General features: G+C 33.3%; 6 protein-coding genes and 1 long non-coding RNA gene across 9 annotated transcripts; 2 read left to right on the top strand and 5 right to left on the bottom strand.

Annotated features, from left to right (window-relative positions):
* The first annotated feature begins 6,193 nt into the window (after positions 1–6,193).
* On the top strand, positions 6,194–7,487 carry LOC112028048 (DNA damage-repair/toleration protein DRT100). The gene has a single exon (XM_024060698.2). The coding sequence runs from the start codon at positions 6,253–6,255 to the stop codon at positions 7,348–7,350; it is 1,098 nt and encodes a 365-aa protein (XP_023916466.1). The 5' UTR covers positions 6,194–6,252; the 3' UTR covers positions 7,351–7,487.
* Positions 7,488–11,355: 3,868 nt separating this feature from the next.
* On the bottom strand, positions 11,356–12,987 carry LOC112028054 (large ribosomal subunit protein eL31). 2 transcript variants are annotated; one of them, XM_024060707.1, is made up of 3 exons: positions 12,911–12,987; positions 11,548–11,635; positions 11,356–11,445 (listed from the first exon to the last, which is right to left on the bottom strand). In XM_024060707.1, exons 1-3 carry the CDS (start codon positions 12,985–12,987, stop codon positions 11,356–11,358), a joined length of 255 nt encoding a protein of 84 aa, XP_023916475.1. The 2 variants fall into 2 exon arrangements, with proteins under 2 accessions (XP_023916475.1, XP_023916474.1); XM_024060706.2 differs by having other exon boundaries at positions 11,356–11,635.
* Positions 12,988–14,633: 1,646 nt separating this feature from the next.
* LOC112028013 (uncharacterized) lies at positions 14,634–16,605 on the top strand. The gene is made up of 5 exons (XM_024060648.1): positions 14,634–14,721; positions 14,821–14,905; positions 15,190–15,920; positions 16,025–16,128; positions 16,303–16,605. Exons 1-5 carry the CDS (start codon positions 14,634–14,636, stop codon positions 16,603–16,605), a joined length of 1,311 nt encoding a protein of 436 aa, XP_023916416.1.
* Positions 16,606–17,604: 999 nt separating this feature from the next.
* On the bottom strand, positions 17,605–20,702 carry LOC112028057 (uncharacterized). 2 transcript variants are annotated; one of them, XR_002884584.2, is made up of 3 exons: positions 20,552–20,702; positions 18,134–18,706; positions 17,605–17,975 (listed from the first exon to the last, which is right to left on the bottom strand). It is a non-coding gene; the product is annotated as an uncharacterized LOC112028057 (long non-coding RNA). The 2 variants fall into 2 exon arrangements; XR_002884583.2 differs by having other exon boundaries at positions 17,605–18,706.
* Positions 20,703–21,356: 654 nt separating this feature from the next.
* LOC112028025 (18.5 kDa class I heat shock protein) lies at positions 21,357–22,185 on the bottom strand. The gene has a single exon (XM_024060656.2). It carries the CDS (start codon positions 22,013–22,015, stop codon positions 21,548–21,550), a length of 468 nt encoding a protein of 155 aa, XP_023916424.1. The 5' UTR covers positions 22,016–22,185; the 3' UTR covers positions 21,357–21,547.
* A 1,743-nt stretch (positions 22,186–23,928) lies between these two features.
* LOC112028040 (uncharacterized) lies at positions 23,929–31,258 on the bottom strand. The gene is made up of 12 exons (XM_024060685.2): positions 30,566–31,258; positions 30,019–30,224; positions 29,728–29,925; positions 29,171–29,242; positions 28,030–28,125; positions 27,673–27,752; positions 27,490–27,565; positions 27,195–27,405; positions 26,789–26,985; positions 25,312–25,417; positions 25,047–25,136; positions 23,929–24,891 (listed from the first exon to the last, which is right to left on the bottom strand). Exons 1-12 carry the CDS (start codon positions 31,020–31,022, stop codon positions 24,041–24,043), a joined length of 2,640 nt encoding a protein of 879 aa, XP_023916453.1. The 5' UTR covers positions 31,023–31,258; the 3' UTR covers positions 23,929–24,040.
* A 5,011-nt stretch (positions 31,259–36,269) lies between these two features.
* On the bottom strand, positions 36,270–43,161 carry LOC112028000 (uncharacterized). Its single transcript, XM_024060636.2, has 12 exons — positions 42,576–43,161; positions 42,054–42,256; positions 41,762–41,959; positions 41,259–41,330; positions 39,942–40,037; positions 39,536–39,615; positions 39,356–39,431; positions 38,940–39,150; positions 38,619–38,815; positions 37,674–37,773; positions 37,359–37,448; positions 36,270–37,204 (listed from the first exon to the last, which is right to left on the bottom strand). Exons 1-12 carry the CDS (start codon positions 43,081–43,083, stop codon positions 36,453–36,455), a joined length of 2,583 nt encoding a protein of 860 aa, XP_023916404.2. The 5' UTR covers positions 43,084–43,161; the 3' UTR covers positions 36,270–36,452.
* Between the last annotated feature and the right edge of the window lie 11,460 nt (positions 43,162–54,621).

Genomic DNA, 54,621 nt, shown 5'->3' with positions numbered 1-54,621 from the left:
AAAAAAAAAAAAAAAAAATTACTAATACTAATTTAAACCCACTAGGAAAATCAATGCTCGATCTAAACGAAAAAATCGGGATATTGTGCCTAATAATTTCCTTCTTCTATGGGTTTTGCACGCAACTCGAGTTTCTTGTCATATGCCACCTTTTTTTTGTTTTGCATATGACACCTTTTATGTTTTGTTTTGTTTTATTTTTTTTTCATGCGACGGTTGGCCCTTACAATTGAAGAAGAAAAAACAAAAAGTTTCATATGATTATGAAGGGAAATGATTAAGAACATAAAATTTAACCTAGGAGTCATGTCAGTTATTATTATTATTATAATAATTATTATTATTGATAATTAATTTCAGTTAATTTTAATTTCCCTCAACCTGTGAAGATCTTGGCATCATGCACAAGATTTTCTTTACCAGGAGACTTTTCATAATTACATTTTCAGAACATAAGAAATGATAAATAAATGTTTCATCAATGAGATATTTATATTTTAACATGATGCTAAAGATTACCATACAACTTCAAGATTCCAATGGCTTTATCTAATGATTCAAAATTTCACATTAAAAATGTTAAATATATTACCAATTTTAGTATAAATTGTTATAAATTAATATGATAATAAATATAATTAGTACAACATTAACAAAAAATATATACTGTAAGAACACGATTTGCTCCCAAAGCCCAAAAAAGAGGTCAATGGCCCAAAGAGCCCCAAACAATGAATTTGTAGAGAGTGTGCTTGAAACTAAATTTTCAATGAGTTAGGTGTCTAATGATCATAGTAGGATAGTTGTTATGAGAAAGCATAAAATAAACAGTTTTAGGCAAGAAAAATCGTACTCGACAAAGTTCGAGGAAGGTTATTCTTATATATTTCTCTTAGACTTATACAAAATTACAGTTCTTTAGTTTACAGTGGTTTCTCTACAAAATATCTAATGATCCCTTTGTAATGGAATTTTTCTTCTTTATATATTTCCATTTTTACTTCATCTCAGCCCTCCACGTGTAGACCAGATTGTTGGCTTTAATACTTGTCCCATCAGCACTTTCCTGAAGTCTATGTGGGTAGCTGTAAGGCTAAATGTTGTTGTTCAGACATCACCTCCACATTAATGCGGTCAAGGGGTTAGTTGCAGAGCATTTAAAGCGGTGGTAACGACTTTCTTCTCAGATATTTCCCAACTCTCTTTTATCTTATCCATATTTGATGTTTATCCTTGCCAACATGATTGTCCGTTGCCTTGTTCTTGACAAAATGTCAGACTTACGACGTCTACTCTGTTTAGCTGAGAAGGTACTTCTCTTTGGACAACACTTCCAGTTCCTCATGACCAAATCCCTTCCATGGACCATTATATTGTAGGCTTCCGTTAGTATTACTTGTCCTTAGACTACTTAATGTCCTCGGACATGGCCCACGGCTCAATACCTATATTTGGGCCCTCTCTCTCTCTCTCTATATATATGGATATTGTGTTTAAGAGTCGGCATGTTGTTCAAGAATTTGATGTTATAAAATTTGTATTGCATATATTGTGTATTGCATATATACTGTAATATAAAATTCATAATATTTTTTTATTGCATATATACCGTAGGCGAAAAATCCATGAACAAAAGAAATCCAGAAAGATATTTACAGATATAACTTGGTGCTTTCTCTATTGATTTTTATTATATATTAGTGTACTAGTCATGGGGGAGATGTATTGCTCCAAAGTTTTATATTTGTTATGTTAACCATCTGGAGTCAAAATTGAAGTAATTTTATGGTTAGAGACCTGAAAAAGTACAATCAAAATACAACTCAAAAGTTTATCAACTCTTTTTAAAATTAAAAAAAAAAAAATTATTTCGCAATAAAATACCAGGGCCCGCAAGCTCACAAAGTCACTAGTGGTCAGGAATGAGTTTGAGAAAAGCTCAAGTACCTTTAAATCTACATTTTTTTTTGGCTGAATTAAATCTACATTATTTCTGAACTTTTTTGGTATCTTTATGATAAGGACAGAGGAAAGATTGCCATACGCAAAACTTCACAAAATCGATCCCAGAAAATAAATAAATAAAAAACTTCACAAAATCGATGGCCCACTAACATATATCTACATCCTTGTGGGTTAGTTTATTAGAGCATTCACATCAACTCGTGTAAATTTATCATCTATTTTACACGAAAAACGCTACTTTTTTGTATTTTACATGTCTATTTTTACAAAACACCCACATCAGTTCATCTATTTTTATGGTTTCATGATTTGATCAGGTAAAAACCACTCAGCTCACAGATCACTGATTTGGATAGTTAAAATATAATATATTTTTTTAATAATTTGATAGTTGAAAACTTGGGGTTGAGGATCTGAATTTTAGGTTTTTCTTGAAAATATCAAAAAGTGTCAAATATTTGAGTTACAATGTTATTGACGATAGATAAAATATAATTAGAATTTGAACTTTACAATTATTTTTAGTAACTTAATTTGCAATGGAATTGTTTGTTTGATTAGATTCACATTATAAAATCGATAAAGTGAAGATAGAGTGAAAACGATTGGACACAAAGCAATCACATATTTTAAAACATAAATGAGTGTGCAATAACCATGTTATATGTGTCATAAAACTCACTATAAAAGGACTCAACCATATCAAATTAAGGTAAGTTTTCACCACTTATAAAGTTGAAATTCCTGAGTTTGAGAGAAAAAACAAACTTAAGTATCGGAAGGTTCTTGGCCAGTTCACCCCGATCACCTTTGATCTCGTGCTTCTTTCTTTTCAGGCCTTCCAAGCAATCTTAAGCCCATTGAAGCTTGAGCATTTAGCTTATTGATTTTCTGTGTACCATCATATATATATATATATGTGTGTGTGTGTGTGTATAGTTTTTTTTGCTAGAACTTTGAAAAGGTTTTTTTCCTATATTTTAGAGATACACATACAATTGTTGTTTTCAACCAAAAAAAATTCTGAATTTGCATTATGTTCTATGGAATTATCTCAACAACAAAAAAAAGGTGTCGGTAAGAAAAGTACTTTCAATTTGGTAACAAACAAATATCATTTTCATATATATGGAAAGAGTACCATGGCAGAATAATATCACATTAGTGTCTCATCCAAAAAAAAAAAATATATATATATATATATCATTACATTTAGTGGGTAATGAAATGCACTTCACTAGAAGTCTGATTTAGACTTAATAATACACTTTTTGTCTGTTAATTAACTTAACATTATATTGATTTTCTTTGTTTTGATACTCTCACAAAAGCATGAAAAATTATAAGGCATATGATTTTTTTTTTTTTTTTTTGAGTTTATGTTATATTGTTTTATCATTGTGAAATATCACAGTGAAATATCACATTATTAGTTATTTTAAAAAAATACCTCATAATAATTATTTTTGAATTGCTATATGGTCTTTGTCTTTGCTTGAACTTCATTCACTAAATCACTGGGCCACAAACAAAATTGACCTCCACCTTTGTTAGGTCACATAGCTTCTATACAGTGATGAAACTGTACCATCCAAAATGACTGATGTGAATAACAAATGGACAAAATGGCCTTCAATGTAAATTAATTATAGTAATAGACTACTCTCTCCAAGGGCGAATCTGGTGACTCTAAGGGAGACAAAGATTCAGGTATTTAACATGCATACAGTGACATTTTGTGTTGATATGGACCTCATCTATTATTATTATTGTATTTGTAAACAGGACATTGTGCTTATTAATTTTTAAGTTTTTAGGAATTGAACATGCATACATTTTTTCTTTGATTGGCTGAAGAAGTTTCAATGCATTCACAAGACCTCCACAGAAGTAGCACTTGAAACATGCATCCATTTTAGTACCTTGTTTGGTAGATCTGGGAAAAAGTTATGGCTTCCATTCTATTTTCTGTACCAATAATAGGAAGTGTACATCTTTCAGAGACGAGTTGATCCAAAAGAAAAAGAAAAAGGACCTACATACCTAATTGTAAAGTAAATGAATTCTAGATATATTCTCCTTATTGAAGTGCAAGCTCTACTACTTCAAACTTTTCAGAGAATGTTGTGCATTTTTCTTTTAATTTTTTAATTTTATTATAATAAGGCAAAAATTTGTGATGATACATGTTTCTTGCTATCTTACTATCTTATACAAAACTTAGAAGTCATGATTTTTTTTCCCAGAAATTGTATTAGTCAAATGATATACCTTAATATTTGCCCAAGTTTTGCACTTAAGGAGAAAAATATTTTCCAAACTAGATGTTAATTTTTTTTTTTTATTAATTACAAGATAGAAATTCTATGCTAGTTTAATTTAAGTGTTTATGTGTGTGAAACTCTCTCTAATTAAAATTTAATATGCTCACACTTTACGCATGGTGATACTATCACTTAACAAAAAAAAAAGATGTTGATGAGCGGTAAACTCATTATTCATTAATATTTACTTAGTTTACAAGGTCAATATATAGTAAATACTTAGTGATCCAAATTACTGAAGTAGGGGAATTTGAAAATCCTTCTTGAATGATGCTACTCCATATTTTTATTATCATGAAAAACATATATATAATTAAAAAAGAAAAAGAAATATTCTCAAGAAAAATGACCTTAGTAAAGCCAAGTAGCCAACCACCTCAAAGTTGGACCTCAAAAACAATTATTCTCCCTTAAATTTCTGGTAAACTAGTTTCATAGATCTGAGTGACCATTAAATACTTTCACAGTTAGTCAGTGACATTCTCCAGAATAAGAAAATGGACAGGTCTGTGGGGTAAAGAAAAAAAAAATGTTTTTAAGGACCTATAACTGCCACGTATGCACGTTATCCCATGCCCCTCATCCTTTTCATACTTCTGTTTCCCTACACATGTTGTGCTGCTCTTCCTCAAATTATTATTAGCTTCAGCTCTGAGTGTCTGACCTCTCTCCTATCTTTCAGACTTTTTTCTTTTCTTTTCTTTTGGAATAGTAATAGCAGACTAATAGTGAACTAAATAATAAGACAATGTTCTGCAATCCTATACCATATATTAAGTTAAATTTTCTCCAATTTGTTTATAATGGACCAATTAAAAAGTTCCAGAATCATTATTTACTCAGTGATAATCTATGCAATAGGCTAATCAATTTGAAGCAAATTAATATGCATTTTCATTTAATGGGGGAAGTATATTACCTGTGTTTTATGTTTTTATGAACTGAACACACTACGATGTGTGTCCATTACAAAAACGACACTGGATATAAATTTCACCCATAAAAAAATGGAGCTATTTGCAATTTTGCATATATATATATATATATATATACACACATCAAATAAACATTTCAGTGTTCAAATAATGCATACATTAATGGAGATTGGTTGCTTATCTCCAAAATTCACATCCATAAATATAATATACTATGCCAAACTTATCCAAAAAAATTATTGAAAGTCAAGTAGATCTTGTCTAAAAACATGGTAATTTTCGAATCCTGTCTCATTTCGTACTTATAGAGAAATATATCGATCAAAAACTAAACAAAAATAAAACTCCAAATCCTTATCCTCGCAAAAATACCACCATTATTATTATTATTATTCAATGATTTGATGTGGCAGCGAACACAATGAAAATTCGAGGAAACAGTGACACATGAACTCCGTGTCAATCAAAGACAAACCCGAAAAACAAAGAAAATTGTTGGACCACAAATTTTTTTCCCATTTCTTACCATAATTGGGATGCTGTAAATTATGATCGGTGAAAAAAAAAATGGTGGGTCTGTGTGTATATAAGTGATGGTTAATTACTTACAGTCTGCTATGTTTTAGTCGTGACAAGACAGTCGTAAAATAATCTATATTCTTAGAACTACTAAGTTTCCGTTTGGGATCCATTTATTTTGTTAAAGTTAAAAATTTTTTGTTGAAAGTACTGTAGATAAAAGTAAAAATTAGCTGAAATAGTACAATGAGACATACAATTAGTATCAAAAAGTGTAATGAAACTTATAGTAACAAAAATAAGTTAGCAAAAATAATAGACGCGAGATGCATACTTAAAAAAAATAAAAAACAGAAAATCATTCCTAATCTACAAATCCATGTTGGGGGCAAAATCGTCAGGAAAAAAAAAAACAAGACCATTTGACTGTCAAAATGCCTATATAAACCTAGTCACTCACCCACTTCCCATGTCCATGCTTCACTCTCCAACGTTAAAATCTAGCTACAATGGGCAGTGTGGTTTTGTTTTTAACGTTAACATTGCTCGCCGTTAGTTCTTCCACCGTTAAGTCCTGCCCGCCGTCAGACCGGGCAGCACTGTTAGCTTTCAAAGCTGCCCTCCACGAGCCTTATCTGGGCATCTTCAATTCATGGACGGGTAGCGACTGTTGCCACAAGTGGTACGGCGTTAGTTGCGACTCGGAAACCCATCGGGTCGCAGATATAAACCTCCGTGGAGAGTCCGAAGACCCGATTTTCGAACGGGCTCACCGAACCGGGTACATGACCGGGTATATCTCACCCGCTATTTGCAAGCTCACGCGCCTCTCTTCTTTTACTGTCGCTGATTGGAAGGGAATTTCGGGCGAGATTCCGGATTGTATTACGTCGCTTCCTTTTCTCCGAATCTTGGATCTTATCGGAAACAAGATTTCGGGCGATATTCCGGCCGATATCGGGAGGCTGACGAGGCTCACTGTTCTCAACGTGGCCGATAATCTTATCTCCGGGGCAATCCCACCTTCTCTAACGAATATCTCCAGCTTGATGCACTTGGATCTCCGAAACAACAAACTTTGGGGCGAGATACCCCGAAATTTCGGCCGACTCAGAATGCTGAGCCGGGCTTTACTGAGCCGAAACCAGCTCTCCGGGCAAATCCCAAGTTCCATTTCGAAAATTTACCGTCTTGCAGATCTGGATCTCTCTCTGAATTCACTTTCCGGTCCGATACCGGACTCGCTCGGTCGAATGTCGGTTCTCGGAAATTTGAACCTGGATGGCAATAAAATTTCGGGTACCATACCGGCGAGTTTGCTCAACTCGAGGATAAGCAACTTAAACTTGAGCAAAAATGCGATCCAGGGTCAAATACCGGACGTTTTCGGACCGAGATCGTACTTTACCGCGCTGGATTTAGCGTATAATAATTTGAAGGGTCCGATACCGAAATCGATAATATCGGCTTCGTATGTCGGGCACTTGGATTTGAGCCATAACCACCTTTGTGGCCCAATACCTGCTGGGTCGCCGTTCAATCACCTCGAAGCGTCGTCGTTTGTTTATAATGATTGTCTTTGTGGGAAGCCATTAAAAGCTTGCTAGAAGGAAAAAAAAAGTGTTTCGGCCGAGATAGGATGAGTTTATCAGTGTCGGTAAAACCGAAATATCGTGATTTGTTTGTATTATGTAAGAGTAAAATTGATACTCCTATATATTATGTTTTTAATTTGTTGATTATAGTTTGTGTTTAACCATATATATATATGTTACATTGAGTAATGAAAAATTTAAGGTTTCAAATTTCATGCACGTAATTTGCATGGATGGAATTATGGGGTGAGGGCCAGCAAGTAATTTACAACTGTGGACAAAATTAATGTCAAATTCTTACTGGTCACGGACTTACGTGTACATGGTGACTTTCATATTGATGTGACCAAAAATAATGATGATGAATTATGACTCTGAAATGAGATTTAAGAATTTTGGTTTTAAGCTAAAAGTAAAGACACTATTGCTTTGGACTTTGTAGTTTGACGGTGAAAAGCAACCATGACAATTGTGGGAAAAATTAGAACAATTTGATGAAATGTGTGTGACATTGAAATCGTGAAGTTATTTCGGGCTACATTGTCGTTGCGGTATTGGTATAATCAATGTCACCGTCGGCATGGTCCTTTTCGACAATTGAAGGTGCACTTGTCGTTTTGATTATATTCATTGCATTTATATCTATACATTCTTGTTCTGACTTCTGATTAGCATATAATTGAAGCCCTCGATACTAGATGGTGATAACTAATAAGTATTAGCATCATATGAATGATCTTTTTTTTTTTTTTTTTTTTTTTTTTCTTTTGGTTAAAAGAAAATTTTATTAAAACACAAAAGCTACAAAGCCATATTAGGTATAGTTCTGGCACAGCACCTTACATAATACACATCAGCAGCATTAGAGTTAACAAAAGATGAAATTTCAGTCATTGGGGGATTGTTCATATGAATGATCTCTAGTTAGAACAAGTAAAATTTTTTTTTTTTTAACACTTCATTCAAATGGAAGAGAGTTTATTTAAGTAGCAAAAGAAATCATTTAAGTAGCTTAGACATTTTCAAAATTAAATGAAACCTCATTTTTCCTGAATTTTATTTTTCAAAAATATTTGTAAAAATTATAAAACATAATTTTGTCATATATTAAAACAATTATGATAATAATTTTTTTTTTAAAAATGAGATATGACTTGGGTCCAATGTGACGGTGCATTGGATTCCATACAATGCAAACACGTCACATGTTTGCATAGACTTATGTTTGCATTTTGTTAAATCTAGTGTACTAAAGCATTGAGCCTTAGTATAGTGTTGAGCCTTGTGTACTAGAGCATTAGGCCCTAGCCTTATAGTGGTTTACAAGTCCATGAATCACCTAATTAAGGTGGAAAAAAAGCTTTTAGGAATTAAGGGTGAACTGGCACATGATAATAATCATCATTGTAAGAGCAAATCCTATTGAAAAGCTCTTTTTGTGCAAGTTGGGCAGAGACAGAACACATGGGTGTGGGGATTTGGTAGCAGTTTCTCACAAATTTAAATAGGGAAAGACAACACACGTGAATGTACGTTTTACAATAAAAAGGGAAAGGGGTCCAACGGTGGAATGAAGAGCATTGCCACGTGCGGAAGACAGTCCATGTATAATGTATGAATATTATTAAAGTTTGGTAGCTGAAAGCAAACTATAACACATTACACGGACATCCATTTAGTCCCGTGATGTGATAAACAGAACAAACACATTACACGAGCATCCATTTAATACGATGTGATTGTCTTAAAGAGATTGCCTAACGATTTCTAGATAAATAGTACATGAGTAGTTCAAACTTCAAATAGCATATCATTTTATTGCATATCCATGGTGGATTGTGAAACCGTAATTTCAATATCTATGGGTTCTAATAAATGTTCTTTTCTTCGATTAAAAGTAAAGGTGTCAAATATGTGGGTTTGATGTGGGTTTGGGATGAGCATAATTAAGTTGGGTATATAAAATCCATTTACCTATTAAAATCCATTTAACTAATTGTTTTTAACTCAAATCCAATACAACCCAATTATTGGTATATAAAATTCATTTACCCATTAAAATCCATTTAACTAATTGTTTTTAACTCAAATCCAATACAATTCAATTATTATGGGTAAACCTCAACTCACCCAATTACCCAATTATCAAAATTACCAAAATGCCATTAAAGTGAAAACCCAACACTTTCATTTCATGCATTTTCCCTCTCTAACTTCTTCGAGAAAATTCCTTTCTCTGGTGCTTCCCTCTCTCTCTCTAGAGTTTACTGGTTTGTTTGCGTACTTGGCTCCGCTGAACAAAAAGGCAAAAAAGCCGTTGATCTCTCTGGCGGTTCAATCTCATCCAAGAAAGTTCAAGACAATTACAAGCAATACTGGTCCTTCTCCCGCCGCCCAAAAGAGATTGAAACCGCTGAGAAAGTCCCAAACTTTGTCGACACTTTCTACAACTTAGTCACCGATATTTACGAGTGGGGTTGGGGCCAGTCCTTCCTTTTCTCACCGTCGATCGTCGGAAAGTCCAACCACGAGGCCACACGCATCCACGAAGAAATGACCGTCGATTTGATTGACGTGAAGCCCAAAGATCAAGTCCTCGACGTTGAGTGCAGAGTCGGTGGGCGCATGCTAGCCATCGCAGCCCACTTGCGCACGAAGGTCATGGGCATCCCAATCAATGATTACCAAGGGAATTGAGCCCATATTCACAACAAGAATGCCAGGCTCGACTTACTCTGCGAGGTTGTGTGCGGGAACTTCCAAGAGATGCCATTCTCAGACAACAGCTTCGGCGACACGTACTCGATTGAGGCCACATGCCACGTGCTGAAGCTCGAGGAGGTCTACACTGAGATCTTCAGGGTTTTGAAGCTCGGATCTATGTACATGTCCAGCAAAGGGTCTCTGTACTGTGTTTGTTGTGCCTCATTGTTCTCTGTGAGAGCTAGAGAGAGAAAGAGAGAGAGAGAGTGCAAGCGAGAGAGAGAAAGAGAGAGAGAGCAAGCGAGAGAGAGAAGTGTTTGGAGGCTGAGAAAATGAAGGAAAATGAAAACCATGAAACACTGAAACGTCTGAGGGATATTTTTATTTATTTATTTTTTTTATGGGAAGGTCTGTGTTGAATTTGAGTATATTGTTTTTGGGTTAATGGGCCTCATTGGGTTTTAGTTAAAACTCAATAATCACTAGGTTTAATTGGATTGATACCCATTTAACCCAACTAATAATTGGATAGGTTGAGGTTCAATTAGAGTGGATGTGTTTGGGTGAGTAAATGGATTTGGGCTTAAAATCTCTCAGTCATCAATCCCTCAAATTATTGGGTTTTTAGGTTTCAACTATGGATGGGTATCAGAAAAAGAAAAAAGCTATGGATGATAAAATAATCCACACTTCAACCTTTATATCCTTGTCCACTTCAATATAGATATTGTTAAATCACAATTTGTGTCAAACTTCAAGGGCCAAAATGGTTATCCAGTTCTTAGATCATTATGCTATCAACAAAATTTTAATGACCAAAAAACACAAATCAAAGTTTGGCTGAAATTGTTCAATGAGGGATAATAATAAACTTTTTTTTTTAAATAAGTTTATTGATATCAAAAAAGGGGAACACCCTAGTACACAGGGAGTGTACGAGGGGTCAAATAATCAAGAACACAAATTACAAGAATCTAGGAAATAATAATAATAAACTTTTCATTTATGTTTTGGAACAATTTAGTCACATAAAATGCATCTTATTAGGAATCACGAAATTCATACCAGAATGGTTACATAATAAAAAGTAAAAATGAATATCATACAAACAATGCTGCAAAATTAATAGATGCGATCAAGGAACAATCTAGAAATGGACCAAAAATACAAAAATTGATTGGCTTACAATTCATTAAATCAACTCTCTGCTGCTCAAATGTTAATGTTTCGACAATCAGAAACATATCCAAAATTCTAAGTAAAACAGATATAAAATAAATGAGTTACCAAAAAATTAGGCAACAATGTTACTGCTCAATCATCTCCTTCAATGACCTTCGTACACAATCCCTTCAAACCCTCTGGTGGAATCTCAGTGACAGTGACTAGTGAATTCAGCTCCTCCTTGGCATCCTCTTCATCATTTCTTTTCCGGGCAATGTGAACACGAATCCTCCTAGGCACACTTTGGATCCCATGGCTCCATATTAGCTTGTTAAGCTTCACATCCACCCTGACATCTGTTGTTCCCATAGCCTTCTGGGCAAACTTCCTAATCTCCTTTATGGCCTTTGGAGCCTTCTTTTTGAATGTGCTACAAATAAAAATGACAAACACCCCCAGGGTTTTAATTTCTAAAGTAAAATTGCACTTTTAGGAAATCAGAAGAAACTAAAAATATAGATGAAGTAGTCAGAAATTTAAAATTTGCTGTCTCAAATCCTGATCAGACAGAAAGAACTTGATGGCTATGTATCATCCATATAATCCAAATTACAACACTAAAAATCAGGATTTTGAAACCATAGAAAGGTATTGAAAGGCCCTTAAATTACATCATAAACAGCACTTGATGTTATTGAATGTAAACCTAGCAATTCTTCCCTGTTGAACTCAGTTAGAATGAATATCATCAAAAGAAGTTGGGGTAAGTATCAAAACAAGGACTACCATTGATTGATACTTTAAACTTCCATTTCGCAAGCTAATCCATTCCAAGAACACAAGGACACTCCAAAATTTTATGGTATCAGGTATCCCTTCCATGTAGATGGATTAAATGGATTCAGCTCATGATTTAGAAATGCATTGGGCAAATCATTCTGTCTACTCAGAGTACATTAGCATTTTCCCAACTCATTCTGTCTACTCAACGTACATTAGCATTTTCCCAACTCATTCCTTTAATATACTTTAGCATTCCCCAATGGTTATTTGTTTCAAATGATTGTTGTGTAGTTGCCATCAGCCATTATAGGCACATGATAGAATTAAAAAAAAGATCCCATTTACTATGTACCTTAGAAAGTACAAACCCATCATCTAAAATGTCCATTATACAAAACTGTACGAGTCACCCAATTACAGCAATGTCCCCATTTACAAAAATGGACTTGACTTTTACCTAAAGTTGTGCATAAAACATAATGGGTTCCTTCAACTTCAAAATGGCATCTAAACCTACACTAAATTCGAAAGAAAACATGTACCTATCTTCTCTAATAAGCAAGAAGTAACTAAATTATAAAATGCCACCAAAAAAGAACAAACACAAAGATAGCTACACAACAACCAATGTCTTAGCTATTAGTTTAAAAACATTGCAAAACAAAATCACAGAATACCAAACCAAAATCCAAAATTGCATACAAAACATGTCCTTTGCTCAATTTTAGAGATCCAAACAAAACCCCAATCACTCATTTTCAGCTTAAAACCTAAGCCCAGTCAAAATTCTCCATTTTTTCATTTTTTTTTTCCCATGGGTTCAAATGTGTTACAGATCTATGTATGTCATTCACGATAAATATGGAGGACAAAAACGGAAGTAAAAAAAAAAAGTTTCCCAAACGAAATTCAAAGCGTGTACCATCCATGAAGGCGCTTGTGGAGATTGATAGTGTACTCTCGGCTGACGACCTCCTCTTTTCTTGTCTTTTCCACCATTGTTGCTGGTTCTGAAGCTTTTGCAGCTGAAACAAACCCTAAAACCCTAATTTGGTGAAACTGTAAACCCTAGTTGAGAACAGAGGCGTTGAAACAAAATATATATGTAGTGGTGGGCTTGTGGTCTAAAATGCATTAGGTGGGCTTTTACTAGGGAAAGCGCTCGGTGGGCTGATTAGTAATTTGCTCTTTTTAGACTACTATTGGGCTGGGCCTGGCCTGTAGTGACAATTTGGGGTGGCTATTTGTAATTTCATACTTATCGGGGCTGATTTGGCAAAAATAATGCAAGTGTCAATTTGGGGTGGATTTGGTTGGCAATTTGAGAAAGAAAAGGTATTTGTTTTGACAAGGCATGTTTAGTAGAGGAGTTTGAGTAGTATTATTTCGGTATTTTTGATATACGTGTAAATGAAAAAGTGTGAAAAAGTGTGTAATATTGTTTAAAATATGAAAATGTGTGTAATATTGTTTAAAATATGAAAATGTGTGTAATATTGTTTAAAATATGAAAATGTGTGTTAGAACTTACCTTCCAAGCAGGGCCTATAACATGTTTGGAAAATGAATAATTTTACATAAATTATCTTATTTTCTAATGTTTAGTAACAATTTTAAAATGAGTTGAAAAATTATTGTGGCAGGAAAAAAGCAAAACAACGACTTGGCATTAATTAATATGTTTGCTATTTACTATCACAATTAATTTCTTTAGAAATGGAGTGTCAAGTCTACCTTTAAATATGCACTACAAGATCATGAAGGACTTTGTCAAAACACCAGAGTGGGGTACTATCATTCTCATTAATATTCAACTTGGAAATTAGATTAAAAATAAGTTAAGTGCTTGTCCTCAGGTTTGGCCTGAGGAAGGTGCTATAGAATAGATGAACTATATCTACCCTTTTCTTTTCTCTCTCTCTTTGATGTTCTATTTTGCCTTATATAATCAGCTTGAATGCATTTGGATGTTACACTTGCAGGGTTAGGATCACATTCCTTGGATTCTTATTCCATCATAAACATACCAGTAAATTTTACACTAAAATCTTAACTGTGCCACCATTGTTCACGGTCACTTCCTCATCAATATGGCCAAAAAAGTAATTTTGTATTTAATACGAAAGAGATGACTTCTATGCCCTTCCTTCTTTCCCTTTTGGGTGGTTTAAGTCCATACCCTTTATACCACTGATGCTCGTCCCTCCAAGGTCTGGAGTATGTCCTCAAAATCCTCACCAAATGAGTTATCCTAACCTCTTTTCAAGTCTTGAGATCTTCGTCCTAAATCATTTTATGAATTTTAAATCATTTTATGGATTTTAACTCCTCGAAAATAACCTTGGCCACTTGTTTAACTATTTTGGATCTTCGCCCCCCACAATTATCTTTTAACTTTCTTTCCTTTATTTAGTTTTATAGTTTTATGTCACTATTAAAAAACAACATCTTTGGAACAAGTTGAATGATTTGGATGTTAAAGAGGAGACTTAACCATTAACAGCTGAGGAAAAGTTAGAACAAATTGATCTCCGTACCGAGATTGAAAAGTTCACTTTTTTAGAAGAGGTTAGTTGGAGGCAAAAGTCTAGGGTGCTGCATTTGAGGGAGGGGGGGGGGGTGCTAATACTAAATTTTTCCATAGAATGGCTACTTCTCATAGAAGAAATAATGGTATTGAGAGCCTTATGGTTGATGGAATCTTGTCTTCAGATCAAGGAATGATTGTTGATTGTATTACTCAATTTTTTATGAAATTATAATCTGAGGAGCAAGTTGATAGACCGTTTCCAGAAGTCTTGGCATTTCCTAGGATTTCTGGTGATAATGCAGATTGGCTAGATAGACCCTTTGATGAGGTAGAAATTTTTGAGGTCATACAGAATTTTAATGGTGACAAATCGCCTGGACCAGATGGGTTTCCAATGGCTTTTTTCCAAGCTTGCTGAGGTATTCTCAAAACTGATCTTATAGCTGTTTTTCATCATTTTTTTGCTAAAGGTCGGTTTGAGAAGAGTTTGAATGCAACTTTTATCACCCTCATACCTAAAAAAAAATGAAGCAATTGAAGTTAAGGATTTTCGCCTCATTAGTCTTGTTGGGGGGGGGGGGGGTTTATAAAATCATTGCTAAGGTCTTAGCCAACAGACTTCGCACAGTCATAGAAGATATAATTTCAGCTTCACAGAATGCTTTTGTAAGGAACCGGCAGATTCTTGACCCTGTACTTATTGCTAATGAATGTCTTGATAGTAGATTGAAAACTGGGTTGCCAAGGCTGCTTTGTAAATTAGATGTTGAGAAGGCCTTTGATCATGTGAATTGGGGATTTCTTATGCAGTTACTAGAAAAGGGTGGGTTCTCTGCTAAATGGCAGCAATGGATATTCTTTTGCATATCTACAGTTCGTTTCTCTACTCTAATAAATGGCTCTTCTTGTGGGTTTTTTGAGAGTTCCAGGGGGTTGAGAAAAGGTGACCCATTATCCCCTTTGCTATTTATATTGGTTATGGAAGCCCTTGGAAGAATGTTGGATAAAGCTGTTCATGATGGTCACATGTCAGGCTTTTGTGTGGGTCGTGAAGAAGGAATATCATTGGCGGTGTCTCATCTTCTCTTTGCGGATGACACTTTGATTTTTTGTAGTGCTGATTTAGATCAGGTTCTATTTCTCCGTATAATACTCATTTGGTTTGAGGCGGTCTCTGGTCTAAAGATAAATTTGGGTAAATCAGAGTTGGTTCCTGTGGGTATGGTGGATAATTTGGATTTATTGTTGATTGTACTCGGCTGTAAACAAGGTACTCTTCCAATGAAGTATTTGGGTCTTCCTTTGGGTGCTAAATTCAAGGATAAGGCAATATGGAACCCAATTCTGGAGAAGATAGAACGGAGATTAGCAGGATGGAAACGTTTGTACTTATCAAAGGGAGGTAGAGTCACTTTAATTAAAAGCACTTTATCTAATTTACCCACTTATTTCCTATCTCTATTTCCTATTCCTGCAACTGTGGCTAATCGAATTGAGAATCTTTAGAGAAATTTCTTATGGGGTGCATTGGAGATGAACCAAAATTCCATTTGGTTAAATGGGCTACTGTTTGTAGCCCTATTGCATCGGGTGGCTTAGGGATAAGGAAGGTAAGACTTTTTAATGAAACTTTGCTTGGGAAGTGGCTATGGAGATTTGGGATGGAGAGGGATGCCCTTTGGAGGAAAGTGATAGAGGTGAAATATGGCAGTGAATAGGGTGGCTGGTGTACTAGGCTTATTAATGGTCCATATGGTGTTGGCTTGTGGAAATATATTACTAAGGGATGGCCTTCTTTTTCTTGCCACATTCTATATGATATTGGGGATGGGTCTAAGGCGAAATTTTGGCAAGACCATTGGTGTGGTGAGACTTCTCTGGTAGTCAGTTATCCTGAATTGTTTAGAGTTTGTCGAGATAAGGAGGCTAGTGTGGCTGAGCTTATCAAGCTTGATAATGGAGTCCTTTTTTGGGATGTGAGTTTCTTTAGGGGTGCACATGCTCGGGAATTAGAGGCACTGGCTGGTTTCATGGATACCATTTATGGTGCTTCGGTGAAACGGTTTGGTGAGGATAAGATGTGCTGAAAACTTGATAGAAAGAAGGGCTTCTTGGTTAAAGACTATCATAGTCTCTTATTGGGCTCTAATGACTATTACTTTCCTTGGAAAAGTATTTGGAAACAGAAAATTCCTTCTCAGGTAGCTTTCTTTGTTTGGACTGCTGCTTTGGGGAAGTGCTTAACGATTGACAATTTATGAAAAGGGAGAGTTTGGATATTGGATTGGTGCTACATGTGCAAGTGTAATGATGAATCGGTTGATCATCTTTTTCTTCATTGTCCGGTTGTAAGGAATATGTGGGCTATGGTGTTCGGATTGTTTGGAGTGAACTGGGTTATGCTGCAATCTGTAGTGGGGCTTTTAGCATGTTGGCAAGGCAGATTTGGTTGTCATAAAAATGGGTATATATGGTTGATTATTCCCCATTGCTTATTATGGTGTCTTTGGATAGAGAGAAATAATAGGTGCTTTGAAGATAAGGAGAATTCAATTTCAGACTTGAAGCTATTTTTCTTTAGAACTTTAATGGATTGGTTGACTACTTTGCAGAATCAATCATTTTCATCTTTTCTTGATTTCTTAGATTCTTGTAATTTTTGTTCTTGATTATTTGACACCTTATATACTCCCTGTGTATTAGGGTGCTTCCCTTTTTGATATCAATAAACTTATTACTTATCAAAAAAAAGTTTTATGTGAGGTAGAATTATTTTTCAACAATTTTAGCAAAAAAACAACTCTATTTCATGCTAAGTTAAGAGATAATTTTATTTGATATTTTTTTTTATCCTACCAAATATTAGAAAATGCATAAACTTTTCCAATGAAACAATATGTGGATGTAAGCAGCAATATTATTATTACTAGTCGCTAACCCGTGCTACGCACAGGAAAGTTTGGCAATTTTATTTTAATATATCATACGTATTTGTTTTCTTTATTAAGTACTAATAAATCAAAAAATGTCAATTAATTTTATATTAACATGATATAATATTATATATGTTATCTCTAGAGTATATATGAAGAAATAAATCAAGGTTAATAGTAACTTGAGGGTTATTTCATAGGTTCATATAACAATTTCCACATTAAAATTGCAATAATATAACAACAAAAACTCACATACAAATAAATACAAAAATAATTTGTTTGTGCTTGTATGCTTCCACTTCTCATGGATGGAAATCTTCATTACTGTATACTGTCGTATCTCTATATTGCTGTACATTCTGTAGAGGGATTGTATATTTTTATGACGTAGTCTCATTTTTCACCTCAAGGCAAAGTTAAACATGGCCCCAAAGAGCAACAAAAAGTTTTTTTCAGGCCCTTAGCAGTGTTCTTTCTTTTCCATGGTACCCTAGATACTCCCAAAAGTGAAGCTTATATGCCTTGAAAAAGGAAATAACTTATTAAATTCCTTGACAATAACAAACAATAACAAAGACCTCCCTATGAAAATGTCCACTTAACAAAATAATAATCATATTCTTTAGTTTCACTAATTTGTAGTTGAAGAAAAGTGAGGTTTTAATATTAGAGAAAATACCTTTTCCACCAGTTTCTTCCTTCACCCTTTTAACAAAATCCTCCATCTTGTAATTGATGCAAACATTAGCTCCACAATCCTTATGCATGCAACAATATTGAATTGCAAATGTACCAATACTCCCATGAAAATGAAGTTTTAATATTCATCCGTTATGCACTGGAGGTACCATATATCATACATAGTTGTTAATACTATCATCAATCACATATATTGTCTAACTTCTCTTATCACAAATATACATGTGTTTTTATTTATTTATTTAGAATGAGCTACAACGGCAACCTTCTCGGCTGGACCATGTTGTCCTTTATTTTATGGTTGTAGTCAATGAAATCAACACTAAGCAAGCAAGAATTTTAGTTCAAGTTGATCAAATGATGTGTGTGAAGAGTTGCAAAAAAACATCTTTGAATGTAAAATAGGATTCCACTCATCATATCATAACTTAAAGATTACTTCCAAACAGCTCTGTTACCTTAGTGAAGTCGGCAACAGAAAGCATAGCGATGTGAAGATCTATTGGCATATTAGAGACTTGCAAAAGAATTTAACTTGCCATTTTCTTTATGCCTAACATCATAAGGAGAAAAACATGACTTAACATACAAAGAAAACAAAAACTTGGAAAGAGAACAACTTTTTGATAAAATAGTATTAAAATTACTACAACTTGAATCCACCCAAAAATTACACCCATGACAAACTAAACACTTTACAATTGAACAAATACAACATAGCCTCCTCTAATAATACTTTGCCACTAAACACCCTTGCATTTTTCTAAATCCAAATATATATAGGCAGCCCAAGCCAACTTGAATAATGAGGAATTACATTTAGGATGTAACCAACTGAGATTTTAGGACTAATTTGTACATGAGTTTTGAAATCTGACATGATTTATATCTATTTATAAACCAATAACCCACAAATTCGAAAAAAAAAAAATCTTAAAAATTATTAATTTCAAGAAAATTTCTAAAATTAGAATGTAGCATAGAACCAAGAATTCACAATCCAAACATAAATCAAAAGGTGTGGGAATGAACACATTAGATAGTCCAAACAATTATATTTCTAGTATTCAAAACCAAGAAAACATATCCCCAATCTACATAATGCAAAAATGCACACCTCATGTACAATGTCTAAGATATTTATGATTATTGTGATAAATGAAAGTAAATAAACATAAATACAGAACTTAGTGGGTCATCATCTAGTTTGTGACAGTTCATCTATACTATAATCTCAACACCTGTATAGGCTTGTAAACTAACATAAGTGCAATAATGTCAAGTAAAACCAGTTGCTTTTAAAGGCCTTTTGTTGAACACCTAGCAGAGATAACCAAGAAATAGAACTTGGTTAATCTAGAGGTGCTATAATAGAGGGAAGCAATATTTCCAAAACCTAAAGAATATTTAGAATAATGGAATCTACAAATTAGAAACATTTTGATACCTCCTATTAGAAGCAATAAGATGTTGATCTTCACTATTTACATCAATAGAAGAATCGCTAAGCATGAAAAGCCATAAAATGTTGGGCTTCAAGAAGATTTATATGCTTATATAACAGTGATGGTGAACAACAGAAAAGACTAACTGTTATAATAGTGCTTTTTTTTGCTTTGCTTCTGCTTCTCTATTTCATCAATAGACATGATCTCTATTTCAAGTAATTCAGCCTCAACATTGCAAGTGAAGGCTGTGGCCAACCCTAGGAGTATATTTCTACAGGGAGTAAGGGAATCAATTAAGATAGGCCATTTTATCAAAAAAATAAAAAATTAAGATAGCCCATTCAATTGCACACTCCATTGTCTCTGCATCTTTGTACTACATCAACCCCTCTAATTCAGAAAGCCAGAAATTTTCTTTCAAAATTATATACCAAATGGCTAAGATCAAGTCCAAGTTCAATGTCAATCCCACAACCAATACTCAAGCAAATCAGTAAAAATCTTCAAGGTATGACCTTACATTCACACACCCACAATTCATTTCAAATTTACGCTCAAGAACACCAAGCCACCTCTAAATTAGACCCAAATTTATTCTCAATGAAATTTTTTAAATTTGCAGAGAAATTCACAAACTCTAATGTTAATGCACAAAACCACCATAAATGAATCATAAAAAAAAAAATCATACCTATTTCTTAGTTCTCCCTAAACTTTCCAATACACTTGAAATCCCTAATGGAACCCAATAAAAATTATTATCTAAAAACTTCCTTTTGAATTTTAAATTTATCTATAAATCAAAGGCTCACAAATCAGTGCCTACGCATAAACTTTAAAAAGAAAAATCCAAATTTACAAAGGGAAGGAATCCACATTAAAATTGCAATAATATAACAGCAAAAACCACTGTCAGAAATTGAATTAGGAACTTTTAAGGCAACACTCACTTGGATGTGCAAAAACTGGAGAGGGACTTTCCCATTGATCCAGGATGATTTGTTCTTGAAGAGGCATCGTGAGGCAGCCTAGAAAGAAGAAGACTTTCAGAAGAGAGTGAGAGAGAGAAACGGAGAGAGGAATGCATAGAGAGAAAAAGATATACGTAAACTATTAGATTTTTTAAATATATATATATATATATAGTTTTTTTATGGTTAGGAATATGAAACAGGTTTGTAATTACTACCCAACATTCAAAACGTTTTAATGAATCAGAACATTGTCTCCTTAAATTAACATAGGCTACTAAACACCAAAGTTACTAAGAGTATCAAAACGTTTAAACCACTAACGAAAAGTCACTTGTTTTCAAGTGTTTTAAATGTAAACGTTGCTGGTGCAACAAGGAGTGGTGGATAGATATAGAATTTTAGTATTAATATAGTGTGAGGAGAGGAAGAGATGAAGAGTCAAAAAGTCAAAATATAGCGTTAGGAAGCTGAAAGGTTGTTATTTGAGATTGTAACCATGGAACACAAATATTTTCTGATTGAAATTATAACCGTGAAACACAAAAGATTACCATCTAAAATTATAACTATGAAAGAGATAGAGTTGAAAATTATTTTCTTTTTATTAGGATTTTTAAATTTAGAAAAATCATTTTTAAATTGAAGGACAAAATCAAGAAAAAAATAATAATAATAACATAACAACTAATGTGACCCAACCTAAACATAACAATGTTAAATACTACGCTTTAACTTTTAATATATAGATATAGGTTATTATTATTATTTTGTTGAGAAAATGTAAGCAAGCAATATTAAGCACTCTGTTTTTGCATTCCATTGAACTTGGAGCTTTTATATACTCCCCGTACAGCATATACTTAAGGAAAAATCATCACAATTATCAAAGAAACATACATGTACTAAATTTATTATCTGCAATCACAATAGTTTATTCTAATTATTATGGTACAGAGGGACCAAAATCACAATTTAGCCAGAAATCTCAATGGCCTTGACATCAGGCTTCTTCGCCTCCACCTTAGGGACTGTCACAGTGAGGACACCATTCTCCATTGCAGCCTTGATCTGATCCATCTTAGCATTCTCAGGAAGCCTAAACCTCCTCAAGAACTTGCCACTGCTACGCTCCACTCTATGCCACGTGTCTTTCTTCTCTTCCTTCTCCACTTTCCTCTCTCCGCTTATTTGGAGCACTCTATCATCTTCAACTTCAACCTTCACTTCCTCTTTGTTGAGCCCAGGAAGATCAGCTTTGAACACATGGGCTTCTGGGGTCTCCTTCCAATCCACACGGGTGTTAACCAAAGCAGAAGTTTCTCTTGCAAACTGAGGTTCAGATGAGAATGGGAAATCCTTAAATGGGTCCCAAATCTCGAGCGAGAATGGGTCCAGTATGTTGCTTCGGTGGCTACCAAAGAAGCTTGGAATCAGAGACATCTTAATTAAGAGCTCTAGTACAAAGAAAACCTTTGAAGTGGTTGTTTGTTGGAAAAGCTTACAATGACACTCACTAATTCTGACTGGTTTGGGAAGAAAGAGTGCGGTAGCGAATTTATAGGTTCGTGGGGATTCTTCAGGTATTTTCTAGGGAGTTGTGGTCGTTGTGTGTCTTTTTCCTTTCTGCTTAACGAATTTTCTGGCTGTTTCCTGATTATTTTCGACGAACTCTCTAGCATCTTGGTGAACCTTCTTTGGACTTGGCCCACAGCCACTGATCCGTGTATTGGGCCTATCCACAATTGCATTTGCACAAATTTGGCAACACATTTTCATCCCAACCAAGATTTAACAAAAGAAGAAATCCTTTGTATTAAATTATTATTAGTAGTATTATTATGATTTTATGGTCGAAGATATTTGAATTCTGATTTTGCTTCTAAAGGAGAGAAAAAAACAAAATCACTAAGTGACTTTCAGCTCAGGGGTTCTAACCCCTGCATAAACACTTACCCAGCAAAAAAAAAAAAAAAATAATAATAATATAAGACTCTTGACGTGTGTATTAACATTCAAGTGCACATAATGTGTATGTACATATATGATTATGTCAGTCAATCATGAAAAAATCAAATTAATTCTAGTAAATTTTTCGAAGTATCAAAATTCAAATTAGCATAATATATACAGGTCATTTTGAAAATAAATGCAATTCATTATAAACATGTTATTTATTAATTAGATAATTTGATAGTTACAACAATAAGGAATGCTATACCAAAGAGTCACAAGGCTCTTAGAAAAAATGGTGTTTATTAAAACTTTAAATTAAAGAAACAAAAAATTTCAAAACCTTTTCACAATTATTGATATGATATGTTATTGAGATTTTTACATAATAAAAGTGATGTCAGCAATGAGTTAATGTGAATGTGATGTTATCTATAATGAAAACTTGATATCTTAATGCTAACATGTTATATAAAAAATTGTGAAAAATTGTCTCCAACATTGTTTTTATTAAAATTTGAGGAGAAACTAATAAGAAATGGAGAAGAAAAAAAAAAAAAAATCATAATTGGAATGATAATGTAAAGGACATGACATAAAATTGTATCATCTCCATAATTTTCTTTAAGGAATCTATTATCTATATTAATAAAGAATAAATTATTGCAAAATTGTAGTAAGGTAATGTATTAGATAATTATTAATTACAGTGCACATTAGTAGGGTTGTAAATAAGTCATGCCGAATATTAAAAGTTTAGGTTTGCTTAATTTAATTTAATTTAATTTTCAATCAGGAAGCAAGTCCGGACACATCATCAAGCTATAATATAAATCTAAACTTGGTTTATTTTCTTGTTGAAGAATTTCAAGCTTGTTCACAACAAGCTATTTAATTAAATTTTTTTCCCTGCATATAATAAGAATAACAATTAGAATTTCTTACCGCCTTCACAATTTTATTCCAATAATTGATAACTTAATTATAGTTACGAATATATCATTTGAGTCAATCTATAATAAATATATCATTTGAATTTGACGATGACCATAAGGATGATGTGAAATTGATTTTAGAAGAAAAAAAATATCCCATGAATTGCCAACGAAACCAAACTTTAGGGTGTAAAATCAAGTTTTTGAAACTTTGAAATGTAAAATCCAATAAATCTCAAACTTTAGGGGTGTAACTTGTAATTTACCTTACTTATTATTATTTTCATGGAGATATCAAGCGAATTAATTAAAATTTTTTTGAGATAGTTTCAACTTATAAGGTTCACTTCTGATAGTAGCTTTTTATCATCAAACCAAAACATTAATTGGTTTTTGGTGTTGGTGGTAATTGAACCCCAGATCTCTTATTCAATAATAGGAGATTTTATCAGTAAGCAAGTTAACTAGTTAATCTTGAATGTTAAAATAAATATTATAAAATTCACTTAAAATAAACATTGGTAAGTTGGACATCACTTTTATAATATATGGTGGACCTCCCACTCTCCCACCTAGATTGTTAAGCTTGAATGTTAAAATAAACAGTATAAAATTCATCCCGAAAGCTCAACAATGGTGCCAGAAGAAAATTCCTCTTAGGCGCTTTTGCCACAAAGCTGATAGGATGATACTCGGTTAGTCCCTTTTCCATTACAAAGCTGGCAGCCTGATTAAAATTAACATCTGATGAGCCTGATTTGCAGCTGAGCTTGATGATTGCGCTTGAATTGTTATTCACACCATTATGCACAAAGCAATCCTTGTTGCTTTCTGACTCCAATGACACTGTCTCAGCCCTTCCATCCAATCCTGCAACCAACCGGAAAATGGAAGAGCCACCGCGAGCAGGCGGGGCTGCAACTGTAAGGTTGTTATTTATTCCTTGGTGTACTACAACCATTCCTGGCAAATCAAATGGTTCTAGCATTACTGACTTGCCAATAGCATCTTTGAGTGTTGAAAATTTTGGTGGAGGCGAGTCAGTTAAGATGAGTCTGAAAGTGGCACCAACAGTGGAACTATTGCCAGGTGGAGGTAAAATTTTCATTGTAATTGAATGGTCTGCGTTTGTTAAGTTAGAAGGTAAGGTTCCAGACACTTGGGAGGAATTCGCTGAGGCATTTGCGAGAAAAATTACGTTTTCAGACTCTTGGATATAATGGTTTGGGTTGGTTAAGACAAAAGTTGAGTTTCCAGACACTTGGGAAAAAGAAACCAGATAAGCATTGTAGGCGGCAGGGATTGGAGTTATCAAGTCTGAAATAGACTTTGCTGATCCAGTTTTGATGTTCCAGTCAGCCTCGGAATGACCCGCAAGCAGATAGGGGCCATAAAGTATTGCCTTAAGAGAAGCAAACTCAGGCCGGTCATCTGAAGTTTATTGGAAAGACTTAGTAAGCAATATATCATCCATAATAATTATGTTGCTAATCAGAAAAGTTTACAAGAGTTGAGGAAGAAAAAGGGTATGCTTGGGATCAGGATTTGCATAAATTGTTTTAGTGGACCATCCACAATGAAAATACCTTTAATATCTTCTGTTCTCAAACTAATGGGCAGCTCAAGTGTTAATTTGTCACCAGGTCCCCAGTTTCTAGTGACAGATAGGAAATTACCTGCATCATGAATGAAATAATCAAGAAAATGGTCATTTTCTGATAACCAAGACCCTTTTTTGCATTTTGATCTGTTCAATTTTTTGAAGATAAGGTAGCATATATATATATATGTATATATAGGGAGAGAGAGAGAGAGAGAGAGAGAGAGAGAGAGAGAGAGAGAGATTTAAACCTGGAGCTGGTACAGTCAAACTCTCAGCATTTAGCAATGCCTTAGCATTGTTTGCAAATGTCCAAATTGGTATCCTCAAGTTCAAGGTAGAGGATTTGTGTGTCCCCTGCATGTCAGAATTAGTATCAAAACCAGTTATGCCCTAACAGAAACCAAATAATGCTGTGAGCACTGGCACAAAGAACATTAAATTCTACACCAATGCCCCTTGCCACTCTTGTGCCCCAATAAGAAAAGTTCTTCCTGATGCTAGAATGGATCAACCTTGTATGATATGTCCCCTTTCTGCTTCTCTTTTCAGTATAGGAGAATATGAAATCTCCCTTTTTCTGCCTCAACTTAAATTTAATCCACTAATTTGTAACTGAATTATCCATTTGCAAATTGAATGATGCATTCTCAATAACCTGTGCCTCAATACCCTGAAGGCAGTACACATTGGCCTACTTGAGCATCTCTACAGTTCATTTTCTAATTTGTCACCTTCATACCTAATTAGTACTTTGATTCAGTAACCTGTGCCTCAATATCCTGAAGGCAGTACATATTCACCTACTTGAGCATCTCTATAGTTCAATTTTTAATTAGTCACCTTCATACCTAATTAATTCTTTGAAACACAGCGTATGTTTTTCAGTCTCCACATTGTCACCCCGTGCTCTATATCAGATGGTTCAAGTACTTTGTTATGCTCTCCTTTATTGTAAATACCTGTACTGTCATATGTGATCTTTGGGTTTTATTTAAGGATGAGTATTTGTACATTCACATGAGTTGCTTGAACATTGGTGTGTGTGGCTTGTGTGCGTGCACTTGCATGTCGATGTGTGTGAGAGAGAGAGAGAGAGAGAGAGAGAGAGTATGTGGTGCACTTGAATTAATTTGGAAAGCTGTGAACCTAATCATCTGCCATAGTTGGGGAAGTATGAAAGATTATTCCGAGGCTGCAGTTCTTTCACTTTGAAATCATTTAAGAGGAGTATCATACATAATATTTTGGAAGTAATGTCAGCATGTTGTGGAAAAAATGGGGAATTGAAGAAGGAAGTTTAACATTGTATAAAAAGAATTCAAATTGAATGGAAAGCCTGTTTTGCCACAAAGCAGCCTCTAAAAGCGGGAGCCCTTTTTCTTTGGAGAAAATAAGAAATTTGTTCGGGAAAGTAAGACCCCTAACCAGAAAAATTTAAAAACAAAGTGAAAAATGTTCTTTTGCTATTAAAATAGTCCAAGTTTCCTAGAACCATCACTAGATATAGCTTTAAGTGTTCCACTTCCACTAAGTTCAGCCTTATCAATAAAGGCTAAGTGTAACACAAAAGTATTTATGTAAAGGGTGAAGTGTGAATAGAAAACAGAGGACCTGTTTTAGTTTTGATATTTAACAATTTGTTTTTTCTTTCTTTCACTAAGTGATGTCAAGAGCAAAATATATTCAACAGTGATGTCTAGTTTAAGAAATAACTGTGACCAGTACCTCCATTGAAGAAAATGTGAATGTCACTCGAAGGTATGGATTCGTGGAAAAAACAGGATCAACTTTCTGATTGACCACAATATTTCCTGATTTCCAATTAAGTGAGCTTGATATGTACTGGATAATGTAAAGAACAGGATCTTTTCCTTTCTCTTCAAAATATATTGAATCTCCTAACTTTGAGAATGATTCCATTGCTACAAAAGCAGCAAACAGAAAAAGTTACAACATCAAAGGAACTTAAAAGAGATATAACCGGAGATTGCTCAATTAGAACAATCATAATATGAAAAGGAAAATCATGAGATTCAACAAAATTAATATTTTGGTGATTTGAAGAAAGAATTTTGCGGTCTTTCATTTTCCTAAAGCTATATGAGCTAAAAATTGACAATCAAACCCAGACCTGTGCCATAGCAGCACCACATAGAGTCAAATGGTGTTCCCCATCCATGGTAGCTTTTGGCCTTGGAAGATCCACGACCTAGTGGGAGCATGTAAATCATCACTCCAGGATCTGTTCCTCTTTGTATGCTTAGAACACCATTTGTCAATGCACGCTCATAATAATCTGCATATGCCACTTCTTTGGTCCATGTAAACAGGTGGCGAGAGACCTACAAAAAGTCACCAATGCATGCCAATCTAAACAAAGAATTTTATCATCGCCCTAGAGATTTTGTTTTCTTCACAAAATATACCTTCAGCATGTTATAAGTTGTGCATGATTCTTCACTCTCGGTTTGTAGAATATCTCCCACTCGCATTGGGTCAGTCCTGTCCATATGTTAAAAAGATGCACATGAGGTTTCATATTCACACAGTGTAGCATATGGAGATTCAGGTAAGAGGAGATGAATCAAAATTTCAAATAATATCAATACCAATGTTCTAAGAATGATGTTCCTCCTGTTGCATAGCTGTGTGAAGAGTTAACAATGTCCATGAAGAACATACCTATTGCCTGGCACACCAATTTTGAATGACAATACAAATCTTTTGAGAAAAATCCATAAACATATTTAGTTTCCAATGAAGTGACCAAAACTAAGACAAAATAGTGAAGGATCAAAATGTCTCAACAAGAAAGGTGAAAAGGCCAATTAAACAGGAAGCGCCACATGCATTAAAGCAGCAACCAAAATAAAAAGGGGGAAGGGAGAGGTAAACAGTAGAAATTATAAAAGGCTCTGTCGAGTACTATGGTTGAGATTATTTATAACTTAGGTAAAGCAGTTTACCTTATAAAGTGGATCACCAGTGACTTCATACTGCATTTGAGATCCAATAACAATTGGGATATGTGTGTTGGCATGAAAGTCAGATAACTCATCAGCCTAAAAGTGAAAGAATGGATTTTCGTCAAATAATAGCAAGTTTGAAAATTAGAATCTAGAATAACAAATAAACTTGAATATGAATAAAGTCAGAAGAATGGCATTTGAACTTATAAGCATAGGAGATGTAGCTTCGAGAGAAGTATAAAATCTGTATGGTATTCTGAGAAAAGAAGAATGCATTCACTATTCAGTGATTCATCTATACAACAACTACCATCCTTTTGTATTTCTATTTTTGATGAGATAGTAAATATTACCACTTAGAATCCACATAAGCATAGAGACAGAAAATGGGACACAACAAATGCTACTGATGTGATTTATTATAGGACGTATTTTGCTATGCAAGTGAAATGAAAATCAGCCAGAATTAAACTGGATATTTTTTAACCTAAAGATCTTGTTCAGCTTGGGACTAAGGCTTGGTTGTTGTTGTTGTTGTTGCTTTTTAATTATTTATTTTTAGAAACATCATAATTGCACAATTGACAAGAACACAAGAAGAGGTCATCTCCCATTAAAACCTTTAAACAACACATTTCAGTTCACATCTTCACTTCCTTAAAGCCCTTGACTTCAAACCTTGGTTACAAAAATATCACTTGCTACTTCAATAAATAGTATTCTTTACAAAACATAGTTGGTTTTACTCTCACTTTCAAATGCTTTGAATGAAATTTCTTTTCAAAAGCTTCGATTTTCAAGATAGGAAATTAATGGATCCACAAGTGGAAACATGTATGCCTGAAGGGAACCAAAGTGTGCATGCACACACAAATGCAATCTGGAAGACTACTGATAGAGCTTATTATAAACAAACAGGTTATTTAATCCAGAAACCTTCTACAAAAAGGTGAAGCAATTGTATCATTAGAAGACAGTGCCACTCATATCTACTTTGAACCTAAAGGTAACTGTTTCAGAATTTTTTATATTTGCAGTGGAGACAGCATTCTCTAAGGTAAAGATGTCACAATTTATCGCTGGAAGTTTGTTAAATGACATAATGCTCCAAACTTAGCCAACAGAAAATAAGGATTACCTGTAATGCAAGTGGTCCTAGAAAGCAGGGTTTATCAAATAGATGAGCCAAAAATAAATGCTTTGGATCTTTCTGCGCATAATAGAATGAAAGGCTTATATTAGAACCAAAAGATCAGAATGACTTAAGTACTATGAAAGCTACAGAAACAACATGCCACCGGCAAGAAACTAATGGAAATCCAATCAAATAAAGAAAATTACAGTTTCCTTAATTCATATCATATTAGGCGAACTTCTGATAGAACTATGGAAACATTTCAAAATTTATTCTTTTCTTTAGTGGTTATTAGATAATGAAATAAGTTACTGAATATTGACTAGTGGAACACAAATAAGGTCATTTTCATTGAAGAAAACATTTCTTGCAGGGTGCTGTCATACCATAAATATCCAAAGCACAAGTCCTGTAACAATTGCAAATTCAAATAATAACTAGGTAGACTGAAAATCTTTTAATTCTCCTGATACATATCTCAAGCAAATACAGAAATAATATCAAAAAATTAAATTTGAAGTATCTATTAGAGGAGCTAATACACAGATGAATTTACCTACCGTAATGGTATATAGCCTGTAAAGAACATCATTCATGCCACCAGATTCTGTATTAAGTGATAGATAGTGCCTTTCTAAACTGAACCGTGTTACCACATTCTGAACACGGTTGTAAAAATAGTCAACCATCCATGTCACCATTTTTAAAGCTTGATCATTATCAGCAAGTGTATGTTGATCAAGTAAGCCTGCCAAGATCTATCAAAGTAGAGAGGATTGAAAGCTAGTTGTAACTTTTTAAAGGCCAAATAATTAGTTTCCATCTTGTAAAGCAACAGAAGTGGATTCTACCTTGTGAATTGTGTAATAAGGAGCCCCCCATAGTGGTTTTATATCTTCAACACGATCAAAAAAGTCAGTTGGAAAAGCAGAAAGATATCCAGTGCCGATTTTCTCCTGGCAGGCAGATAAAGCAGACACTACTGCTGACATTCTGTGTCTAACAGTGTCATTGTGAGTGCTAGCCCACATTTGTGCTGTTGCACTCAAATAATGCCCTTCAAGATAACAAAAACTAGTTATTCATTGTAAACATTAAAGATTAAATGTAAGATATTACAATTTCTTTAAAAGAGGCATGTGGATCTTTTCATGCTAATCGACTGTACATTGGATCATATCTCTAGTTACCCTTTTTAAGCATCTGAATAATGTGAACCAATGTGCCAAATTTCATCCAATAAAGAAAAAAAAAGACTAATTAACTCTAGCTCAAACGGAACCTACTTTCAGGTAAGTACAAATGAAAGTTACTATCTTGGGTTCAAAGAACAAAAATAGAAGTAGAAATTTGTGACATGTATGGTGCAAAAGTCATCATAACAAGTTTAAAACCAACCTACAAAATGACCCCGAGCTTCATTATCTGGGGATTCCCACCCCCCATATGGCTTCCCAGGTGTTGGCAAACCGGCTATCTTCCTATAGCTCCAAACCAAACTATCCACATCCAACATCAATAGGTACTCCAAATTCGTTTGCTGTGCTTGCCAATGTATTGAGTTTGGATCCAATCTTACATCATGCAATGACATTTCCCTGAGCAAATCATTGGACACATTAAAAACAGGTCGTTTTTTCATTTTTTGATACATTATTTCCCAAGTCCGTTTATAGGCGGAATTGTCAGTTATTGTATAGTTGATATCAATCCTCTTGAAATTCGAGAGAGTGAATTGAAGTGTGTTTCTTGATTCATTAGTAAGAATGTTTGTGCATTCCTTGGCCATGGCATAACGACATAAACCAAGGACAGCAAAAATGACCAACGTTTTAAAGAACAAAAAGCCCTCCATATATCTTAAAATCCCAGAACGCAAAAGCCTTGAACATGCAAGAATTCAGTAGGAACAAAGATCAAAAACTGCTAAAACTGTATGAATTTCAGTTCAAATGAAAAGAATAAAAAGTAGTACATATATTGAAAACCCAGAACACAAAGCACCCAAATTTAGTAAAAGAAAGTGGAACATAATCTAAAACCCCCAAATCCCAGTGCAAACTCAAACCCAAAAAAGAAAAAAAGAAAGGAATCACAAGCAAAGCTTGAACAGTGGAAGGACAGAAGCACACGTGAGGCTCTATTTATACTCGAAATAAGTGACACACATTAGAAACATAAAACAACACATGTATAAAGATAGAAACCTTTTGTTAGACACGTAGGTCAACATGTGGAGTTATATCGTAAACAATGGCAATCTATAGCTCCTTGTTATTTGAGTTGTTAGTAAAACATACAACAACTTAAACAATACACATTCCTATCATCCAAGTGGAAGGATGAAATTAGCATCGGAGAGGGAAAGATCAAAGATCCACCACACATTGAAGGGAACTTTTCCTGAATTAACAGTGTTCTTGTTATATAATGAGATATTATAACCAATTCAGTGATCATCTTAAGAATTGTGTATTATTTGGTTTTGAATTGACAATTTAATTTGGTATAAAACTATATAATATATATATTTTTTTGAGAAACATATAATAGAGATTTTAGTGTATTTTTTTGGTGATAAAAATTGTAGGGGTATTGGGCACAGGAGCCCATTATCTATGTATATATTAGGCTTGGGGCCTAATTCGAGAGCACGAAGTCGTTTGAGGAGGAGTAAACATTGTCAGGGAAGTCCGTGTTAGTAATTAAATGAAAAAATTAGTTTTGGTCATAAAGGCCCATGAGGGTGGTCCGAGGATGAATGCCTCCTCGGCTAACCACATCCGAGGTCCGAAAGGGTGGTCTGCTGTCCAGGAAAACGTTCTAGGAAATTCTGTTGATACGGATAAGCATTATAGAAGACAAGGGGGAGTCCTAAAATATCTAAGGAGAAGTTTGCTACCATTACATTGAATGCTCTGTAGCTAACTTTCTGGCTATATTAATGTGAAGAATACCCCTAAACAGTGTTGCATTAGCTACCCCAATGCACAGAGGGTCTAAGAGGGTGTCCGATGGAACAGGTACTCAAGTAGTGGTTTGGATGATCAACAAGTGGAGGGCTAAAATTGTCTAAAGAGAACTATATAATGGAAGAGACCCTCCATGGTAAATGGGATTGGAACTAAGAGAAAAACACTGTAGCAATCAAGAACTGAATTTGTAAATCAAACCTAAGAGTTATATATATGAACTGAGACTTTGCTGATGACGATTTTCTTTAGCTTAAATCAGTCTATCTTCTTTTTCTTATTATCTAAATCCATTTTACTTGTCATCCAACTTATTAAACCCCAATTTTCCAACTCACTCCCTACAAATTCATTGTATTGGGATTTTTGGGCTTAAGTTCATTCATAACTTGGGCTAGGGACCCAAATTGCGTCCTTACAAAAATATATACCTCCCTCTCTCTTATTTTTAATTCTTTTTTTTTCTTATTAATTTCTCAACTTATTATTATATTTTCTCTAACTTTTTTTTCTCTCATTTACCTTTTCATATCTCCACTACTATTTACCTTAATATCACTTTTTTCTTTACCCTTTATCTTCCTTTATTTTTTTCTTTTTTAATTTCCTTCTCTCTCTTTCTCTCTCTCTCTCTCTCTCTCTCTCTCTCTCTCTCTCTCTCTCTCTCTCTCTCTCTCTCTTCTCTCTCTCTCTGGGATTTATTATATTTTTCTTACATCTCTACTTTAGGTTGATGAATTTTTGTATTATTTGGAACTCTACTTTTTTATTTATTTTTTTTATATATTTTAGTTGCTATCTTTTTTTATTCTCTTTGATTTCATAAATGTTATCCTATTGCATTATAAAGATAGTATATAAGAATATAATGTTATTTTATTATATAACATGACTTAGATAATTTGGTGTTTATTACTATATATATATATATATATATATTTTTTTTTTTACTTTTTTCTTCTCATATATATATATATATATTTTTTTTTTATTATAAATTTCTTATTACTCTCTCTCACATTATTTCTTGAAAAAGTGATTATTCTCTTTCTCTTGATTTTTATTCTTTCTTTATATTGATGAATTATTGTGATTTTTTTAAAACTATATTTTGGGTTCATACATTTTGGTGTTATATTTTTTAGTTTCCTATCACAAGCATTCTCTCTCTCTCTCTCTCTCTCTCTCTCTCTCTCTCTCTCTCTCCAATAAATTATACATATTTAGTGTAAGTTTGATATGAGTTTTGATTATTATGATAATCTCTTTTAAGAGAATGAATAATTTATTTAAATAAAAAATTATACATACATAAGTACATATATGTGTATCTTTATTTATTTTACTTAAATGTATAATTAACCTCATGCAATTCATTTAAAAGTAACGACATTAAAAAAAATGAATAACCTCTCTAAAGATTACATTTGTATATTCATAGCATTTATGTTTAGAAAGACTTTTACTTAAATTTAGCTGTACCGAAATGAATTGAAATGCTAGATTAATGTGGCTTAATAAAAGTGTAGAAATAATAAATACTATGCTTAAGTTTTTAGATATTATGAGTTTGAGATTTATATATATATATATTAATAAATTTGGATTAAAATTAGGTGCTTTCAACCCCAACATGTCTTTTCCTATGATGTAAGTGCACAAAAATAGATCGAAGTGGACCAAAATGAATTGAATAGACTGAATTGGACCAAATGGATAGTATATGACCGAATGAGAATGAATGGACTGAGTAGGATCGACGTGGATAGAATGGACCAGATGGGACCGAATAGGACTGAAGTGGGCTGAATAGGACCAATGTGGACTGAATAGGACCGAAGTGGACAGAATGGATCGAATAGAACCAAAGTAGACAAAATGGACTGAATAGGAAAAAAATGAACTGAATGGACCGAATAGGACTAAAGTGGATCAAAGTGGATAGAATGGACCAAATAGGACCAATTTTGATCGAATAGGAAGGACGAGATAGTACCAAAGAAGACAGAATGGACCGAATAGGACCAAAGTGGATAGAACGGACTGAATAGAATGGAAGTGGACAGAATTGGAGCAATGTCGACCAAATAAGGCCAATGTAGACTGAATGGACCAAATTGGACCGAAGTAGACTGAATAGGACCGAATAAAAATTTTGTGGACAAAATGGACTAAATAGGACAGAATAGGACCAAAGAGGATAGAATAGACCGAATAGAACCAATGTGGACCAAATAAGACTTTTTGAATATTTATTATTTTTATTGCATTTTAGGGCTCATATTTCTAATTTCTAATGTCTATTTTAGTATTTTCTTTGTATTTTTTAACTCAAAACTAAAGATTTTAGCCCAAATATAATAAAATTTCATACTTTTCAACTTAAAAATTAAGGAAAAAAAATGAATTTTTGAGCTATACTTAAAAAAAAAACTACAAAAAGAATCAACTTAAAGCCAAATTAATCTAAAATGAAATGATGGGGACCAAATGGACCGAAGTAGGCCTAATTAGATCGAATAGAAATTGTTTAATTTTTAAGGAGAAAAATTATCTTCAAAACATTTTAGCGAAAAAATTATATATTATATTACAATACAAAATTATTATTTATTGTCACGCATTGCATGGGTATGCAACTAGCATACAAAAGAAGTGTCTTTTGGCCCAAGGAGTTACATTGTTGCTCGCATGTGACTCAAATTATTAAGTACTAGGCCCAAACCCACTCTTGGATCCATTGTACCATCATTATTATACATACATTTATTGTACTATGTTATACTATTATATTGCAATTGTACTACTGTGTACTCTATATATATTATTTATCATTGATCACTCATTCAATGATATCGTTTACAAATATTTTTATTGGTGGAAAAAATGAAAAAAAGAATAAAATAAAAAAAATTTTAAACTTTTTTTTTGAGTAAATAGTAATATTTATTAGAACACATACGAAAATAGTAATATTTATGTTTTAAACTGGGTTCATAATACATTATATAATCAGAGTACAACTACAAAAGGGCCTAACTTTTGTAGTTGTAGGCTGAGGTTATAAACATCGGACACTAGACACATACAACCAATGTGGGATAAACATCCTTTTTTTTTATAGTAAACAGTAATACTTATTAGAACACACACGAAAATAGTAATATTAGTGTTTTAAACCGGGTTTATAATACATTACATAACCAAAGTACAACTATAAAAAGGCATAACCTTTGTAGTTGTAGACTGTAGTTATAAACAGCGGACACTAGACACACACAACAAATGTGGGATAAACATCCTTTTTTTTTTTTAATAAACAGTAATACTTATTAGAACACACACGAAAATAGTAATATTAGTATTTTAAACCGGGTTTATAATACATTACATAACCAGAGTACAACTACGAAAATTTTTAAACTTGTGTGGAAATCAATGCCCTAATGAAAATAATGAGCCAATGACATAGTTTATTTAGATGGTAAGTTGTGATTAATGCAATATCACTTTCAAATAAGCTAACTACTAGAACTAGTTTTATTGTGTACGAATAACAACATGCTAATTTAGTAATTACGACAAAGATTGTAATAAGTTATGTGCCACTAGACATACTGGAGAATGTTTGTTGCTATGATTGTAAATTTATAATAATTCAATAATAAATTGGAGAACAAAGAATTGGTGATAGATAAAAGAGACAAATAAGGAAAGATACTTAGTTTTGATAAATTAAATATTGTCCCAAAATTTTTAATTATTAAGAAATGATGAATTTATTCATTTAACATTTTATAAGTAAGGCAAACACGTAGAATTATTAAAATTTTAAATAGAAAATAGAGCAAATATTTAATTATAAAAATAGATAATTTACTATGATATCATGATAAATTATCGATTATTTCGAAAACTTAGAAAATTTTGAATTTAATAATTTAATAATAAATTTTCACGTGCTTTTAAGAGATGACCACGCTAGAGAGAGCGCATGCATTCTCTCTAAAGCATTGAGATGTGCCTGCATGATATTTACCTTAATTTATTCACAATCACAAGCCAAGTTAATCTGTATAACAAACGCATCAAAGTTATTTTCATTCTTGATTTTGATCTTTATCCACACATTTAATACTATATGATCACAAAAATGATCATTTGAAGTTGATATATTAATATTATTTCTCTTCATTCGTGTTACATTATTTTACAGGTCCAATACAGTACATGTAACTTGTCGAACTTGAAAAGGTAGCAAAAATAGCAAGGGGGCATATTGTAAAGGACCTCCCACTCTCCCACCAAACTAGTTAAGCTTGAATGTTAAAATAAACATTATAGAATTCATCCTTGAAGCTCATTAATGGTTGCAGAAGAAAATTCCTGTTAGCCCCTTTTGCCACAAAGCTGACAGGATGATACTCACTCAGTCCCTTTTCCATTCCAAAGCTAGCAGCCTGATTAAAATTGGCACCTGATAAGCGTGACTTGCAGCTGAGCCTCAAGATTGTACCTGTACGGTATTTCTCACCACTATTATGCACAAAGCAACCCTTGTAGCCTTCTGACTCCAATGATACTGTCCCAGGCCTTCCATCCAATCCTGCAACCACCCGGAAAACAGAAGAGCCACCGCGAACAGGAGGGGCAGCAACTTTAACTTGTTTATCTTTGCCTTCGGTCACTACAACCAGTCCTGGATAATCGAATGGTTCTAACATGACTGACTTGTTGATAGCATCTTTAAGTGTCAAAAACTTTGGAGGGGGTGAGTCAGTTAAGATGAGTCTGAAAGTGGCTCTGACAGCAGAAGTGTTGAAAGGTGGAGGTGTTTTTTCCATTGTAAGTGATTTTATTGAGTTGGTTAAGACAACACTTGAGTTAGCAGACCCCTGAGAAAGTGAAACCAAATAAGCATTGTAGGCAGCAGGGATTGGAGTTATCCAGTCTGACAAAGACTTGGCTGGTCCAGTTTTGAGGTCCCAGTCACTAGTGGTGTGACCCGCAAGCAGATAGGGGCCATAAACTATGGCCTTAAGAGAAGCATACTCAGGCCGGTCATCTGAATTTTATTAGATAGAATTAGTGAGTAATATATCATCTGTAATATTTCTGTTGCTATTCAGAAAAATTTGCGAAAGTTAAGGAAGAAAATGGTATGCTTGGGATCAGGATTTGCATAAATTGTTTAAGTGGACTATTCGCAATGAAAATACCTCTAATATCGTCTGTTCTCAAATTAATGGGCAGCTGAAGTGTTAATTTGTCACCAGGTCCCCATTTTCTAGTGACCGACAGGAAATTACCTGCATCATGAATGAAAAATGGTCACCCCCGCAAGGAACATTGCAATTTGTACACATGATAGAGTTGGAAAGGGTTTGATCATCATAATAAATAAAAGATTAAACAATAAAATGGCGACTGTAGAAATATGCCAAGACCTTTCTTTGCTTTTTGATCTGTTCATTCTTTAGAAAATAAGGTAGCAGAGAGAGAGAGAGAGAGAGAGAGAGAGAGTTGATCCACACCTGGAGCTGGTGCAGTCAAACTCTGAGCATTTATTGATGCCTTAGCATTGCTTGTCCAAATTGGTATCCTCAAGTTCAAGGTAGAGGATTGGCCTGCCCCCTGCAGTTCATTTTTTAATTAATTAGTCACCTTCACACTTAATTAGTACTTTAAAAACAAAGCATATGTCTTTCAGTCTCCACATTCTAACCCAAAGCTCTATATCAGATGGTTCAAGTACTTTTTTAACACAACTGATGGCCAGCTTAGATGTTGTCTTTGTTATGCTCTCCTTTATTGTAAATACCAGTACCGTCATACGTGATCTTTGGGTTTTATTAAAGGATGAGTGTTTGTCTATGCATTCACAACTCGTGTTGCTTGAGCATTGGCGTGTGTGGCTTGTGTATGTGCATGTGGACGTGCGTGTGTGTGAGAGAGAGAGAGAGTGTGGTTCACTTGAATTAGTTTGAAAAGTTGTGGACCTAGTCACATGTAGTTCTTTCACTTTAAATCTTTCAAGAGGAGTTTCATAGGTAATATTATGGAAGTAATGTCACGTGTTATTAAAAAAATAGTGAATTGAAGAAGGAAGTTTTAACATGGTATAACAAGAATGCAACATGAATGGAAAGCCTGGTTTGCCAGAAAGCATCCTCCAAAAGCAGTAGTTCTTTCAATTTGGAAGTACTAAGAATTTGATCAGGAAACTAATCTGAACCAGAAAAATTAAAAAGGAAAGTGAACAATGTTTTTGCAATGAAAATAGTCCAAGTTTCAAAGAACCATCACTAGATATATAGCTTTTAGTGTCCTACTTCCACTCAAGTCAGACTTATCACTAGATATATCTTTTAGTTTTGATATTTAACAATTTTCTTTTTCTTTGTCTCACTAAGTGATGTCAAGAGGAAAATATTTTCAACAGTGGTATCTAGATATAAAAAATTAACTGTGACCAGTACCTTCAATGAAGAAAATGTGAATGTCACTCGAAGGAATGGATCCGTGGAAACAACAGGAAGAACTGTCTGATTGAGCAAAATTTGTCCAGATTCCCAAATAAATGAGCTTGATATGTACTGGATGATGTAAAGAGCTGGACCCTTTACTTTCTCTTCAAAATATATTGAATCTCCTAGCTTTGAGAATGATTCAGTTGCTACAGAAGCAGAAAGAAGAAAAACTTATTAAATCAATGGAACTTAAAAGAGACATAACATGAGATTGCTATAATAATATGAGGAAAATCTATATGAGTTAAAAATTGACAATCAAATCCATACCTGTGCCATAGCAACACCACATAGAGTCAAACGGTGTTCCCCATCCATGGTAGGAGACGGCCTTGGAAACTCCATGACCTAGTGGGATCATGTAAATCATCACTCCAGGTTCTGTTCCTCTTTGGATGCTTAGAACACCATTTGTCAAGGCACGCTCATAATGATCTGCATATGCCACTTCTTTGGTCCATGTAAACAGGTGGCGAGAGACCTACAAAAGGTCACCAATGCATGCTAATCTAATTATATTTACATTTACCAGGGTAATGTATCTCAGAAAAACGAAAGGGCCATGCATACACAAATGTCAAAGGGAATCCAACCTTCGATGTAAATGTGTAAATTTTTATATAGCTGCAAATCAGCTTTCAAAAGAGCAATTAATAAAGAATTCTATTTTAATTTAAACAATATACCTTCAACATGTTATAAGTTGTGCATGATTCTTCCGTTTCTGTGTCTAGAGTATCTGCCAATCGCTTTGGGTCACTCCTGTTCATATGTTAAAAAGATGCACATGAGGTTTCATATTTACTTTATAGCATATGGTGCTTAGTTCACAGGAGATAAATTGCAATATTGACTAATCTTAATACCAGAATTCTGACTCTGACGTCCCCCCTGTGGCATAGATGTGTGAAGAGTTAACAACGTCCATGAAGTATGTCCCTATGGCCTGGCACAAATAATTTTGAATGAACATTACAAATCCTTTGAGAAAAATTCATAACCATATTTTTAGCAGAAGGTAAAGCCTCAGAAGAACTGTATCGCCTCTAAAGTGACAAAAACTAGACAAAATAGTGAAGGATCAAGATGTCTCAACAAGAAAGGTGAAAAGGCTAATTGAACAGGAGTGCAGCATCAAACCAACAACCAAAATAAAAAAGGGGAAGGGAGAGGTAAAAAAGTGCATATTGTGATTCAGCATAAGCATATGCAGTAGAAATATATAAGGCTTTGTCAAGTACCATAGTTCAGATTATTTATAACTCAGTTTACCTTATAAAGTGGATCACCAGTGACTTCATACCGCATTTGAGATCCAATAACAACTGGGATGTGTGTGTTGGCATGAAATCCAGATATGTCATCAGCCTAAATGTGAAAGAATGAATTTTCGTCAAATAATTAGCAACTTAGAAAAGTATGAAAGTCAGAATATAGAATAACATAGAAACTAGAATATGAATAAATTCAGAAGAACAGCTTTAAACTGCATAAGCATAGGTGATGTAATTTTGAGAGAAGCATAAAATCTGTATGGTATTCTGAGAAAAGAAGAATGTATTCAGTACTCAGTAATTCATACGTAGATTTAACACCATCCTTTTGTATTTCAATTTCAAGTGAGATAGTAAATAATATTACTTAGAATCGACATAAAGTTAGAGACAAAAAAGTGGGACAAAATAATTGCTGCCAATGTGATTTATTAATGATTTCTTTTGCTCCAGAAGTGAAGTGAAAGATAGGCCAGTAGTAAACTGAATATTACTAATCTAGGGATCTAGTTCTACTAGTTCAGCCATGGGTGGCCAATTTGATTTTGTTATAAACTGAGGTAGAATTAAAATAAAGGCAAGGTCAGAAAGAATATACCTAGCTTCAAAGATTCACGTATTAATCTTTAGTGGAACACTGGATCTACATAAAATTGAATCTCATTTTTTCTGTTAAGGATCCATAGCCAACCCAAAACAAATATGGGAATAAGGCTTGGTTGTTGTATTTTTTTAAACATCATAGATACTCTATTACAAGAATACAATAAGAGTTTAGCTCCCATTACAACCTTCAAACAAAAAATTTCAGCTCACATCTTCCCTTCCTTAAAATCGAAACACTTCAGATATTGGTCAGATATATTACTTCCTACTTCAATAAATAGTGTTCTTTACAAAACATTGTTAGTCTTACTATCAATTTCAGTATGTTCATAATGATATTTATTTTTAAAGGCTTTGAATTTTTGCAAAAAAGATAGGAATTCAATGGATCCTGAAATGGAATCATGTATGTTTGAAGGGATTTAAAGCGTGAATGCACACACATATGCAATCTGGAACATAACCAATAGAGCTTATTATAAAAGAAGAAAATATCAATCCTGCAACCTCCTACAAAAAGGTGAAGCAACAGTACCATTAGATGACAAGGCCACTCATTTCTACTTTGAATCTAAAGATAACTATTTCAGAATTTTGTGTATTTCCAGAGAAGACAGCATTCTCTAAGGTAACAAAGTCTCAATTTATTGCTGGAAGTTTGTTATATGCCAAAATGCACTAGACTTGGCCAACAGAAAATATGGATTACCTGTACTGCAAGGAGTCCTAGAAAGCAGGGTTTGTCAAATAAATGAGCCAATATCAAATGCCTTGGATCTCTCTGCACAAAATAAAATGAAAGACTTATATTAGAACCAAAAGATCAGAATGACACAGGTACTATGAAAGGCATCAATGGAAATCTAATCAAACAAAGAAAACTACACTTTCCACGATTCATGTCATATTAGGCAAACTTCTGATGTAACGATGGTAACATTTCAAAATGTTACTCATTCATATCCTTAGTGGCTATTAGATAATGAAAATGAGGCTATTTTCATTTAAGGCAACAGTTCTTGCTCGGTACCGCCATACAAAAAAATCCAAAGAACAAGTTCTGTAACAATTGCAAATTGAAATAATTACCAGGTAGAAAACAATCTTCTATTTCTCTTGCTACATATCTCAACCGAGTACAGAACTAATATCAAGTACTTAAATTTGAAGTATTTATTAGAGGAGCTAATACACAGAGCTGGATTTACTTACCGTAATGCTATATAACCTGTAAAGGAGATCATTCATGCCACCAAATTCTTCATTAAGTGATGTATAGTGCCTTTCTATACTGTACTTTGTTACCACATTCTGAACACGTTTGTAAAAATAGTCAACCATCCATGTCACCATTTTTAAAGCTTGGGCATTTTCACCAATTGTATATTGATCAAGTAGGCCTGCCAAGATCTGTCAAAGTAGACAAGTTGAAAGCTAATTGTACAACAATTTTGAGGCCAAATATATCATTTCCATCTTGTAAAGCAACAGAAGTAGATTCTACCTTGTGAATTGTGTAATATGGAGCCCAAACAGGTTTTATAGCTTCAAAACGATCAAAAAACTCAGTCGGAAAAGCAGAAAGATATCCGGTGCCAATTTTCTTCTGGCAGGCAGATAAAGCATTCACTACTGCTGTCATTCTCTGTCTAATAGTTTCATTGTGAGTGCTAGCCCACATTCTTGATGTTGCACTCAAAAAATGCCCTTCAAGATAATTAAAAAAAAAAAAAAATTGTTATTCATTGTAAACATTGAAGATAAAATGTCAGATATTTAAATTGCATCTTAAATAGAGATATTAAAATTCCTTCTGATTGGGGGGTCGGCTTCATGGATCTTTTTATGCTACTCAGCCTTACCTAGGATCATATCCCTAGTTACTTTGTTTAAACTTTAGAATAATGTAAACCAAAGTGCCAAATTCCACCCACTAAAGAAAAAAAAAGGCTAATTAACTCTACTCAAATGAGACCTTCTGTAACATGTATGGTGCAAAAGCCATTATAACAAGATTAAAACCAACCTACAAAATGACCCCGAAGTTCGGTATCTGGGGATTCCCACCCCCCATATGGCTTCCCAGGTGTTGGCAAACCGGCCGTCTTCCTAAAGCTCCAAACCAAGTTATCCACATTCAACATCAACAGGTACTCCAAATTCGTTTGCTGTGCTCGCCAATGCATTGAATTTGGAGCCAATCTCACAGCATGCAACGACACTTCCTGGAGAATGTCATTGGACACATTAAACACAGCTTTATTTTTCATTTTTTGATACATTATATCCCAACCCCGTTTATCTACGTTGTTGGATGCCAAACTTGACCAAGCCTCATTGTCAGTTGGTGTCAAATGCATTTCATGCTGCTTGTTAGTAGAGAAGAGGTGGGATCGAAGTGTGTGTGACAGTGATGCTAGTTCTGGTCTTGATATATCAGTAGGAATGTTTGTGCATTCCTTAGCCATGACATAAGGACATAAACCAAGGACAACAAAAACGACCAACATTTTAACGGACAAAAAACCCTTCATGTTTATTCAAAAGCCTCGAACTTGGAAGGATTGAATAAGATAAAGAAAAGACTGAGAAGCAAATGCTTGGACAGTCATGAAAAGCACAAGCACACTTTGGCCCTATTTATACTCGAAATAAAATCCCACATTAGAAACCTAACACCTTCAAACAAACAGGTGTACAACGATAGATTATCTATTGTTAGATAAAGTGAGCCTGTCCGATTATAGACAAACATGAAGGGTTATCTATTGTTACCAAAATACTCGGAAAGATCAGTCTGGACTAGCAATCTTTGGATTCGTTCTTAAACGATTCTTCGACGACCAAATCAGCATCTCAAAATAAAATTAGATTTACATCCAACTAATTCACGAAAATGTTGTGAAGTTTTGGCGTGCCCAACTTTCTTTTTATTGTAACCACATGCTGAAATGAAAAAAAAAAGCTTTAAATTTTTTAAGGCAAACTTCCCAAGTCATTTGTGGGAGCTGAGAATGAAAAATCGAACCGTGTTTGAGGATTATTATTATTATTATTATTTTGAATTTCCAAACTTTTACGTGCATTTGTTTGTGCAAGGTTTTTGGGCTTAGATTACGTTTGCTGTCCACGTACATGTACAAGGAAGTGTTTATTACACACGTGTGTACTTGCACACATTTGTGTAGCAACTGAAAATGTGGGTTCAAACTATGATTTCAGTTTGAAATTGTGGTTTGAACCCACATTTTTAGTTGCATAACAAATTTGTGCAAGTACACATGTAATTGCATAACAAATGTGTGCTCACGTGTCATTTATATAATAAGTTTTAGCCAATGCATCTGTATCTATACTAGACTCAGTATGGGTGTTTTGTGTGTGCAATAATACTCTTTTCTATTTTTATTATTTTAGGTTTAGTGAAATAATGTTTAAAAATGAGATAAAAACAATTTCCTAATTTTTAGGATTTTGGTAAAATTTTGAAAGCCCAACTTTAAGAACTCTTTTAAAAATAGTAAATTACTCTTTTAACTAGATTGTGTTTTTAAATTTAAAATTATTGAACTAAAAGATATGAGATATTTTAAAGAGTTTAAGAATTTGTGTGAGGGTATTTTAGTACGTAAAATGTTAAAAACCAAACAAAGAATCATGTTATTAATAGTATAGATACAGATAATAAAAGGGTTTATCTAATTCAAAAAATTAAAATTAAAATGATTTAACACAAAGTTGTTATCAATCCTGTTTTGGTTGGAACGGTCGCGAAATTCCATATTGATTAGTAACTAGTAGCAATTATCCCTATATTCTAGGTTGGTTTAAATTCCGTCTCATTCAATCTTGTTGATGATTTTGACCCATATGTAAACAAACATTAAACTGTTTTTGTTAGTCTTTTGTTTTTGTTTTTATTTTTTATTTCCTTCTTAAAATATGAATTTTGAGTTTGAATGTTTGATTTGATATTCTCAATCTAATTCCAGTACAAATCTTTAGAGTGTGATGCTCATATTCTTACCAAAACAATCAAAGTCCAATCTCTTCCTCTTCATACCCTCCCTTAAAAGTTACCATGACTTTTGATTGGAGTTATGGTATGCTTTTTTGTTGGAACCCTTTTTCCTCTCTCTTGTGTGCGTTTGTTTGTTTTTCAAAAAAAAAAAAAAAAAAAAAAATCTCTAGAAGACATGGAAGAACATTATTTCAACCTTATCCACCAAATGAAAAAAATGAGACAAATCTAGGGAAATGATCCCCAACCATTGAGGGGATCTTATCCTAAAATAACAGATTCTTAATATGTAACGAATGAAAATGCTAGAGATACAAACTTTTTTTTTTTTTTAATTTTCTACAAACTGCTGATGTAGTGAATGATTATTGGTAAATAAAAAAGTGATGTTATTGGTGGACTTAGATAAGAACCAGTAAGAAGTTGGCTACATTAGCATAACTCTTATAATCAACGTAATGATTGTGTTAAGAATGTTTCAACTTTCAACTTTATCAATCAAATGGAAGGATGAGATAAGCGTAGGAATAGGATCCCTCCCATTAAAGGGATCTTAACCTGAAATAAAGGAATCTTTATTCTTTAATGAGATATTATAACTGATGAAATGATGATATTAAGAACGTGTATTATTTGATTTTGAATTGATAATTTCATGGTTTTAAAAACCGGTATGGTGAAAGGACCGAAAAATGAACTAATTACCGATTTTTTGATCGGAACAAGGTTTGATCGATGGTCGAACTGGTGACGTCATAAATAATTTAATTATTATTTATTTAAATTATATAAATAATTAATAATTTTTTAATATACTAAAACTAACAATCCAATAGTAATAAATATGTTTCATTTTCCTTACAAAACATACAAGTATATAACATCTTTTTATAGAATTTAACATAATTACATTGCAAAACAATCATCCATAACATAATAAACTTTCAACAAAACCAAATAAATAAGTTCATTAGTCATTACACTTACATCCAATGATGCAAATGACAAATAGCAAACAATTTCATTACATCCAAATAGCAAATAAGTTTTAAACGTAGAACTAAATAAGTTTGTTACATCCAAATTGCGGAGAGGCAGAGCACAGACGGTGAGACCGAGACGACAAGACTGAGACGGTGAGACCGAGACCAAAGAAAAAAAAACCCAAACTTTAGAATCATAATAAAAAATCAAAATACCTGATGAAGACATTAAAGTAGAGAGGGCGAGATCGAGAGAGAGACAAAGGAAAAAAGAAGAAAAAAAAAAAACCAAAAGCAAATCATGACCTGTGACCGTGAGGATGAGAAGCAGATCAGAGGCCATGAGGGTGAGAAGGAAAAAAAATTGAGAGATTCAGTAAGCTTGAGTGAGGTGAGACTCTCACCGTGAGGCCACGTGAGTGTGAGATCCTTCTCTACTAAATTTAGAATTGAGAGATTGCGAAGGAACAGATGAATATGAACAGATCAGAGGCTGTGTAAATTGAGAGATTTAGAGAGAAGCAGATTAGAGGCCACGTCAGCTTGAGATACAGAGATAGAGAGGCGTGAGAGTTTGATGAGTTAGGTGTTGTTAGGGTACTTTTTTTGCACCTAACTTTATTTGGGTACCACCTATTTATACCACTATAAGTTATTGGGTTTTCCTAAATATTTTTTTGACTCTATTATTATGTTAAACACAAATATTTCATATCTCATTATCTAAATTGGATCATGATATAAACTACCACAAAAAGCCCAAAAAACTCCTATTTTATCCAATTTTATTATCATTATCTAGCTAAACCCAAAATCGGCCCTATGAACCCAATACACACATCTTATCTATATATTACTAAAAGCTGAAGCGTAGCATTTAATGTAGCTACGCTCTCATTGAGCCACGTCAGCAGCTATGTCATTATCAATTTTTTTCCAATTTTTTTATACAATTTTTTAACATTTAAAATGAATTAAAAACTCTATTATATTACAATCAAAATATCATATTTAATTTATCTTATTTTTAATTATTCTTATTTATTATTAAATTTTCAATTCCATTTTAACTTTTCATATCCCCACTACTCTCTACCTTAACTTTCTTCAACCTTTCTCATTCCATTTCAACTTTTCATATCCCCACTACTCTCAATATTAATATTATTCTATCTTTTTATCTTCCCTTATTTTTGACTCTTCTTATTCTTATCCTCATGCTATAAAATTGTCATTCTCCCTCTTATTCCATGCATAATTTCTATTCTTCCACACACAAAAGCCCCTCTCTCTCTCTCTCTCTCTCTCTCTCTCTCTCTATATATATATATATTCCTTCAATTTTTGGTATATATATATTTTTTTAATTTTAGTGTAACAGGTTGACCATCAAAACATACTGATGCAGTATTGAAAGCTCCACCAAATTCATCGTAGAAATCAGTTTTAGACTACTAGAAGTCAGTTAGTTTGTTAAAATTGGAATTGACAGGTAATCCAACTTGATATGATTTAGTTTTATATTTTATGTTGTTATCTTTTTTATTCTCATTGGTTGTTAAATGTTATATTATTGCATTATAAATATAGTATATAAAAATATAATATTATTTTATTACATAGCATAACTAAAATAATATGATGTTTATTGCTATACATTTCATTTTTATTATTTTATTCTCATCTTATTTTATTCAACATTTAAATTTAACAACATCCTCCATATCATAATTATTTATATTTTGTCTCATTTTTAAAAAATTAAACGTATAATATTTTATTCAATAAATAAAAATTGTTCTTATAAAGTCTTCCCATGAAATGTGAAAATGCATCAATGGAAAAATGAAATACAAAATAAATATCAATTTAGAGACACTCAATTTAAAATAAAATAAAAAAAGAAAAAAAAGAAAAAAGAAAAAAGAAAAAACAATTTTCTTATAAAGTATTCCCATAAAACGTTACAATGCATTAATAGAAAAAGAGAACACAAAACACATGCTATTTTAGAAGCACTAAATTTATAATAATAATAATAATAATAATAATAATAATAATAATATCAAACCAAACATATCATAAAATAATAAACTAATAGTTATGGATGTATTAACTTCATGGCAGCAAAATAGAATAAAAAAAAATAAAAATAAACGTTACATATTTAGTACATTAGAATTATCATCAAATTTGGGAAAACAATAGGATGTTAACAAAGAGGGAGAGAAAGATATTAGTAAAAGAAATCAAACGTCAATTAAATAAATTAATTAGTAACCATTAATTGGAAAACAAAGAGACCAATGGCTAAAGGAGTAAAAAATTAATTAAAGATGACCTTATGAATGTTATTATAAACTTTACAATGCAAAAAAATAAATCGTTAAATTCACTTAATTAAATCATATAATCAACAATTAAATAAAATCATACAAAATTTAAACTTGAAACTTGAAACTAATCAAACTCTAATCTAGAAAATCATATTTATTATCAAAACTAAAAGGAAAACGTTCTTCAGTAATAATAGAAATATATAAGAAATAAAGATGAAAATTTTCAAAATATTTTTTTTTTGACATTTCATTTAACATTATTTATAAATAAAAAAAAAAAAAAAATATATATATATATATATAAAAAAGGTCTTTAAATGCTTATATTCTTCACACACCATGACTTTTAAAATCTAATGAAAAGTTCTAAGAATTTAACTCTCATTTTATGTTATGAAAATCAACAGCCAGTAAAATATGATAATAGTAAGAAATGTTATAAATGAGAACATGAAAAAACTAATTAGCCACTATTATTATGGAATAGATGTCTTTTTTTATGCATCTAAGAAAATGAAATGTATAGGGTTTACTTATTAAGGTATATGTAAAGATTCGCGTTAAAAAAATATGTAAAGGTTTTTTGAAAAAAAAAAAGTATATGTAAGGTTTTTATTAACTTAAAAGACAATGAAAAACCAATTTTTAATTACTACAACCGTCGCTACTCTATAAATCACACACAACACTATATTCAATATCCTAAACAACATATTTAGGCCATTTTAGATATACACCACCATATTCAACTTATAAATTACAACCCAAATCGATCATACAATTACACAATCAAAGCATGAACATGTAACATGTATTACCTTCTAAATTATTGCTTGGAATTTTCACAATTATTGAAAGAGAATCTCCAAATTTAATTTTTAGAAAACATCAAGACAAGGTGAATTTTATTCTTTTTAACTTCTATAGAAAAAAAGTATTACGCACATAATTTCAACCCTTATGGAAAAGAAGGTTTACATGTAGCATGCAAAACGTGTTTAATTGACTTAGAGATGTAAAAATTAGTCAACCAACTACAGTAAAATTAAGGTTTCAAATTTTAAATAAAACAATTCTACAATAATAAAAAAATATTTTGTGATAAATATAATTATGAAATGCATTACTTTTCATTAAATTAGTTCAAATTACAAAATAATAATAATAATAATGAGATCACCATAAAAAATAATCACGCGCAACGCGCGGGTCTGCGACTAGTTCTATTTAAAGCCGAAGAATACTTATACTTGGCAATATTTGAAGAGTTCATGATTCAAATCCATGGCAAAACAATTTTATCAATGGAATTCAAATCCATGATCAAAGCCCATGGTTTGAACCCATGGTGATTTATTTATCCAAGGCCCAATTCACATTGGTAATATCAAAGCCCAATTCTCATTGGCAATCTCAAACCCCAATTCTCATTGGCAATATCCAAAGTCCAGTTCCCACTGGCAATATCAAAAGCCCAATTTTCATTGGCAATATCAAAAGCCCAACTCCTCATTGGCAACATCAAAACCTAATTTTCATTGGTACTATTTTATCAAAGAAACCCAAGATTATTAAACGCTTGGCAAGGAAAAAAAAAATCATGGTATAATCGTTGCCTAAATATTGTGATGACAATCGTGTTATAAAAAACTCATTCGGAGTTATCTTGAAGAATATGTTCTCACATTGTAACCCATGAAACACATGGTCATAACATCCATAATATATACCTTCAACGCTCATGGAGAACACTCAATCCCACAAGCTTATCATTTAAATTATGGTGCGACTATTAGAAGCCATGAACGTTATTTATGATATGGAATCCATTATAGTAAAGGTTATTTTCAAAGGTACTTTGAAAAACTTATCATATTGTTTCAAACATTACAATTAATTGCCCAAAAGGCCCATTGCAAATATCTATAAAAACCCAAAGAATATTTACTAATAAAAGTCCATGAGGAAGGAAAGCCCATGGCAACATGTGTTGTTGATTTTGTAGGATGTACACAACTCGACCCAAGGGAACTAGCCTAGGTGAACAGGCCTAATCTAAGAGATCCCAGCAAGAAGCAGAGGACTAAAAGTAAGCAAAATAACACTTGTTCATCCCTGATCGAAGTACAACAAGAGAACTAAATCCTTCAGAATGAACTAGAGGCTGTCCCATCGGCTTTTGGTCACTCTCTACCTGACGTGAACAGTACTCGAGGCTTGTAACATCAACTGAAGTCTAAAGGGTGATGGGACTCTATCATCTTTTTCAAGACTGCACCTCCAACAGAAGGAGAGCTGAAACCAAATTATTCAAATTCCAGCAAATTGATGTTATAAATGTTAAAAACATTCAAAACATGATTCATGTGTCAAGCCCGTGAATCATAAAGGGGAAAAATTAGGAACATGTGGTTTGGAGGGCATGAAGGATTTTTAGTGGAACCCCTTAAAGTAGGTTTAGAACTTGACACCTGGCTTGGGGTGTTAAATCTTACTTCTTGGGGGTCTAAATCTTAGTTGCAGCCTTAGGACTTGCTCTTGATACACGCCCCAATCACATTGATTAAGCTCAGCCCCAGAAATCCTGGCATTTAATGCAAAATCCCATCATTACCCAAAGAAGCAAAGCAGCCCATAAAGCAAACCTTCTACTTCTGACCAAAAAATCCCAGGAAGATTAACCTTGGTTCTCTACCCCTGAATCAGACCTACGTTTTTTGGATTCTTGTTAATTAATGCTCCTCTAAACTCCATTATAAAGGCATAAGCATCTCAGTCCACAAACACAACAACTCCCTCTAAAACCTCTAGTCTATTTGCCATTTTGCGAGTAGTTTAGCTCTCTTTAAGCTCACTACTCATCCCCAGTAACGACTCAATGAAAAGCGCTAGCCACATCTGCGCTATATCTTAAAAGGACTAGTCATAATTAAGACTTCTTGTAGTTGTTAATAAAGTCCAGTTCAACCCAGTAAATATCCGATGTGGGACTCATCATGCAATTAATCAATCAAATTGGGGCATCATAATCTCCTCCACTTAAATCTCTAACGTCCTTGTTAGAGCCCACACGGGGTTACCAGGCCGGCTCTGATACCATATGTAATGACCCAAGAAAAAACGCTAGCCACATTTACGCTATACCTCAAAAAGACTAGTCATAATTGAGACTCCTTGTAGTTGTTAATAAAGCCAAGTTCAACCCAATAAATACCTGATGTGTGACTCATCACACAATCAATCAATCAAATTGGGGCATCATATCCCCTTCAACCCACACTTATCTAATCTCAGAATATTCTTCCTTCTCCTTCATACAATCATAGCTCACAAACATCTCCCACTACTCACAAATAGCCTTAACCTTAGAGTTAATCTCATCCCACTCACTCAAAATAGCTTATATTGTCTCATTCATGCCTTATGAACACACACTTACCTACTTGCTGCACTAAGCTAGGATCCATCTTTCCCTTCACACCATGCCAATTAATCCTTTCACTCTTCCCATGGAACCTTTAATTTTCACTTTTTATTTTACAGTTGAAGGATATAATGTATATGTAACAATTGAACTTTTCCTTCACATTGATGTAATGATGGCTGAAAGTACAATGAACTCCCCTGACCGAGACATGCAAGGACCCCAGGAGTTAACACATTCTTAAACTTATTTAATCATTGACCATTGGACTGTTTAAATATGTTTTTCTAGACTAAGTGTAATTTTACCCTTACCGCTGGAGATTTTATTTCACTTGAACTATCAGACCAGGACCACTAATATACTAATTAAGTATTGTAATGTGTTTTTCATTGGGCTTTTTGTTGCTATTTTGTCAAGTGTAGCCTTAATTTCTTGTTTGGATAGGCTTTGTCATCACATCGAAAGCCTTTGGGTACCATCTCAAGAGCCCATAGTCGAGTTTCAGCTTGGCTTCCCAACATCTTAGATAGAGGCATTAATTTCCCCCTCGACAGGTGTTTAGGTTAATTTTTAGGTTCCTTTTGTCCAAAACGATGTAGTTTTAGGGTGGGAAAAAAATGGTGTAGTTTAAGTGAACAACCTAACCGGCTTTGAATCAGTTCAACCATGCCGGTTCCCAGTTTTCAGATTTTTCTAGTTTTTGAGTGATTTCCGATTTTTACTCATAACCGGGCCGAATTGAAGGCCAGTTCCCAGTTGAACCGGTTGGATCGGCCGGTCTGGTTCATTTTTAAAACCATGGATAATTTAAAGTGGTATAAAACTTTGTAATGAAAACCTAGATATATTTAGGTTGTGTTAGAAATATATATTACCAAAATAGTGTTAAGTTCAAAATGGTACTCCAAAATAAATCCATACCAAAATATCTCATTCTAATATAAATTAACTGAAATAATCATCTATATCTTCCTTTGATAATTTAAAGTGGTATAAAACTTTGTAATAAAGACCTAGATACATTTAGGTTGTGTTGGAAATATATATTACCAAAATAGTATTAAGTTCGAAATGGTATTCCAAAATAGATCCATACCAAAATATCTCATTCTAATATAAACCGAAATAATCATCTCTCTCTCTCTACTTACTTTGGTGGATTTTTATTCTTTCTTATAACTCTAATTAAGGTTGATGGGTTTATATATATATATATATTAATGTATGCAATAAATTTTGCAACTCAATCATTGAGCCACATCATCAACTTACTTTTTACTTATTTTCTCTTTTTAAACTTTTCTTCTCCCTATTCTCAAAAAAAAAAAAAAAAAAAAAAAATCTCTTCTTTTCCCTATTAGTCCACACCTACTATTACATTTTCTCTAACCATTCCCCTCCTTCTATGTTTGTGCAATTAGGGTTAATTATGTAACTAAAATTTTCTCAAATTCACCATACCAAAGACTTTCAAGTAGATTTAAAGATCAGTTGGTGAAGAAATTGAAGTTATAGCTCCAACAATAGTCTTATTACTATGAAGAAAATCTTCAAGAGGTTCCTGAATTCGGTCGTACGTTTCAGCCATGATATGACGGGTGTGTCATAAATGGAGGCAACTAATATAGTTAGACTCTAGACGTTTTGGTGTAGTAAAAAGTTTTCTCTGTTAAATTTGTCTACATGTAGTAGTGTCTAGGACAATGTTTTTGTTAAGATTGTAAAACCTTTCTTGCTATAATGGATTTGCTTCATTAGGAAAGTTTCCCCCTAGTACTTTTTACTTTGGGACAATTGTTCCATTGGTTTCTCTGGGTTACCATATTGTATGTTTTGTATTTTTCACTGCTTTTACTTTTGAACTATATTGGTGATTATTTACACTAAGTCACTAACCAAAACCTTGCATAATCTCATAAATTGGTTCATTCATAGTTTCATAGAACTAGGCTTTAGAAACCCTAACATGTCAAAATAGTATCAGTTGTTGAGTGGTAGATGGAAAAAGCTCATGAGATTAAATTATTTATATATGCTGATTGGATAACAATTAAATTGACATATTTCATTTACTTATAATTAAAAAAAAAAAAAAAAAAAAAAACCCTTCATCAAATCCCTAAACCTAATCCATTGACAGTGAGGTAATGCGAAGACCAACGGAGATGAAGCATTGTGGTTAGCAAAGAGTGGATGAAATAGAAAGATTTGGCTAACTTTGTTTTATTGACTTATTTTTTAGTTTCTAATACTGCAAAATTGATCTTAAGGAATGATTGGTAAATTTTTGGGTTTTTCTGTTGAGGTTTGAGTCGCAGATGTATGAACTTTGTGGTTGATCTTTGTTTGGTTGCTAAGAAAACTGGGGAAGATTGAAAAGAAACGGAAGGAAAATGAGAACTTTTGGTTTTCATTGTCAAAAACAAAAATTTGGTGCTCAAATTAATCCCAAAGCACTGAGATTTGAATTTAATCACTCTTATAAGAGATGATTATGATGTAGAGTCTGCATGCATTGAACTTCTCTCTCTAAGGCCTCATTTGGGAGGAGGGAATAGAACAGAATAGAAAGGAATGAAAATAATAATTTTAGAATATTCTTCGCTTATCTTGTTTGGGAGTTTTAATGAAGGGAATAGAAAACTCATTTTCTTGTTTGGGAGTTTAAGTAGGAGGGAATGTAATGGATAGGAGGGAACATTCATTCCTCTCTATTCCTTTAAAATCTCAAATTTTCATTCCTCCTGAAATTGGGAGAAATGGGAGGGAATTGAATTAAATTTAATGATTTTTTTTACTAAAACTTCCAAAATACCCCTATATATTTAACCTTTTATTTTAAAATAGGGGTTTAATAGTAATATTATTATAAAATGATTCCATTCCATTCTCTCCATGTTGCTCTCAAACAAGATTACTTACATTTCATTCTTTTTCATTCCTTCATTTTAAAACATCCAATTAAGGTTACTTAATTCCATTTCATTCTTTTTCATTCATTTCCTTTACTTAAATACATTCCATCCATTTCCATTCCCTTATGATTATTCCATTTCATTCCATTCCCTTATGAACTCCCAAACGGAGCCTTAGTCAGTTACAGAACTAGATAAAGTAAAGATAAAAAATCCATACTATTAGGTCTACATTTATTAGTGTTGGCAAATCGTGTCAAATTGTGAGTTTTGTCGTGCTTTAGAGCGGTAATTGAAGCTCAAGTTGAAGACATGAAAATTGCTCAAGACAAGAGAAGTTTTTGCCTCCTTGATAGCAATCTCGATTCCAACCTCAAACCACTTGAT

Source organism: Quercus suber, unplaced genomic scaffold (assembly GCF_002906115.3).
Source record: "Quercus suber isolate HL8 unplaced genomic scaffold, Cork oak 2.0 scaffold_19, whole genome shotgun sequence".
Lineage (NCBI taxonomy): Eukaryota > Viridiplantae > Streptophyta > Magnoliopsida > Fagales > Fagaceae > Quercus > Quercus suber.
The sequence above is the reverse complement of the archived record's forward strand: the minus strand, read 5'-3'. Positions and strand labels throughout refer to the sequence as shown.

Excerpts from the sequence above, each read along its gene's own strand:
- LOC112028040 (XM_024060685.2), bottom strand. The coding sequence starts at position 31,022 with ATGGAGGGCTTTTTGTTCTTTAAAACGTTGGTCATTTTTGCTGTCCTT. Across the intron at positions 28,126-29,170 it reads TAGGACCACTTGCATTACAG|GCTGATGAGTTATCTGACTT; the intron begins GTAATCCTTATT and ends TTTCACTTTTAG. Across the intron at positions 27,566-27,672 it reads ACATCATTCTTAGAACATTG|GACTGACCCAATGCGAGTGG; the intron begins GTATTGATATTA and ends ACATATGGACAG.
- LOC112028000 (XM_024060636.2), bottom strand. The coding sequence starts at position 43,083 with ATGAAGGGTTTTTTGTCCGTTAAAATGTTGGTCGTTTTTGTTGTCCTT. Across the intron at positions 40,038-41,258 it reads TAGGACTCCTTGCAGTACAG|GCTGATGACATATCTGGATT; the intron begins GTAATCCATATT and ends TTTCACATTTAG. Across the intron at positions 38,816-38,939 it reads GTGGTGTTGCTATGGCACAG|CAACTGAATCATTCTCAAAG; the intron begins GTATGGATTTGA and ends CTGCTTCTGTAG.
- LOC112028013 (XM_024060648.1), top strand. The coding sequence starts at position 14,634 with ATGGCTACTTCTCATAGAAGAAATAATGGTATTGAGAGCCTTATGGTT. Across the intron at positions 14,722-14,820 it reads TCAAGGAATGATTGTTGATT|ATTGGCTAGATAGACCCTTT; the intron begins GTATTACTCAAT and ends GTGATAATGCAG. Across the intron at positions 15,921-16,024 it reads TTTGTACTTATCAAAGGGAG|AGAAATTTCTTATGGGGTGC; the intron begins GTAGAGTCACTT and ends GAGAATCTTTAG.
- LOC112028054 (XM_024060706.2), bottom strand. The coding sequence starts at position 12,987 with ATGGTGGAAAAGACAAGAAAAGAGGAGGTCGTCAGCCGAGAGTACACT. Across the intron at positions 11,636-12,910 it reads CACAAGCGCCTTCATGGATG|CACATTCAAAAAGAAGGCTC; the intron begins GTACACGCTTTG and ends TTTTATTTGTAG.
- LOC112028048 (XM_024060698.2), top strand. The coding sequence starts at position 6,253 with ATGGGCAGTGTGGTTTTGTTTTTAACGTTAACATTGCTCGCCGTTAGT.
- LOC112028025 (XM_024060656.2), bottom strand. The coding sequence starts at position 22,015 with ATGTCTCTGATTCCAAGCTTCTTTGGTAGCCACCGAAGCAACATACTG.